The sequence below is a fragment of the Ranitomeya imitator genome, chromosome 6 (genome assembly GCF_032444005.1).
Source record: "Ranitomeya imitator isolate aRanImi1 chromosome 6, aRanImi1.pri, whole genome shotgun sequence".
Classification (NCBI taxonomy): Eukaryota; Metazoa; Chordata; class Amphibia; order Anura; family Dendrobatidae; genus Ranitomeya; species Ranitomeya imitator.
The window spans coordinates 413,064,266-413,124,780 of record NC_091287.1 but is presented as its reverse complement, the minus strand read 5'-3'; the positions used below and the strand labels follow the sequence as shown (position 1 = coordinate 413,124,780).

The 60,515-nt window shown below is 42.2% G+C and overlaps 2 protein-coding genes across 2 annotated transcripts in view; both read right to left on the bottom strand.

Moving 5' to 3' along the window:
• Window positions 1–12,890: 12,890 nt before the first annotated feature.
• TTR (transthyretin) lies at window positions 12,891–40,235 on the bottom strand. The gene is made up of 5 exons (XM_069732321.1): window positions 39,999–40,235; window positions 34,064–34,162; window positions 20,221–20,366; window positions 16,842–16,977; window positions 12,891–13,042 (listed from the first exon to the last, which is right to left on the bottom strand). Exons 1-5 carry the CDS (start codon window positions 40,233–40,235, stop codon window positions 12,926–12,928), a joined length of 735 nt encoding a protein of 244 aa, XP_069588422.1. The 3' UTR covers window positions 12,891–12,925.
• Window positions 40,236–49,189: 8,954 nt separating this feature from the next.
• Window positions 49,190–60,515, bottom strand: part of LOC138643406 (uncharacterized) — a 186,971-nt gene continuing 175,645 nt past the window's right edge. Inside the window, exons 24-31 of the mRNA XM_069732320.1 lie at window positions 60,325–60,510; window positions 59,470–59,816; window positions 58,986–59,128; window positions 57,220–57,447; window positions 55,491–55,721; window positions 54,494–54,618; window positions 53,592–53,906; window positions 49,190–51,751 (exon numbers count right to left, since the gene is read on the bottom strand). Of these exons, the coding sequence (XP_069588421.1) occupies window positions 50,753–51,751; window positions 53,592–53,906; window positions 54,494–54,618; window positions 55,491–55,721; window positions 57,220–57,447; window positions 58,986–59,128; window positions 59,470–59,816; window positions 60,325–60,510 (2,574 nt within the window). The 3' untranslated portion in view covers window positions 49,190–50,752. The remainder of the gene's footprint in view (window positions 51,752–53,591; window positions 53,907–54,493; window positions 54,619–55,490; window positions 55,722–57,219; window positions 57,448–58,985; window positions 59,129–59,469; window positions 59,817–60,324; window positions 60,511–60,515) is intronic.

Genomic DNA, 60,515 nt, shown 5'->3' with positions numbered 1-60,515 from the left:
CTCAGGGGCCCCATAGGGCCAGGCGGCAGAGCAGGGAAATCGATTCTCCCTAATCTGCTGCAGAATGTAACTGTATCGGCGTGCTGATACAGTTATTGTAGCATAGCTCCGGGTGGGCCCCCTCAGAGCACTGGGCCCGGGGCGCCTGCACCCTCTGCCCCCCCGGTAGCTACACTACTGATATAGACTGTATATATGTTTTCACGAATAATTGAGCCCATGGATCCATTCTATGTCCATTTTGCAAGCCGGCGAGAAAATTTCGCCGTACAGATGCCATACGGAGGTTTACATGCGCAAAATACGCAGCCACATCTTGCCTACGGATGACATACGGATCACTGTTCAGGGAACATTTCTGCGTATTTGGTCTGTAAAAAAGGGACCGTATTTTTATACGTTGTGTGTGACTCCAGCCTTACCAGGGCTTGGGTTTTTTCGTGAGTAGGTGTAAGTGATGGGCGGGACGCCTGATCACCATATCTCCACCTCAAGGGTGTGGTTGGAGGGAGTTAAATGTCCAGCTACTATTTTTTTTCTCTGTGTGTGTTTGGAGAAGTCTGCAGGCTCAAGCATTGATGGGAGCTGAAGTGTGTTGTGTTCCAGAAGGCTGGAGCCATGCTATGGAGGACTTTAGTATGGACTTTTTATTTTCATTTGTGCCAGAAAGGCTGTTTTGTGTTACTATTTTTGTTTTGTGGTTTATGAAGCAATAAACCACCCAAAGACTTTAACATCAAGTGTTCCTGTGTCTACCTCGGAGAGCAACTGAATGAGCCGACCTACCATATATATGTTACATAATCTTCTCTCATATTTTTGCTCAACTCTAGTCACATCTTATCTTTAAACTTTCTCTAATAATTAATCAATAAGTAAATACACGGGCTAAGAAATGATCCCCTACTGAAAGATCACATTCCACCAAAGCCAAAAATTCCCCGAAAGGTCAGAGAGGCCTGGCGCCTGCGCACTGCAGTACTTTGCTCTGCCCTCAACAGGGCAGACAAAGTACGCCTGCGCCGGAGCCGCAGCGTGAAGACAAGAAGAGGACGTCATCCTACGAAGATGGGAGGCCCCCAGACTGGACCGCAACTCCCATCGGGCCCGAACAGAACCGGGACCGCCCCAGGGTGAGTATAATCTAACCTCTTTTTCTTACCTTTCAGGTTACATCGGGGGCTTATCTACAGCATTCCAGAATGCTGTAGATAAGCCCCTGATGCTGGTGGGCTTAGCTCATCTTCCATTTTGGGGGTGACAGGTTCCCTTTAACATTTGTCATAGAACTAAGGAATTTTCCTCTATTAAAACAAATGAGACCTAGAATATAAAATCCTTGCAGCATTAGCTTTGTCATCTATTTGATTCAATGCACCGCCATCTTGAATATTGACAGTACTGTTCAACCACTAGTGATGAAGCTTATAGAGTGACTGCATACTTTTAGATTAAGGAAACTGAAACACATGGGCTACATTGCACAATGAACAAGTCTGTAGGAACATGTTCACACACCACCAAGAAACTTGAAGGCACAAAAAAGCACAGTAAGACCAAAAACAATCTGTTGCAAAAAAAAAAAATCACAGTAATAAGCAAGTGCTAGTAAAAAGATGGAAAAAACAGGGTATTTGGTTGATACTTTTTTTGCAAAAAAAAATGTATACTAAGCTGCTCCACCAAACGTCAAGGTATACCCATATAGAGCAGTCCTAACTGATGTATGTAATCCCTATCTGATGTATTTAAAACCTGACCATCTGTATATTACCTGTATAAGCAGGGTTCAGAGAGGAAATGTCCATGTGGACACGTTTAATGGAACAGCTTTTGTGCAAATGACCCACAAGGAGTGGTGGATACCTCCTGTGCTACTTGCACAATGAACAAGTCTGTAGGAACATGTTCACACACCACCAAGAAACTTGAAGACACAAAAGAGCACAGTAAGACCAAAAACACTCTGTTGTAAAAAATTAAGATTTTAGATTAAGATAGGACAACCCCTTTAAACCTGCAATCATCTGATTGTTGGCACTAGACACAGCAATGCTCCTATGTGAGCTTTAATGACAGTCCTGATCTCCCTGAGGAGAAATTACAAGATATGCACAACAGACATTAGTGTGATTACTGACACTAGAGAAGAGGCATTGTAGGGGGTAGAGCAGCACACTAGAGCTGACAGTGCTAGGAAAGGAGAGCTGATCGAAATGTTTGTAATGCAACAAAGTGAAACTCAGCTGCACTGCTATTCCCCCACACTGACTCATGCAGGAGGTTAGACCAGGAGACCAGAGCTGTATCATTACATTTCACACACTCAGAAATCTGCTGTAAGCTATGTTGGGGATGTGTACTTCTTTTCTTTGAGTGTTGCACTCTGCTTATGATAGGTCAATGTAATACAGGCAGCAGAAGAGCGCGCCCGTAGTAAAAACTGTCTAAGGCCCCCTTCACATATACGTGTTTCCAGTATGTGTGGCATCTGTTCTCACACATACTGGAGACACATATCACCAATGTACCATTAAAACCGATGGTAATCTTCAGATGTCCGGGTTTTCACATGGGCCATATGTTCATGTGAGCCACACTGTCAGAGGATAACACTCCTCTGCCTCCAACCGTCAGGACAATTATGCAATTGACCAACGAGTGATGGATGAGGCCACACCTGTCTTCAGTACTAGACCAGTTATTGGGGAACTCATATTGCTGGTATACTGTCCCCTATCCTGGTCCCCTTCTTGGTATAATGTTCCCCATCTTTGTCCCCTTCCTGGTGCAATATCCCCTTCCTGGACTAATATACCTCATCCTGGTTCTCTTCCTAGTATAATGTGCTCCATCTTGGAGCTATGTGCCCTATTTTGGGTCCCTTCCTGACATAATGTTCCCCATCCTGGATCCCTTCCTGGGATAATGTGCCCAATTTTGGGTCCCTTTCTGGTATAATATGCCCCATCCTGGGTATCTTCATGGTATAATATGCCTGATCCTGGGTTCCTTCCTGGGATAATGTTCCCTATCCTGGGTCTCTTCCTGGGATAATATGCCCCATCCAGGGTTCCTTCTTGTTATAATGTGCCCCATCCTAGTCCCCTTCATGGCATAATGTTAACCATGCTGTTCCCTTTCCTCATATGTTGTTCTTCATCCTGTTCCCCTTCCTGGTATAAGTTGCCCCATCCTTGGTCCCTTCTTGGTAAAATATGCCCCATCCTTGGTCCCTAGCTGGCATAATGTGCCCCATCCCGGGTCCCTTCTCTGGATAACGTGCCTTTTTCTGTTCTCCAATACATTAAAGAAAACACAATACTACTCACCTTTCCCCTTTGCTCCAATGCCAAACTTTGTCCTCTCCTATATCCAGCGCAGTAGCTGGCTTTGGCATCCCGACACCATGGCGCATGATGTCACTGCCATGTGCACCAGGTCACGGGCACACCTCTGGGTCCCTGCTGCACAATACATTTCAGCTGAATGTACGCCTGATGCACATCCTCCTATAAATAATAATAATAATCTTTATTTATATAGCGCCAACATATTCCGCAGCGCTTTACAGTTTAACAGCTTCAAATACAACAGTCATAAGTAACAATATTAACAATACAATAATTAAAGCAACACAAGACGACCCTGCTCGTGAGAGCTTACAATCTACAATGAGGTGGGGCAGATACAAAGTACAGGTGTGTATTTACAATGATGTATTTACAATGATGGTCCAGCCATCTTCAGGGGGTGGGGGATAGAGGGAGGTAGTGAATAGGCTACACACAAACAAAATAACTGATTAGGGAACATGATAGGCCGCTCTGAACAAATGTGTTTTGAAGGAGTGCCTAAAGCTATGCAAATTGTGGATGGTCCTAATTTATTGGGGTAGAGCATTCCAGAGGATTGGCGCAGTCTTGTAGTCGGGAGTGGGAGGTACGGATAAGTGCAGACGTTAGTCGAAAGTCATTTGCAGAGTGCAGTGGTCGGTTAGGCCGATAGACAGAAATGAGGGAGGATATGTAAGGGGGTGCTGCACTGTGAAGAGCTTTGTGGGTGAGAACAAGTACTTTGAATTGTATCCTGTAATGAATGGGCAGCCAGTGTAATGACTGGCGAAGAGCGGACGCGTTTGAGTAACGATTAGCTAGATAGACGACCCTGGCTGCTGCCTTAAGGATGGACTGGAGAGGGGAAAGTCGAGAGAGGGGGAGGCCAATTAATAGAGCGTTGCAGTAGTCCAGGCGGGAGTGGATCAGGGTGACAGTGAGGGTTTTTGTTGTTTCTATGGTGAGAAAAGGGCGGATTCTAGAGACATTCTTTAGGTGTAAGTGGCACGAGCGCAAGAGATTGTATATGGGATGTGAAGGAGAGATCGGAGTCAAACATAGCACCCAGACAGCGCGCCTGCTGCCGGGGTGCTATTATGGTGCCAACCACGGAGAGGGAAACGTCAGGTTTAGGGAGGTTAGTAGATGGTGGGAGCAGAAGAAGTTCAGTTTTGGAGAGGTTGAGTTTCAGATAGAGAGCGGACATGATGTCGGAGACTGCGGTCAGACAGTCAGTGGCGTTCTGTAGTACAGCGGGGGTAAGGTCAGGGGATGACGTATATAGTTGTGTGTCATCGGCATAAAGATGGTACTGAAAGCCTAATCTGCTGATGGTCAGTCCAATTGGGGCTGTGTAGAGGAAGAAGAGAAGGGTGCCAAGGACTGAGCCCTGAGGTACCCCGACAGTGAGAGGAAGAGGAGATGAAGTGGAGCCAGAGAACAGAACACTGAAGGAGCGGTCAGAAAGAAAGGAGGAGAACCAGGAGAGAGCAGTATCCTTAATGCCAAGTGACTGGAGCCTAGAGAGTAAGAGAGGGTGGTCAACAGTGTTGAAAGCTGCAGAAAGATCGAGAAGAATGAGCAGACAGTGGTCACCATTACGTTTTGCTGTCAGGAGGTCGTTGGTCACTTTGATGAGTGCAGTTTCTGTTGAGTGTAGGGGGCGGAAGCTGGACTGTGAAGGGTCTAGGAGGGAGTGAATGGAGAGGTAACGGATAAGGCGGGAATAGACTAGGCGCTTCAAGAGTTTAGAGATGAAGGGGAGATTGGAGACCGGTCTGTAGTTGTTTGTGCAGGATGTGTCGAGGGTGGGTTTCTTTAGTGACTGAGTAATGATAGAGTGTTTGAAGGAGGACGGGAAAATTCCAGAGGAGAGTGAGAGATTAAAGATTGTAGTTAGGTGAGTAGTGACGACTGGAGAGAGAGACTGGAGGAGATGAGAGGGAATGGGGTCGGTAGAGCATGTGGTCGGACGAGAAGAAGAGAGGAGCCTGGAGACTTCTTCTTCTGTGATGGGATCAAATGCGGAGAGTGAGCCAGGGGAGATGCAGGGAGGGTTGGGAGTCACTGAACTTGGTGATTGGGAGCGGATTTCCTGACAGATATTGTCTATTTTCCCTATAAAGTGGGAGGCCAAGTCATCAGCACAAATGTCTGTGATAGGGGCTTAAGCTTTTGGCCTGAGGAGGGAGTGAAAGGTGTCAAAAAGTTTCTTAGGGTTGTTGGATAGGGAGGAGATCAGAGTGGTGAAGTAGGTCTGTTTGGCAATGTGAAGGGCAGAGTTATAGGTTTTTGAAGTGTATGAAGTCTTCTGGTGTGTGAGTTTTCCTCCATAAGCGTTCAGCACTCCTAGAGCATCGCTGGAGAAATCGGGTTTGTGATGTGAGCCAGGGCTGTTTTACTCTGTGTTTGGAGGTTCTGAGGGTGAGGGGAGCTACTTGGTCTAGGGTGCTTCTAAGAGTGTCATTGTAGTGATGTACTGCCAGATCAGGACAGGAAAAAGAGGAGATTGTGGCAAGAGATGTAAATGTTGCCTTAACATTTGTCATACAACTAAGGAATTTTCCTCTATTAAAACTAGTGAGACCTGGCTACAATATAAAATTCTTTCAGCATTAGCTTTGTCATCTATTTGATTCAATATTTTGACAGTACTGTTCAACCTCTAATGATGAAGCTTATATGGTAACTGCAGACGTCTAGTTTAAGATAGGACAACCCTTTTAAACCTGCGATCGTCTGATTGATGGCACTAGACACAGCAATACTCCTCTGTGAGATGTAATGACAGCCCTCATCTCATTGTAGAGCAATTACAAAATCAGCACAGCAGACATAAGTGTGATTACTGACATTTCAAGAGAAGAGACAGTGTGGGGGAAGGGCAGCACATCAAAGCAAACAGCGCTACCAAGGGAGAGCTGAATGAAGGGTTTGTAATGCAGCCTGGGGAAGCCGGTGAGCTGGCTAGGGCGTTAAGTACAAATTTTCTTATTTACAAATTTGTAATGCAACAGTTAAACTGAGCTGCACTGCTCCTTATCCCCACACTGACTCATGCAGGAGGTTAGAGCAGGAAATCAGAGCTGTGTAATTACATCTCACACACTGAGAAATCTGCTGTAAGCTATGTTGGGGGGCGTACCTTTTTTCTTTGTGTGTTGCTCTCTGGTTATGATAGGTCAATGTCATATAGGGAGAAGAAGAACACGCCCACAGTAAAAACTGTGTAAGGCCCCCTTCACATGTACATGTGGTTTTTGGTCTCACACGTAATGGAGACAGGTAGCGAAACTTACCATTATAACCTATGGTGATCTTCGCATGTCCTTGTGTCCATGTGAACCACACTGTCAGAGGACGACACTCCGCTACCGCCATCCTGCCAGGATGCAATTGATTGGGTCTGTGTAAATACCTACAGCACACGAATAACATCCATGTGACATCTGCGTGCCATCCATGTGACACATACCAGAATAGAACATGTTGAGTAAGTTACTGATTTTTAAGTGTTAAGGATGTGCAAAGATGATAGATATTAGATAGATATCCAGCAGATATATCATTTCACAACACCATGACACATGATAAAATTGCACCATTAATTGCCTTGCATGCGGAGCTTATTGTGCAGCTTTCTATTAACCTAATAAATAAATGAAAAAAATGACGTTGGGTACACCCCATTTTTTGTAACCAGCAAAGGTAAATCAGACAGCTGAGAGCTGATATTATCAGGCTTGGAAGATCCCTGGTTTTTGGGCCCTTCCCAGCCTAAAAAAACAGAAGCGATGCATAAAATGAGATACTCCAACCCTAGCACTTCGCTTAGGCTCTGCTCGATGCCCTGGTGCTTTAGCAATCGGGCTAATGGTGCTTGTGGTCGATGTTAACTGTGAAGTATCCAAAAACACAGCTGACATCAAGCCCTGGTGCTAGTAATGGAGAGGTCTCTAATCTATCAGACACCCACATTATTAACCCAGTAATCAAAAGAAAAAAAAACACAAAAAAATACTTTATTGAAATTAATACTCGCTGACACTTTCTCTGGTTCACCACTTTATTAAAATATAGAAATATTTTGGGCATGTGGCCGAGCAGTGTATATTGTGAGTTGAGTTCCAGCGGCACTAATCATGATCATGTAATTAAGAGAAAGAGGAACAGACCAACTCTTGACTCATCCAATTCGCTAAAGTGCCTGAATGCAGGGAGTTGGTATCCGGGAGGGATAAAGACGTGCCACCGTCCGAAATTCAATATAGTGCCTGCAGTACCGGCGGGCGGAGGCAGAGATGTGACAGGAGATGTGTTTGCACCACTAAAGCAGTATGCCCCCAGGCCTCCATCCTGTAGTACTCCGCTCAAGAGGCCAGTGTCTGCCACACAAGCAATGAAGAGAACTCCTGCTGAAGGGTACAGATTTATGGCAAGAAACTTTTGCATAATTTTAATGATATGACATCTAGTGGTCATTTTATATATTTCTATTACCATAATTGCTTCTAATACTGGAAACATTTTCTTTGTTTTACTATCAAGTTAGTTATGTGCAATTAATTAAAAAATAATTACAAAAAGGCTCATATTATTAGATTTATCTTACAATGATATTACAAATACAGGAACACGTGTAAAAGGTGTATACAGCAACCAGTCACACTACTCATTTCCCAGCCTGTACTGAAAAATGAAACCTGGAGTCTGATTGGCTATAATGTTTTGTTTTTAAACTTTGAACAGAATGAAGACTGTGTTTAATTTTTCAGATTTATATTAAAATGTGTTTTTTTTAGGCGTCATGTGCATGACTGCGGGGAGTGGGGGAGGGGGGGGGGGAGGTCTCCTGTTTTGTGAAAATAAAGTTTAGTCATTGTATAATGAAAATGGATGAACGGTTTAACTTTCTAGAATCCGTGGGTTTCGGTTGTGTTTCCAATGTACTCTGTGTTTCGCAAATTTTAAGATCTTTTCTTGCTGTCAGCGGATACAAACATTCTCAAAGAAAACATTTATTGAAAAGCTAGAACGCTGCATAGACATACAGTAAGTTCTCAAACCTAAAGAATAATACATCTGTTTATAGCGTGGACATATGTCTGTGCCCCTTTTTTTATGCCCTACATTTCTTCCTCTATCAGTAAAGCTACATGTGGGTTAAAATCAGTGTGGCTTTTGATTGGTAGGTGCTTTTTGCGGTTCTTTTCATTAACATCTATGGAAGGCTTAAGTTGCAAGGGCCTAAAGGGCCAATGGTGCCCCTTGAGCACTGAAGCATGGTGCATATTACCATGATAGCATAGGCCGAACACTCTTAAAGCGTATTGGTCATTTTAGGTAACATTTCAGATTAATCTGTCATGAGTGTACAAGAGGAATAGCATTATTTCTGACCGTTATGGGACTTGCCAGCTTTTTGTGACTAATTTTCCACTCTTCAGACTCTTTCTCCAGTTTTCAATGGTCTGTGAGCTGGTGGGTGGAGATGAGATGTTAATCTGTACACTACACACAGCACATAGAGAGATGGTTTACTGCTCATCTATCTGTATTTAGGACATGTTCCAAAAGCAATAGCAGCATAAAGTATGGTTATACAGCAGTACTGAGCTGTGTGTCTGTGAATCCAGGTCTGCTAAATCACTCACTTTATGTAGAATGGCCTGTCTGTTTCTGCCTCTTTGTTTTTTCACTATGCCCCTCATTATTACACTTTCCTTCTCCATAGATTTTAATAACAGATGTAACTTGACATCTCACAGTGCTGGCAGTTCATTTTGCTTTGATCAAGATTGATTTCAGCTATTTTTTTCCATAGTGGGTAGTTGTGACGCTAGTCACTTCTCAATGTGACGCTAGTAACTTCTCACAGCCAAGCAGTGAGTCAAGGAGTCCAAGGTCAGAAGCCAGAAGGGTATGTCATAAACAGAAGGAAGAGACAAAAGCGTAGTCAGGTAACGTTCCGAGGTCAGAGTAGCGGGAGGATAACAAATCAGAGCTGAAGGGGTTAAACAGATGGATGGTCAGAACGAAGTCCAAGGTCAGGCAACAGATCAAGCATACAGAACTCAAGGCACAGGAAAGCACAAACCTCACAAGCTGAATGTACATCTGTCAGAGTTCTGGGAGACACAGCTCAGTTAAGAAGCATGGCAATTAACTGAAATAATGAACACATGGAGACAGCCAACACCTCCCAGTCTCAGATTGAATAGTTGAGCTGTCAATCAACACATTTAAAGCTTCAGCACACCCCTATACCAGATTGGACAGCCGAACTGTCAGTAACTGCACCCCAGACAAACTGAGGGGTGGAACCGTGACAGTAGTGAGTTTAAAAGCGAGGATTGTATTAGGTAAGGTAGATAAAATGGCTCATAAATGGATTACGAATCCGATTCCTTAGACATCTTGCACTATTTAGTTATGCAAAACTGTTTTTGTTGTTTTGTTTGCAAACAACAGTAACTAATGGTAAATTAACAAATCCGTTTGTCAAGGTCCGAACCATGATGCACGCGGTGGCAGCGAGTTGCCTGACCCGAACTAAGCAGCCATATAGACATATATGAGGCTGCTGATTTCGGGTCCAGAGATCCTTGGTCAGACTATGACAAACAGATATGTGAATATACAGTAGCTTAAGCCTGCTCCGGCTTTAATGCAATTCAACTTCAAAGGTTTCAACCAAGGTTATTGGGACTTGTTCTCTCCAGAATATACCCCACCACGTTTGGCTCCTGGAATTTGACATAGTGGCCATACTGTGAAGGATTATTTATACAATTATCTTTTATCTCCCATTTACCCACTAGTCCATACCATTATTTATGGAGACAAGGAGATTCCAGGGTCAAGATCTTCAATAAAATCACACATTACTAGGTAAATATGAAAAGAATCGCAACTCTAGTACCGAGCATAATTAGCAAACACATTTCAGACTGCTGTCGCTAGCCATTACATATAGAAAAAAGTGAATTGATTAGTATCTTATGTCACATCCTTGCTATATTTGGCAGTTTCTTTGCATCAGATCTCCAAATGGCTGAGTTGGCCTTTTTTTAACTCATACCATTATTTATATTGCAAACTCCTAATTTTTAAAAATTTTAATTTGTCCACCGCCTTTGACTCCAGTAGCACCCTAGTCAGCTGCCTATTCCTCCTTCTCCATGTCCCAGCACTGAGCCTATGTGCAGTGTATTCCTTAGGCCGAGGTCATAGTACTGTAGAATACGGATGAGTGCTTTGCGAGAAAACATCCCATAGCATTCGGACCAGTTTTAATCTATGGGGCAGCTCCCATCACCTATTTTTTTCTCCGGCCTATTCAGTGTGCGTGTAAAATCGCAGCATGCCGCGATTGTCACCAAGACTCGCCAATGCAAGTCTATGGGTGCGAGAAAATGCGAGAAGATGCATAGGTGCGAGAAAATCGCACCATCGCATTGCAAACGCTTTACACACGGATGACCATACGGAGAACACTTGTGCGACTCTCGGCAGGGAGTTAAGTGTGACCCCAGCCTTAGGGTTCATTCAACCATCCATGCAAATCAGTCTGAGCACAGATGCAAAGATTGGCAGCAGGTCTCCTAACCAGGTAACCTTGATTACAACTGGGTGATTCAACCTAATAGTGGAAGAGAACCTCAGCAGATGACCGCGCTTTTGCTGAAAATAATCTCTATACAAAGACCAACATTGATATTACCGCCATATGGTCAGTGGTAGATACCAGTCCTACTGAACATATAAGAGATCACAGCACAGTTACAGATGGTGACTTTTACAGAGGATGTTCTTTTTCTGATGGAATTGCTCCATTTTTTCCATCTGCCCCAGACCGACATGACAACTTCTTCCAGCCACAACTCGGCTGCAGAGAATACAACAAAGACATATTTCACGTCTCATCCTGCCGATACCCCAATGCTGAGCCGCTGCTGGTTTGTGTCCCTATTACTGCACCTGCTGTGTGGTTTTCTGTGCCCTCTAGATGGGAAAACAAACCTCTAGAATATAGTAATGCCGTGTGCAAGTGACCAAAGTTTGCCCCATAGAGAGTAATATCGCCCTGTCTGCCCCTTTGACAGTCACAATAACCTGAGTTCCCCTATAAAAATACATACCCACTTTACATTTAATAATGTCCAGAGTATCCCCCTATACAGCTCCTCTATACACAGTATGATGCTCTCTTGTACACAGTATAATGCCCCTCACTGTATAGTGCCACCCACACAGTATACTGACCTCTTAGTAACCCCCAAACTGTTTGATGGCCCCTCACTGTAATCTCCACACTGTATGATGGCCCCCAAGAAAGCCTCCATATGGTATAATGCAGGGGTCCCCAACTCCAGTCCTCAAGGCCCACCAACAGGTCATGTTTTCAGGATTTCCTTTGCATTGCACAGGTGATGCAATTATTACCTGGGCAAGACTAAGGAAATCCTGAAAACATGACATGTTGGTGGGCCTTGAGGACTGGAGTTGGGGACCCCTGGTATAATGCACCAGATAGTCCTACTCAAGGCCTCTATAGTATAATGCACTCCCATAGGCAGACTCTAAATAGTATAGTGCACTCTCCATATGCAGAAACTATATAGTATAATGTACCCCCATAGGTAGACTCTATATTGTATAAAGCATCCCCAATAGGCAGACTGTATATTCTATAATGCACCGCCCCATATTCAGACTCTATATTGTATAATGCACCCCCATAGGCCGACTCTATATGGTATAATGCACCCCCATAGGCAGACTCTATATGGTATAATGCACCCCTCACAGGCAGACTCTATAGTATGATGCACCCCCATAGGCAGACTCTATATGGTATAATGCACCCCTCACAGGCAGACTCTATAGTATGATGCACCCCCATAGGCAGACTCTATATGGTATAATGCACCCCTCACAGGCAGACTCTATAGTATGATGCACCCCCATAGGCAGACTCTATATGGCATAATGCACCCCTCATAGGCAGACTCTATAGTATAATGCACAGCATAAAAAAATTCAATACTCACCTGTTTTCCTCCTTTACCCACTGCTCCGAGTGACCATACATCTCCAGACAGAGGGCGCCAGGTAATGATGTCATCATGAATACTGACAGTGTCTGCATCAATGACGTCAGACACTGAGAGGAGGATGATGGGAGAGGGAGTGTAATGCTCCCACTCTCACCAATACCGTACACTGTATAATGCACTCCCATAGGCAGACTCTAAAGAGTATAGTGCACTCTCCATATGCAGAAACTATATAGTATAATGCACCCCCATAGGTAGACACTATATTGTATAAAGCATCCCCAATAGGCAGACTGTATATTCTATAATGCACCACCCCATATTCAGACTCTTTATTGTATATAAAAATAAAAGATTATTATTATATATACATCAAACACATTAAATGTTACATCTAAACAGAAACTTTATTCAAAAGTTGACAAACGAACATTAGATTGTTTTGAAAAGAAATAAAAGAAAAATAATGTTACATAGAAAATGTAATTTAATATTTGTATATGGGTGAAGACAAGAAGAGACAACTACAGGTTATGTATGGTTTTGCAGTTGTTCACTGACCACTGCAGTTGTGGAGAAGGAATAGGGAGTGAGGAGCACGGCAATGGTGTAGTGGCGGTGACCGGCGTCATTAGCAGTAAATACCACCTAGGAAGGAAGCAATAAATATTCAATGTCAATGGAAAATACATACGGGTTAATATAATGTCTGCTTACCATGACACTGAGCACAATGCAATAAATATGTTCTGTGTACTCTTATACGAGAGTTTCAGCACAATTAATTAAAAGAGATCCTAGTGGCATTATGTGTACTGTAGCCAAATATGAATACTGCTGAAGCCACAGCACCCATACGGCGCCCCGCCAGATGGTGCTGAGCGCGGAGGAGTAGCGCCAGTTCAGGAGATGTAATTTTTGTTTTATTTTTTTCAATTTTCTTCAGCTTCAAGGGGCTATGTAGTGACACTTTAATGCCCCAGTGTGTTATACTGCTCATGGTGCAGTTTCTGATCATGAGTAGAAGAAAAAGTAATTCCAGCTTCCATGTAAAAATGTGAAACTCATCCTTCATTACAAAAAATGCTACCAATAGCCCAGCAATAGGGGTAGTACAAAGACTTCAGTTGCGGCCGAAACGTGTTGCCTCTTTTCTCTGGTATTTTTTGTCAATATGTATTAGCTTTTTCTGCCCTAGTGATGTGCTGTTTTTAGCAATTTTTGTAATAAAGGATAAGTTTTACATTTTTACACGTAAGCTGGAACTTCTGTTTCTTCTATTTATTGTCTTGCCACGTGTGGATCAGGACAGAGTTCTATGCATCTGAACAAGTATATTGGCGAGCTGATCTACATACTTTATTACTGGTTTCTGATTCATTGGGGGCAACTTGACATTCGGGGTTTTAATGGTTAATGGCACAAATGATTTATCTTCATGGTGTAGCATAATGTAAGCGAGCAGATTAAAACCATGGTGGAAACCAGGAATGTCAGTTATATAGTGCCACTGATTCCACAGCGCTTAAAGGGAACCTGTCACCTGAATTTGGCAGGACCGCTTTTCGGTCATATGGGTGGAGTTTTCAGGTGTTTGATTCACCCTTTCCTTACCCGCTGGCTGCATGCTGGCCGCAATATTGGATTGAAGTTCATTCTCCGTCCTCCGTAGTACACGCCTGCGCAAAGCAAGATTGCCTTGCGCAGGCGTGAACTACAGAGGACATGTAATGAACTTCAATCCAATATTGTGGCCAGCATGCAGCCAGCGAGTAAGGAAAGGGTGAATCAAACACCCACAAACTCCGCCCATATGACCGAAAACCGGTCCCGCCAAATTCAGGTGACAGGTTCCCTTTAACTGACATTATCATCCCTGTCCTGGGATGACAGCTCATAATCTAAATTCGCTATTTGTATGTCATTGAAGTGTGGGAGAAAACCAGAGAACCTGGTAGAAACCCACACAAACACAGGGAGAAACTGCAAACTCTTTGCAGATGTTTTCCTTGGTGGGATTTGAATCCAGGACCCCAGAGCTGCAAGGCTGCTGTGCTATCCACTGAGCCCCTGTGCTGCTCCACCATGCTGCTGTTGGATCCAATCACTAGGAGCTTCATTTAGATCTAAACTGTTAATGATCAACTTGTGAGATTGTGGTAGATGGTTCCCCTTCAGATACATTATGTAGACTGAGGCTAGTTACACAGCTCCAAACAATGATGCCACAAAATGCTTATTGGTTACAGCAGTTCATATTTTTGTGCCTTGCTACACACGTGGTCAAAATTTAATGACAGAAAACCCCACAATGGTCACAGAAATAACTTGAATCTGACAAAAGTAATAATAAAAAAAATCTATGAAAATGAACAAATGAAAGTCAGACATTGCTTTTCAACCATGTATCCACAGAATTTAAAAAAAAATAAATCTCATTAAATAAGCCACTATAGAAGTGATGGTACCCCTGAAAATGTGACAAAAGGGAAATGTTAAATCAAGGTGTGTCCACTAACTAGCATCACAGGGGTCTACAATCTTGGAATCAGTGAGTGGGCCTGTATATAGGGCTACAGACACTCACTGTGCTGTTTGGTGACGTGGTGTGTATCACACTCAACATAGACCAGGGGAAGCAAAGGAAAGAGTTGTCTCAGGAGAACAGAAAGAAAAATATAGACAAACATGTTAAAAGGTAAAAGTTATAAGACCATCTCCAAGCAGCTTGATGTTCCTATAGTTGCACATATTATTCAGAAATTTAAGATCCATGGGACTGTAGCCAACCTCCCTGGACGTGGCCACAGGAGGAAAATTGACAAATCAAAGAGACGGATAATACGAATGGCAACAAAAGAGCCCAGAAAAACTGAGAGGAAAACATTGGACTATTTGGAAGTGGCCTTCAATGAGCCCTGACCTAAATTCTATTGAGCATCTTTGGAAAGAGCTGAAACATGCCGTCTGAAAATGGCAACCTTCAAACACGAGACATCTGGAGCAGTTTGCTCTTGAGGAGTGGGCCATAATTTAATACCTGTCGAGAGGTGCAGAAGTCTCATTGACAGTTACAGGAATCGTTTGATTGCAGTGATTGCCTCAAAAGGTTGTGCAACAAAATGTTAAGTTAAGGGTACCATCATTTCTGTCCAGGCCTATTTCATGAGTTTTATTTTTTTTTTAATTCTGTGGAAGCATGGTTGAAAAGCAATGTCTGACTTTCATTTGTTCATTTTCATAGATTTTTTTTATTATTACTTTTGTCAGATTCAAGCTATTTCTGTGACCACTGTGGGTTTTTCTGTCATTAAACGAGGGGTACCAACAATTTTGACCACTTGTGTAGGTGATACCAAAGTCGTAACTCTTGCGTATGGGTCCCCCAGACATATCTAAATGGCTAACTAAACAGTTTCTTTCCTTCATTGTGACCTTCAGCCCACCAATGCTTTCTGAAGAACAAGCCACTCAGCCTTCCAACTCACCTATAAATAAAATCAGGCCACTCTCACTTCTTACAACCACAAAATATGAACTATCCTAACTCGGCACCTTGACACCAAACATCTACACTCTTTCCCTATAATTAACATTGTGGTGCAGTGTTCCAGCATCACAGTACACATCAATATCCTGGGTGTAAACTGGTGCTGACAAAATTTCCTGATAGGAGAAAGCTTAGAAACCAGCAGCTTCAGTGACCGGAAATGGCAACTCTGGTGAGTTTCACGGGTCGCAAGTCAAGACAACCCAGGACCACAAATTGTACTGTCAGTTTATAACACACCATAACAAAGCTTATCTATATTCATTACATTTACATATTATGTACAAATCAAGATCAATAGACCATCTGTTTCTTACCCAATCAGTCTAATTCAGTGATAGATACAGTCGTTTTCCCATAAGGGGAGCCTAATGATGACCCTTCTTATAAATTAGGAGAAGAAAGTGGAATGGGTAAAGTCTTAAAACGCGTTGTGTTTTTAATGCCCTAAAATCACATGCTCCTCAGGATGGACATGGTGGATGGATCACCGCTGTGACTCCCATTGATCCTGAGAATGGGTTAAGAAAACCATAGTTGGAATGGAACACTGGTCACACATTTTTTGCATATGGGACTGCTGGAGACAGCTGAGTCGTACAGACATTTCAGACACATTTCCAGAATCATTGGGGTTACAAGAGGTGGGACCCCAACTTTAGCACATATTCACAAGATATGCACCTCCTCTAGATTTCTATAATCTTATTCTTGGTCTTGGAGGTGTTTTAGGAATTACATATTGTATATAGTAGATTTTTAGGCCCAGATTCATCAAGAAGCTTTTGTCAGTTTCCTGAACTAAAACTCCTTGAAATGTTGCTATTTTTTTTTAGCAACTTGTTTACATTGTTTGTTTACATTAATATTGTTATTATGTATATATTAAATACTTACATCTACATATTCATGAAACGGTGAAAGCCCAACCTTGCTCCAAAAGCGCTTGGTTGCAAGTTCCAATTTATAAACGCCTTCAACAAAATTTTCTTCACTGACGAGGTTATGGATTTCTCCTTCTTCAGATGTTACTCTTAGAACATAGACACAATTATATTGTTATCATGTTTCCAATATTGTTATCATGTTTACCTAGCACCACATAACTAGATGTTAGGTAATTCTAGCATTATAAAAATCTAAAAAACTAAAAAAAAAAGTGTTTCTATGCATGTACATTGGTTAGTCACTTTAGCCCCACACTACAAGACACAGCAATTTACATTTCTAATTTTCAATTCAAGGAACTTGGCAAACTGGAGAAGTGTATTCTAAATATATGAAGGGATTCACTTATTTATCAATCTATAATCAGGGCAAAGCTATGATGGGTCCAGAATAGCAGGCCAAATGTGACTGCTATCTCTTCATCCGTCATAGCTTTGTCACAGTGTTATAAAAGGCAAATAGTAGGTGAGGGAATAACTGACTTTTAAAATATTATTGACAAGTAAAATAGCAACCAGGTAGGGGGGAGGGCCAAGAGGGAGTGAGGCAACCAGGTTTGACAGGCCAAGGGGGAGTGACAAGGTGCCATCATGATGGGTCTCTGGTGCACTGTGCGTGCCCTTGCATGATGACATCACCACATCACTCCACCCACACTGGGACACTGTGCTGGTGGTCTTTACAGGGTCCGTGTTTATTTATTTTTAGTCAGTACTTCAAAGAGACTGAGGTGGGTGCTGTTGGGGCTTCATACCGTGTAGGGTGCTGTGGGGGCATTGTACTATGCTGTGGAGTTGTGGGAGCTTCGTACTGTACTCTTGCCTTATACTGTATAGGAGTGCTGGTGGGTGCATCAACTGTGTGAAAGAGGGTCGTGGGGCATCATACTGTGTGTATGGGTCTGTGGTATCCTGAGCGGGTGGAATCCCGCAGTTTCAGAGATTGTATACCATTTTGTTTTGTTCTTCCTGTTTTGCCCGAAGGGCCTTGTTTATGTTCACTTCACGTCGGGTTTATACCACATGTATAATAAACCAGCGGAAGATTTAAAGAGACAGTATACCTGTGTCTACCTCCGTGTACAGGCAAGTGAGACGATCTACTACACAATGTATAACAAGAAAGCTTTATCGTACTGAGGTCTGGGCATAATTATAATAGATGACAAGGTAGCGGGCCAAGTACGACTGCTACCTCTGCACCCATTATAGCTCTATCACAGTGTTATAAATTACACATATTATGTGAGGACATCTAAGTCTTACAATATTGTTGATAACCTTAATAAAATCATCAGTAATGTAGCTACTAAGTATGGGGTCTGAGAAGTAGTGATATTGTGATGTCATCATGCTAGGACTCTGATGTCCTGTGCGTGCCCTGGCGCAATGACTGTGCTGTTGGACTCTCCGGGGTCTACGATGCATAATACTGTGTGTAGGGTGCTGTGAAGGGATCATACTGTGTGAGGGGACTATTGGGGCTTCCTACTGTGTGTAGATTGCTGAGGGTGCATTGTACTGTATAGGGGAGCTTCATACTGAGTATAGAGGGGGCATTATACTGTGTGAGGGTGCTGGTAGGTACTTAAACTGTGCAGAGGGTTTTGGCGTCATTGTACTATGTTTGTGGGGAGCTGTGTGTATATGTGATTTTTATTTTATTATTAAAGGGAATCTGTCATCTCATATTTCATATAAAAACTGCGGCCACCGCCATCAGGGGCTTATGTACATCATTCTGTAATGCTGTAGATAAGCCCCTGATGTAACCTGAAAAATAACAAAAACAAGTTAGATTATACTCACCCCGGGGCGCTCCCGATGCGGTCCGGTCCGATGGGCGTCGCAGGTCCGGGTCTGGCGCCTTCCATCTTCTTACAATGACGTCCCCTCTTTACTTCCTGCGCAGGCGTACTTTGTCTGCCCTCAACAGAGGGTAGAACAAAGTACTGCAGTGCGCAGGTGCCGGGAGAGGTCAGAGAGGCCCGGCGCCTGTGCACTGCAGTACTTTATGTTGCCCTCAACAGGGCAGATAAATTACGCCTGCGCAGGGGCCACGGCAGGAGGCAAAGAAGAGGACACCATCATATGAAGATGGGAGGCACCGGACCCGGACCTGCGACGCCCATAGGACCGGACTGCACCAGGACTGCCCTTGCGTGAGTATAATATAACTTGTTTTTCTTATCTTTCAGGTTACATCGGGGCTTATCTACAGCATTACAGAATGCTGTACATAAGCCGCTGATGGCGGTGGCCGCAGTTTATATACGAAATATGAGGTGACAGATTCCCTAATTTTTCGGTGTATTAAATCCTTTTACTGTGGGGAAACTCAGGGGGCATTATTAGTGTATGTTAGGGGGCTTAGAGGACATTATTACTGTGTGTCGGGAGACACAGATGCTATTACTGTGTGTGGGAGCAACTCGGGGCCTTTTTACTGTATATGGGGGAACTCAGGGGACATTATTACTAAATGTGCAGGAACGTCAGACCTTATTATAGTATGTTGAAGACTCAAGAAGGCCTTATTACTTTTGTTGAAGCACTCAGGGCACTATTACTATTATTACTTTTATCTTGAATGGCAGTCTCAGATGGCATTCATATTTTGTAGAGGGCAATGTTACCATCTGTAAAGCACTAGGTGACATTTTACTATGTAAGTGGCACGGCGGTGGGCATTATTATGCTGGACAGCAAGAGGTACAAAAATACCATGCCAAACAGCAGCTCCAGTACTAGGAACAAATACAGCAGTAGACAGCTCAGCATTGGCATGTCAGCTGGATGGGGGGTTTGTGCAGGTTGGGAATAGCTATAAATGTGAGAAGTCAAGTGTGTCTTTATTGTAAACTCTGCAGACGAGTCTGGAAGAAGTCTTCATGGCCGTCTGGGCCAGATGGAAAAGACGGTAAAAGTGAACTACTCTATCAGAAAGAATGACAATTGCAAGCCACTATCTACAACTGTACTGTAAGCTTTTAATACGTTCTTCAGAACTGCTATATACCACAACATGGTCACTATATGGTGGTAATATTGGTTTCGATTTCTGTATAGTAATTTAATTTCGGTAAAAGCATGGTCTTCTGCTGCAGGTCCCTATATCCTCTATGATTAGAGTGTGCCACCATAGTCACATAGTCATAATCATGGTATGTGTTTTGTTCTCCTCTGTGCTGATCACCTAGCTACTCCTCTGAGAATAATGGTTGTCATTACATAAAAACAGTTGTGATGGTTGAACAGAATTTGTAATAAATAAAGGAAAAGGATAGAAATAATTTAGCTTTTGAGTAAAAGTTGCTGTACTTATCTACCTTGTAGAAAGCAGATCCCAGCTTTTATCCTCCTTCTGCCTGTGAACCTTGACGCTTAGTTTAGCAGCTGGAATTCCTCTTACAGCATCCAGAACTTTTATCATTAGTGCACACTTAGAATAAGTGTCATCTTGCGCACCACGCACCTTAAAATTAGGAGAAGAAATGTAAACTTATGGTTACAAAAAGTCTATTAGAACTTAAAAGGAATCTGTCACTAAGATTTTTCTACCCTATCTGAGAGGAACATGAAGTAGGGGTAGGGTGCATGATTCCAGCACTGGGCTGCTTGCTGCAGTTTTGTTAAAATAATAGTTTTATTTCCTGCAAATCTAAGGCTGCGTGCACACGTAGCAGATTTTTCGCGGTTTTTCGCTATAAAAACGCTACAAAACCGTGAAAAAAACGCTCACATTAAGCATCCTATTTAATAGAATGCAATCCGCATTTTTTTCCTGAGCGGATTCGCATTCCAGAAAAAAACGCAGCATGTTCATTAAATTTGCGGAATCGCGGGGATTCTGCACACCTAGGAATGCATTGATCTGCTTACTTCCCGCATGGGGCTATGCCCACCATGCGGGAAGTAAGCAGATCATGTGCGGTTGGTACCCAGGGTGGAGGAGAGGAGACTCTCCTCCACGGACTGGGCACCATACAATTGTTAGAAAAAAAAAAAGAATTAAAATTAAAAAATCGTGATATACTCACCTTCGATGGACCCGGAGTCTTCCTGCCTCTCAGCGCTGCACGCGGCCACTTCTGTTCCTGTAGATGGTGTGTGTGAAGGATCTGCGATGACATCATGGACACATGACCCCGATGACGTCGCGATCATGTGACCGCAACGTCATCGAAGGTCCTGCACACACACCATCTATAGGAACGGAAGCCGCTGAGGAGATCGGCTGTTTGCGGTAGTTGAGTATAACCATTTTTTTATTTTTAATTATTTTTAACATTCTATCTTTTACTATTGATGCGGCATAGGCAGCTTCAATAGTAAAAGGGTTGGTCACACTTGTCAAACACTATGTTTGACAAGTGTGACCAACCTGTCAATCAGTTTTCCAAGCGATGCTACAGATTGCTTGGAAAACGCTAGCATTCTGCAAGCTAATTATGCTTGCAAAACGCTAGTTTTCTGCGGGAATATGCATGCCAATTCCACATGCAATATACCCGCGGCAGGAGGCGCAGAATTGCCGCGGAAATTTCCGCAGCAATTCTGCAACGTGTGCACTTAGCCTAAAAGATTTCTGAATACTGACTGCTCTCTGTCTACACCGTGCATACAGAGAGAGCTGCAAGTCTGTGGTGGAATACAGAGCTCATGAGTATGGAGGACCACTGTCCTATGGAAGTACATTGAGTTGTTGGTTGGGTTGGTGCTAAAGGAAAAAAAAATCTCTTTAAATCTTCTTCCTTAGAGAGTGTGACCGAAGTATAAGTGCGAACGGAAGTAAGTGTGTGACTTGTGATTCGGTGAAGCAGTATTTGGGAATCCTGCAGCAAATACCTGTGTGAGTTGCTGTGAGTTGCTGTTTAGCTACCTGTTTAATTTTATTGGGCTTTCTTAACCTATTTTTCTCTATACAGGTTTTCAGTCTCTTATTTTACTGTGTGTTTAAGGGATAACTACATAGCACTTAAATCCTGAGGTGTAGCTATACTCACAAGGGGTTAATTAAGGGTGCTGGGGTTCATAATTAAGGGTTAATAAGTGGCAGCTGGTTGGGGTTTTTAGTCCTTTGGAAGTGCACTGAGCTGTTGGTTGGGTTGGTGCTAGAGGAAAAAATAAAAAAATCTCTTTAAATCTTCTTCCTTAGCGAGTGTGACCGGAGCGTACGTGCGAATGGAAGTAAGAGTGCGACTTGTGATTCAGTGACTTTGCATTCAGGGAGTTTACAAGGGAGGAATTACCGAATTGCTATTTGCATTTTATTAATACTCTGCATTTCTTTTTACTTAACTTTCCTTTGTGGTGCAATCCCCATTAGGAAATGTGCTCCACTATTGTTAATGCCATCCAGTGCACATCTTGCCACATGTATGCGATCCTTGAATAGCCGGTTGAGGGTGCATACTTCTGTGCGAGATGTGAGCATGTTGTGCATTTGGAAGCCCAGGTATTGGATCTAAATGTGCAGCTGGCAACACAGATCTATTGACAATATGGAAATGAGTCTTCTGCTCACTGAGCAGACGCTCAATGGGACAGATGAGGGGGGGGATGGTAGGATGGAGCTGCAGGACAGTGAAGTAACAAGCTGGGCGACAATTAGAAGGCCGGGAAGAGGGAAGAGTGCAGGGAGGCTAGTCCTGATCTGGCACACCCCAATAAGTTTGCTAAGTTGGCAGATGAGGGTGGTGCCAGTACAGGGGTAGCACTGCTGCAGCAAGGCATGTCCTCTGAAAGCCGGAGGTGTGACTGCTCCAGTAAGGGGGGAAATAGGAGAGTAGGACAGGCCAGACACGTGCTGGTAGTGGGGACTTAATTATTAAGAGAATAGATAGGGCAATGTGTCACAAAGACAGGGATCTGTTATGATTTGGTAATTCAGTACCACAATGGACATAGAAGTCAGAGCACATACAGTGACCTGACAATAACCCAAAAACATAGAACGAGCTCTGAGACGTGGGAACTCTGCTGACCGCAATCCCTAATCCTCTCCAACCACACTAGAGGCAGCCGTGGATTGCGCCTAACGCTCCCTATGCAACTCGGCACAGCCTGAGAAACTAGCTAGCCTGAAGATAGAAAATAAGCCTACCTTGCCTCAGAGAAATACCCCAAAGGAAAAGGCAGCCCCCCACATATAATGACTGTGAGTTAAGATGAAAAGACAAACGTAGAGATGAAATAGATTTAGCAAAGTGAGGCCCGACTTTCTGAACAGAGCGAGGATAGGAAAGGTAACTTTGCGGTCAACACAAAACCCTACAAACAACCACGCAAAGGGGGCAAAAAGGCCCTCCGTACCGACTAACGGCACGGAGGTACACCCTCTGCGTCCCAGAGCCTCCAGCAAGCAAGAAAAACCAAATAAACAAGCTGGACAGAAAAAACAGCAAACAAAAAATAACACAAGAGCAACTTAGCTATGCAGAGCAGCAGGCCACAGGAACGATCCAGGAGGAAGCTAGTCCAATACTAGAACATTGACTGGAAGCCAGGATCAAAGCACTAGGTGGAGTTAAATAGAGCAACACCTAACGACTTCACCACATCACCTGAGGAAGGAAACTCAGAAGCCGCAGTACCACTTTCCTCCACCCACGGAAGCTCATAGAGAGAATCAGCCGAAGTACCACTTGTGACCACAGGAGGGAGCTCTGCCACAGAATTCACAACAGTACCCCCCCTTGAGGAGGGGTCACCGAACCCTCACCAGAGCCCCCAGGACGACCAGGATGAGCCATATGAAAGGCACGAACAAGATCGGGAGCATGGACATCAGAGGCAAAGACCCAGGAATTATCTTCCTGAGCATAACCCTTCCACTTAACCAGATACTGGAGTTTCCGTCTTGAAACACGAGAATCCAAAATCTTCTCCACAATATACTCCAACTCCCCCTCCACCAAAACCGGGGCAGGAGGATCAACAGATGGAACCATAGGTGCCACGTATCTCCGCAACAACGACCTATGGAATACGTTATGGATGGAAAAAGAATCTGGAAGGGTCAAACGAAAAGACACAGGATTAAGAACCTCAGAAATCCTATACGGACCAATGAAACGAGGCTTAAACTTAGGAGAGGAAACCTTCATAGGAATATGACGAGAAGACAACCAAACCAAATCCCCAACACGAAGTCGGGGACCCACACAGCGTCTGCGATTAGCAAAACGTTGAGCCTTCTCCTGGGACAAGGTCAAATTGTCCACTACATGAGTCCAAATCTGCTGCAACCTGTCCACCACAGTATCCACACCAGGACAGTCCGAAGACTCAACCTGCCCTGAAGAGAAACGAGGATGGAACCCAGAGTTGCAGAAAAACGGCGAAACCAAGGTAGCCGAGCTGGCCCAATTATTAAGGGCGAACTCAGCCAAAGGCAAAAAGGACACCCAGTCATCCTGATCAGCAGAAACAAAGCATCTCAGATATGTTTCCAAGGTCTGATTGGTTCGTTCGGTCTGGCCATTAGTCTGAGGATGGAAAGCCGAGGAAAAAGACAAATCAATGCCCATCCTAGCACAAAAGGCTCGCCAAAACCTCGAAACAAACTGGGAACCTCTGTCAGAAACGATATTCTCTGGAATGCCATGTAAACGAACCACATGCTGGAAGAACAATGGCACCAAATCAGAGGAGGAAGGTAATTTAGACAAGGGTACCAAATGGACCATCTTAGAGAAGCGATCACAAACTACCCAAATGACTGACATTTTTTGAGAGACGGGAAGATCTGAAATAAAATCCATAGAGATATGTGTCCAAGGCCTCTTCGGGACCGGCAAGGGCAAAAGCAACCCACTGGCACGAGAACAGCAGGGCTTAGCCCGAGCACAAATCCCACAGGACTGCAAAAAAGAACGCACATCCCGCGACAGAGATGGCCACCAAAAGGATCTAGCCACTAACGCTCTGGTACCAAAGATCTCAGGATGACCAGCCAACACCGAACAATGAACCTCAGAGATAACTTTATTCGTCCACCTATCAGGGACAAACAGTTTCTCCGCTGGGCAACGATCAGGTTTATTAGCCTGAAATTTTTGCAGCACCCGCCGCAAATCAGGGGAGATGGCAGACACAATTACTCCCTCTTTGAGAATACCCGCCGGCTCAGACAAACCCGGAGAGTCGGGCACAAAACTCCTAGACAGGGCATCCGCCTTCACATTTTTAGAGCCCGGAAGGTACGAAATCACAAAGTCAAAACGGGCGAAAAACAGTGACCAACGAGCCTGTCTAGGATTCAACCACTTGGCAGACTCGAGATAAGTCAAGTTCTTATGATCAGTCAAGACCACCACGCGATGCTTAGCTCCCTCAAGCCAATGACACCACTCCTCGAATGCCCACTTCATGGCCAGCAACTCTTGATTGCCAACATCATAATTTCGCTCAGCAGGCGAAAACTTCCTGGAAAAGAAGGCGCATGGTTTCATCACCGAGCAATCAGAACTTCTCTGCGACTAAACAGCCCCCGCTCCAATCTCAGAAGCATCAACCTCGACCTGGAACGGAAGCGAAACATCTGGCTGACACAACACAGGGGCAGAAGAAAAACGACGCTTCAACTCTTGAAAAGCTTCCACAGCAGCAGAAGACCAATTGACCACATCAGCACCGTTCTTGGTCAAATCGGTCAATGGTTTAGCAATACTAGAAAAATTGCAGATGAAGCAACGATATAAATTAGCAAAGCCCAGGAACTTTTGCAGACTTTTCAGAGATGTCGGCTGAGTCCAATCATGGATGGCCTGGACCTTAACAGGGTCCATCTCGATAGTAGAAGGGGAAAAAATGAACCCCAAAAATGAAACCTTCTGAACACCAAAGAGACACTTTGATCCCTTCACAAACAAAGAATTAGCACGCAGGACCTGAAACACCGTTCTGACCTGCTTCACATGAGACTCCCAATCATCCGAGAAGACCAAAATATCATCCAAGTATACAATCAGGAATTTATCCAGATACTCTCGGAAGATGTCATGCATAAAGGACTGAAACACTGATGGAGCATTGGCAAGTCCGAATGGCATTACTAGGTACTCAAAATGGCCCTCAGGCGTAATAAATGCAGTTTTCCATTCATCGCCTCGCTTAATACGCACAAGATTATATGCACCACGAAGATCTATCTTGGTGAACCAACTAGCCCCCTTAATCCGAGCAAACAAATCAGATAACAGCGGCAAGGGGTACTGAAATTTAACCGTGATCTTATTTAGAAGGCGGTAATCTATACAAGGTCTCAGCGAACCATCCTTCTTGGCCACAAAAAAGAACCCCGCTCCCAATGGCGACGATGACGGGCGAATATGACCCTTCTCCAAGGACTCCTTCACGTAACTCCGCATAGCGGCGTGCTCAGGCACAGATAAATTAAACAGTCGACCTTTTGGGAATTTACTACCAGGAATCAAATCGATAGCACAATCACAACCCCTATGCGGAGGTAGGGTATCGGACTTGGGCTCATCAAATACATCCCGGTAATCAGACAAGAATTCTGGGACCTCAGAAGGGGTGGATGACGAAATAGACAGAAATGGGACATCACCATGTACCCCCTGACAACCCCAGCTGGACACAGACATGGATTTCCAATCTAATACTGGATTATGGACTTGCAGCCACGGCAACCCCAACACGACCACATCATGCAGATTATGCAACACCAGAAAGCGAATAACCTCCTGATGTGCAGGAGCCATGCACATGGTGAGCTGGGTCCAATACTGAGGCTTATTCTTGGCCAAAGGCGTAGCATCAATTCCTCTCAATGGAATAGGACACTGCAAGGGCTCCAAGAAAAACCCACAACGCCTAGCATACTCCAAGTCCATCAAATTCAGGGCAGCGCCTGAATCCACAAATGCCATGACAGAATAAGATGACAAAGAGCAGATCAAGGTAACGGACAAAAGAAATTTTGACTGTACCGTACCAATGGTGGCAGACCTAGCGAACCGCTTAGTGCGCTTAGGACAATCAGAGATAGCATGAGTGGAATCACCACAGTAGAAACACAGCCCATTCTGACGTCTGTGTTCTTTCCGTTCAACTCTGGTCAAAGTCCTATCACACTGCATAGGCTCAGGTTTATGCTCAGATAATACCGCCAAATGGTGCACAGATTTACGCTCACGCAAGCGTCGGCCGATCTGAATGGCCAAAGACATAGACTCATTCAGACCAGCAGGCATAGGAAATCCCACCATGACATCCTTAAGGGCTTCAGAGAGACCCTTTCTGAAAATAGCTGCGAGCGCACCTTCATTCCATTGAGTGAGCACGGACCACTTTCTAAATTTCTGACAATATACCTCTATCTCATCCTGACCCTCACACAGAGTCAGTAATTTTTTTTCTGCCTGATCCACTGAATTAGGTTCATCGTACAGCACTCCGAGCGCCAGGAAAAACGCATCAATATTACATAATGCAGGATCTCCTGGCGCAAGAGAAAATGCCCAGTCCTGAGGGTCGCCACGTAAAAAAGAAATAATGATCCTGACTTGTTGAACTGGGTCACCAGAAGAGCGAGGTTTCAAAGCCAGAAATAGTTTACAATTATTTTTGAAACTCAGAAATTTAGTTCTATCTCCAAAAAACAAATCAGGGATAGGAATTCTTGGTTCTAACATAGAATTCTGAACCACAAAGTCTTGAATATTTTGTACTCTTGCCGTGAGCTGATCCACACATGAAGACAGACCTTTAATGTCCATTGCTACACCTGTGTCCTGAACCACCCAAATGTCTAGGGGAAAAAAAAGGCAAAACACAGTGCAGAGAAAAAAAAATGGTCTCAGAACTTCTTTTTTCCCTCTATTGAGAATCATTAGTACTTTCGGCCTCCAGTACTGTTATGATTTGGTAATTCAGTACCACAATGGACATAGAAGTCAGAGCACATACAGTGACCTGACAATAACCCAAAAACATAGAACGAGCTCTGAGACGTGGGAACTCTGCTGACCGCAATCCCTAATCCTCTCCAACCACACTAGAGGCAGCCGTGGATTGCGCCTAACGCTCCCTATGCAACTCGGCACAGCCTGAGAAACTAGCTAGCCTGAAGATAGAAAATAAGCCTACCTTGCCTCAGAGAAATACCCCAAAGGAAAAGGCAGCCCCCCACATATAATGACTGTGAGTTAAGATGAAAAGACAAACGTAGAGATGAAATAGATTTAGCAAAGTGAGGCCCGACTTTCTGAACAGAGCGAGGATAGGAAAGGTAACTTTGCGGTCAACACAAAACCCTACAAACAACCACGCAAAGGGGGCAAAAAGACCCTCAGTACCGACTAACGGCACGGAGGTACACCCTCTGCGTCCCAGAGCCTCCAGCAAGCAAGAAAAACCAAATAAACAAGCTGGACAGAAAAAACAGCAAACAAAAAATAACACAAGAGCAACTTAGCTATGCAGAGCAGCAGGCCACAGGAACGATCCAGGAGGAAGCTAGTCCAATACTAGAACATTGACTGGAGGCCAGGATCAAAGCACTAGGTGGAGTTAAATAGAGCAGCACCTAACGACTTCACCACATCACCTGAGGAAGGAAACTCAGAAGCCGCAGTACCACTTTCCTCCACCAACGGAAGCTCATAGAGAGAATCAGCCGAAGTACCACTTGTGACCACAGGAGGGAGCTCTGCCACAGAATTCACAACAGGGATCGTCAAACAGTGTGCTGCCTACCTGGTGCTCGAGTCCGACATCGCTGATCGGGTTGACAGATTACTGGGAGGGGCTGGTGAGGCCGCAGCGGTCATGGTGCACATTGGCACAAATGAAGAAGTTAGAGGTAGGTGGAAGGTCCTTAAAAACTATTTTAGGGAATTAGGCTGCAAGCTGAAAGCAAGGACCTCCAACGTAGTATTTTCCAAAATATTGCCTGTACCATGTGCCACGCCAGAGAGGTAACGGGAGATTAGGGAGGTTAATAAGTGGCTCAAGAATAGGTGTAGGAAGGAGGGGTTTGGGTTCCTGCAGAACTGGGCCGACTTCTCAGTTGGCTACAGGTTCTACGCTAGGGACGGGCTGCACCTCAATGGGGAGGGTGCAGTTGTGCTGGGGGAGAAAATGGCTAGAAGGTTGGAGTAGTGTTTAAACTAGGGATGGGGGGAGGGTATACATTTTATAGGAGGGGAAGATAGAGCAGATAGTGACCTGGGCACAAATAAAGGAATTGGGGGTGCCATGGGGGTGGGGTTAGAACAGTTTATAATTTAAGAAAGAATAGAGGTACAGAGAGATACGTAAAATGCATGTATACTAATGCCAGAAGCCTCACCAACAAAATGGAGGAATTAGAATTAATTGTGTTGGAACATAATTATGACATGGTGGGGAAATCTGAAACATGGCTGGATGAGAGTCATGACTGGGCTGTTGATTTACAGGGCTATAGTATGTTCAGAAACGACCGTACAGATAAGCGAGGGGGGAGGGCTGTTTACATGTAAAATCATCCTTAAATACCATCCTGCGTGATAATATATGTGATTCTAATGAAAATGTAGAGTACCTGTGGGTGGAGATAAGGGGAGGGGGAAAAAATTATAAATTACTGGTAGGGGTTTGTGATAAGTCTCCTAAAATAATGGAAGCAACGGAGAATATCCTCATAAAGCAAATAGATGAAGCTGCGACTCAAGAAGAAGTCATTATTATGGGGGACTTCAACTATCCTGAAATACATTGGGGAGCGGAAACCTGCCGTTCCAGCAAAGGTACGCGGTTTTTGACAACTATGAGAGACAATTACCTTTCACAACTGGTTCAGGACCCAACAAGAAGGCAAGGGGGGGGAGGCACTGCTAGACCTAATATTAACCAACAGGCCAGACCGCATATCAAATATATGGGTTGGGGGTCACTTGAGTAATGGTGATCACAAAATATTAAGTTTTCATGTATCCTTTAATAAGATGTGTAATAGAGGGGTTAGAAGGACACTAAACTTCAGGAGCGTAAATTTCCAACGGTTGAGAGATGATCTTAGTGCAATAAACTGGAATGATATCCTGAGACATAAAAGTACACAAAGAAAATGGGAGACTTTTATTAGCTTTCTGAATGGAACCTGTGCACAGTATACAAAACCCTTTAAATTTTTCACTCTTTGTTTCATTGCAGCCATTTGGTAAATTCAAAAAAGTTCATTTTTTTCTCATTAGTGTACAATCTGCACCACATCTAAACTGAAAAAACAAAACAGAAATGTAGAATTTTTTGCAAATGAATTAAAAAGGAAAAACTGAAATATCACATGGTCATAAGTATTTAGACCCTTTGCTCAGACACTCGTATTTAAGTCACATGCTGTCCATTTTCTTGTGATCCTCTCTGGTCTGATGAGATGAAGATAAACCTTTTTGGTGATAATTCTAAGCGGTATGTGTGGAGAAAACCAGGCACTGCTCATCACCTGCCCAATACAATCCCAACAGTGAAACATGGTGGTGGCAGCATCATGCTATGGGGGTGTTTTTCAGCTGCAGGGACAGGACAACTAGTTGCCAATGAAGGAAACATGAATGTGGCCAAGTACAGAGATATCCTGGATAAAATCCTCTTCCAGAGTGCTCTGAACCTCAGACTTGGCCGAAGGTTCATTTTCCAACAAGACAATGACCCTAAGCACACAGCTAAAATAACAAAGGAGAGGCTTCAGAACAACTCGGTGACCATTCTTGAGTGGCCCAGCCAGAGCCCTGACCTAAACCCAATTGAGCATCGCTGAAGACCTGAAAATGGCTGTCCACCAACATTCACCATCCAACCTGACGGAACTGGAGAGGATCTACAAGGAAGAATGGCAGAGGATCCTCAAATCCAGGTGTAAAAAACTTGTTGCATCATTCCCAAGAAGACTCATGGCTGTACTAGCTCAAAAGGGTGCTTCTACTCAATACTGAGCAAAAGGGTCTGAATACTTATGACCATGTGAAATTTCAGTGTTTCTTTTTCAATAACTTTGCAAAAATTTCTACATTTCTGTTTTTTTCAGTCAAGATGGGGTGCAGAGTGTACATTAATGAGAAAAAAAAGAACTTTTTGAATTTACCAAATGGCTGCAATGAAACAAAGAGTGAAAAATTTAAAGGGGTCTGAATATTTTTGTACCCACTGTATGTCAAGTAAATGACAGAACAATTACACCGTTGACTATAAAAGTGTCACATTGTATTTGTATACAATCTCATAAACAATGTACTTTTTGTATACAAAAAAATTAGTTAAACAGCTTCAGAAGGGAATAGTAAGGCTATGTTCACACATTGCTTTTTTGCTGCTTTTTTTTGCAAATTAAAGTTTGGTTTTTACAGTACCAGCAAAAGCTATGAGATTTAAGAAATATGATGAACCCAGTTTTTTCTTAACTGAACTGGAAAACAGCTGCTTTTTCTAAAACTGCAGCATGTCACTTCTTTCAGCGATTTTGCAGCATTTTTTTTTACCCATGGAAAGCAATGAGTAAGTGCAAAAAAAAAATTGCCATCAGTTTTTTAGTGAAAAACGCAGGTACAGCAGGATGTGATTCCCATTTATTTTTGTTATTTTCTCAAGTTTATCAAAAATGTTGTGGAGTTCTGAATTTAATAATGTGCTACGGTAAACTAAGCCTGAGCTAATCAATATCCATACAATGTGCAAAAGTAAACATTGCCTGTCCAATTTCTGAACTAGAACAATACCTGACCAACTCAATGGACCTGACCAATGTGTGAAAGTAAACAAAATGCTCTGCTAATGTCTTAAGTAAACTATTCCAGACCAATTCAACTCCCTGTGCTGTTGTTACATTTGTAATTGTGTATTTTTTATGAACTCATATGAACTTTTTTCTCAGAATAGTCCGTTTTTTTAGACATAAAAATCTTTTTCCACTAATTTGCTGAAATTGCCATCTTTTTCAAAAATGTTTTATAGCGTCATATAAGTCTTGCATTTAGTGGCCTACCACTTTGCATTGCTCATGCTTGCATGGTGGAAGCAAAGCTGAACTTTGGAAAAAAACTTTGAAAAAAACTCAACTTTTATTGCCAAGAGATCAGGATTTGGCTGTAGAAAAGAAAAGTAGCAGAAAACAATGTATGAACATAGCCTTAAACTCATAAAATTTTTTTGTGTTAAATGTGCCGCATTCATCCCAAAGAATGATAGAGTGAGAATAATAAATGGCGCAGTAAACAATCAAAAACGTAGAATATAATTAATAGATGCCCGCTCTATAGCAATGCTCTACAGACTAGTGCACTCGCATGTTTTAAACAAATGAATCAAAATCAAGTCCTAAAATTCACATATTAATATGTACCAAACACACGAGATTCAGCATTAGGCTTCATTCACATGGGCGTAATTGTGCCTATTATTAACTGTCCACATTCTGAATATAATATCCAGACCGCCGTGACTTTTTTTCTCCTTTTTTGGGCGCCATAAGATCTATGTGGTGCTCATGTGTTGCATTCAGAATACGAAGTGTTAAATGAAGATAACATATACCAGTCTACTGTAGAAGTATATGGCACTCCCTACTTCCAACCCATTGTCAAACAAGCAATCAAAACAGCTGTCAACGTTTCTGCCTTAAAACTGGACCTTTATCAGAACTGTGTAAAATTTACACTAATATGTGAGGACCATATACATATATATTTACGTATCATACAAAATTGTCACCTGAACTAACAAGTTCTTCATTTTGAAAAACAGAATTTTTCTGTATATTATTCATATCAAGAACAGAATTTCTAACATTAAATTGTTTCCTTCACTGCAATTTGAGGGCCAAGTTTCTTGCTTGCATATAACAGTCTAGTTCTGACTATTCATAAGGTAAAGTGAGTGTCTTGAGAACCTTCTTGATTTTTTTTTTTTTTTTTTTATATCTGAAGACATTTTAGTACCTTGTTTTTGCAAATATGATATTTTCTGTGGCAAAAATTGCTAAATCTTTCTCAATGTTTTCTGATATTATAGAACTTAAAATTCTAAAATTACTGTGGATTCAAGTGTATGGTCCTCAACATATAAGTCCAAACATATATACTTAAGCTACAGAAACAAGGACAGGGGGAAACTATTTGCAGATGGGTAAGGAATTGGTTAAATGACAATCGTTAAAAATGGGACTCTCTCTAACTGGTATAAAGTCAGCAGTGGTGACCGCAGGGATCTGTGCTAGGACCAACTCTTTTTAACCTCTTTGTTACTGACCTTGTGGATGGGATTGGGAGTAAAATGTCAGTCTTTGTTGATGACAAACTATGTAGGATAAGAAAATCTGACCTTGATAGTACAGATGTCTGAATGGGCAAACACTTGGCAAATTTAATGTAGATAAATGTAGAGTAATGCACCTAGGACGGAGTAATCCTATTGCTGCATATACATTAAATGGACGCATACCTGGGACTACGGAACTGGAGAAGGACTCATTAGAGTCATTACAAGTAAGCTGAGCAGCAGTACTCAATGTCAAGCAGCAACCTCAAAAGCAAACAAAATTTTAGGGTGTATAAAAAGAGATAAAATCTCGCAATCCCAATGTATTGTCACCCCTTTATAAATCATTTGTGATGCCACATCTACAATATGGGATCCAGTTTTGGTCTCCAAATTTTATAAAGTATATATAGAAGTTAAAGTCAGTTCAAAGGCGGCAACTAGATTATTTCAGGGGATTTAAGGCCTCTCATATGATGACAGGTTGAAAAAGTTGGACTTGTTTAGCTTAGAAACAAAACGCCTCAGATGAGATCTCATTTACATGTATAAATATATGTGTGGCCAGTACAAAACACTGGCACACGACTTATCCCTTCTAAAGACCATACTGAGGACCAGGAGGCACTCATTACGGGTGAAAGAAAGACAATTCCGTCAGATAAATAGGAAAGGGTTCTTTGCAGTTAGAGTATGTGGAATGCACAACCACAAGAGGTAGTAATGGCAGACACTATATGAGCTTTTAAAAAAGAGCTGGATGATTTCCTCAATACACATAACATTGCGGGTTGTAGTTTAAGTTAGTGACAAAATGCACAATTGGCGAAGAAAGGCTGAACTTGTTGGACCGAGGTCTTTTTTCAACCTACATAACTATGTAACATACAAATGTGATTCACTTACCCATTTGACTGTATCACAAAAAACAAGAGCAGCAGTCAATACAGCAAGGACTTTAAAACAAGTCATCTTCTCAGATATCAACGTAAACCAGGATGGTGACTGTGCGGTGAAATCCAGAATAGCCTATATACAAGCTAACCTGCTGATTCAGATATTGACTTAGTAAACAAGAGGAAAATAAGTAACCCGCACAAGGCTCATGTTTGAAGAGATGTAAAGCTATATGGGGAAACTTTTTTGCACTGTGATACCAATCCAGTTCTTCGTTTTAGACTTCATTTCTGATTGTAAGATTCCAGAACCAATAGGCAATGAACTATAATTCTAGTCCTATCAAGGAAATAAAATGGGACTAACTTTTGGTAGTCAAAGGGTTTGTCTATTTTTGAGAATCTAATTTCATAAAACCTATTTGACCAAAAGATGAGAATAACCAATAGGGGATCCCCTCTGTTAACTTAAAATTTACATAGTGGAGAATGGTTACAAAGAGCATCCTCCATATAATACAAGTTGTCCAGACCTGTATTACGCAGTCCTATGTAATGCTTACCATCTCCCGTGGGGGCAGTGCAGGGAAATTGTATAGCTCAGGTTTTCATGGATAGTACGGCTAATCACTGGTGGTCTTAGCAAGAATAGACTTTGTGATCTACTTATTTTCAAAAGACACTCCTAACAAGTATAAATATGTCAAAGCCGAGAACCCCCTAAAATAAATGCTCCAGCGTCATAATAGGGCAGTTTCTCTTCAGTCACTTGTAATACAAGGGTCTTGTTGCTCTAGGACTTTATTCCCATTCCCTTTTTGCTAATATATAGAGAGACCCTGTTGTCAATGAAGAAGAACATTTTTCTGTTTTGCTTTACCCAAAACAGGATGAGAAAACTTGCCTTCTGTGCATTAAGACTCGAGTACTTTTTCCTATATGCACCCTAATAACGGTCCGTTCACTTTTCCCTTTTAATAGGTGGTGACAACTTGCACGAGGTTGACATCTCAAGCTCTGCACTGCTTAAAGCTTGTGAAAGGGGACTGATCCAAAAATGTCACTACACCTTAGCTGCATGTTAATAACTTTAGCATCTCTGCTGGCTCTTGAGCTCAAAAAAGACATCAGCTGAAATGATCATCTTCATAGGAATGCACCATGCTAATTATATTCCTGTCTTATAGGATGTCTTATTATTGTTTCTAAGATATACACTATTAGACATATAAAACAGCATTTAATAGTTGACGTGTGCACCCAGGTATGGACTGGAGCTGAAATTCAGCCCTGACATTTGAAATCACACAGGCCCACGCTGTTCCCTTCCCCAAGCACTAGATGGGATATATTACTAATATTACCCTGGATTGAGGAAAGCAAGATTTACTACAAGACCAATATTTCTAATGATACCCATGGCCTGCTGGGGTAAGTGACGGAGTCAGCGACTTTGTGCTCCGTCAAAATTCTTAACAGTATGAGTGTCTTGAGAGCACAGATTCTGCTAACAACATAGCAGGCAGGGCAGCCCACGACCAGACAGGCCCTTCTGGCATTTGCCAGAATTGCCAGATGGCTAGTCGGGCCCTGTGTGCACCAGTTGTTCATGATAATCTACCGCTCTGTGCAAGAAGGAAAAAGGAGGAGCACTGCAAGAGGCCTATGAAATGACCCTGAACACATGTTAGTAAAAGTGCAATATGTATGTGTACATTAGCATTGTGTCCACCAAACAGACAAAGACTAGGATAGAAACAAAATAAGCAAATACCCTGCAATAAATAAATAGTAATAGTATGTGTAAATAATGAAGGGTACTTATAATAGTTCACACTATTTTGATCAAAAGAGAAAAAAGCTTAAATGAAATCCCACCACAACAAAGTGTACCCAATCAGGATGGACCCTAACTTTTGAAGTTCACCTCGCTATATGTCAGCAAACATCAAATAGTTGGGGGACAGAGCTGGATCAAGACTTGAATGTTTTGCACTTGTCCGTGGAAAGCTATATAGACAAGATGCCTAGCCCAAAAAGGGGGAAACTGGCCAAAACAGACTCTGTGGCATGAGACCTCAGTGTCCTGAGATTAGCAGGAAGAAAATTAACAGGAAATTAGCAGGCCTGCATTTGTACCACTTTTACACCACAGATGCATACTTTTTTTTACAGTGTGTACCTGTGCCAAATGTGGTTATGCAGCCTGCAAAATCATCCACCATGACTGGTTTGGTGGTAGGTCAGTTGTCATGACACAGCTGTCAGGTGACCCGGGTCCAGGAGCTCCGGACAGTGACAGTAGATCATGGTAGAAGAGATGGTACTGAAGATGCAACATATTTTTTGTGGAGAGATCGATGGAAAACATTATGGATCCTAAAGATAGGCAGTAAAGCAAGTCGAAATGCTATGGGATTGATGATGGCTATGATCTTTATAAGGACAATAAACCTGGGAACCGGTTTCCAAGACAGGACTTTCAGCTTAATTTCCTGGAGGATAGCCACACCAAGTCAGCAACACACAGGTCCTTACCCACCAAACATCTCCGATCAGCCACACTATTATATTTGGATCCAATCTTCCTCAAATTATTCGTAACCCCCTGCCATATGGTAGTAATAGAAGATGAAAACCATTCTTCTTCTGGTAATCGGCGATTGCTATTAAAAGAACTAAATTGAGGCTGGAACCCATATGCTCCGAAAAAAAGGGGTCTTACCAGTCGATTCCTGACAACGATTATATACAACGAATTCGGCTAACGGTAAATCGGTAAACCAACCCTCCTGATTTTCAGATACAAAACACCTGATGTACGTCTCTAGATTCTGGTTAACCCTTTCAGTCTTCCCATTAGACTGCGGGTGAAAAGTGGAAAGATGTAATTTATAAAGTTTTGGAAAGACGGCGGGCGCATTCGTCATCCCAAAAGGCATCACCAGATTCTTATAGTGTCCCTCAGGCGTATTGAGCGCTGTTTTCTACTCATCCTCCTCTTTAATGCGGATGAGATTATACGCCCCCTTGAGGTCCATCTTAGAGAACCATTTTGCCCCTACAATTTGATTAAAGAGATTTGGAATGAAAGGGATCAGATAAGGTCACGGACAGTGATCGTATTGTGTTCACGGAAATCCAGGCAAGGGCGTAACCCTCATCTTTTTTCTTTACAAAAAAAGAACTCAAAGGTAATGGGGGCTGAGCATGGTCTGATATGACCTTTAGCCAGGCTTTCTGGTATGTAGTCCTTCCTGGCCTGTCTCTCTGGACCAGAGAGACCAATAGTCTGCTCTTGGGCACGAGATTAATGGTGCAATCATAAGGATGATAGGGAGGGAGTTCTTTGCACCACTGCTCGAAGAACATATCCCCAAAATCGGACAGGTAACTAGGCACAGACTGGGTATCCACCCTAGCAAACCGGGTACCAAAGCAGTGTCCTTGACAATATCCACTCCATTTTCCTACTTCCTGAGTCTGCCAATCTACTACAGTATTGTGCAGAGCGAGACAAGGAAGTCCCAGTACCACAGATGAGGGCAGGCCCTCTAGCACATAACATGAAATGAGAACAAAAACAAGGAGCGCAAAATGTGTAAATCTGGTGATTTAGTGAATTATCAAACAAGGGCCAAGTAGCCACTCACCTAATGGGGTTGTGCACCCCTGCGCAATTCCAGTTTGCACTTGAAGGGATGATCCCTAAGGACCATTGGAGACTGTCGTGCACCGCCACTACTGGCCAGCACTTGCAGGTTCTGGTCACGTGATCAGGGAGCAGGATACGCATCACCTCAGTCCTCAAGCTGGCAAGTGTGAATCCAGTATTGCCCGCACACCGCAGGTCCTGAAGTTTCTCAATGGAATTGACTGTGCCCCTAGCTGCTACTGCCGCCAACTTTCCGGAGGAGGGATATGAAAAGATGGAGGAAAAAGGTTATAGCGGTCTGTGGAAAACGGAGATCTCCAATTTTTTTATTTTAAATAACAAACCTTTATTAACCCTTTGATCTCCACAACGCGTTTCGATAGCATAACACTATCTTCATCAGGTGGTACAAAGGGAATAAATGGAGGGAATAAAGATGTAATTTCCTTGTTTATTTCCTTTGCACCACCTGATGAAGATTTTGTTATGCTATCAAAACGTGTTGTGGAGATTGAAGGGTTAATAAAGGCTTATTTTTTAAAAAAAGGTGGAGATTTGATAACCAGATTGCTGTCCCTACATTTATCCCTTATCTCAGCTCTCCACAGGATGTTACAACCTTTTTTCCTCCATCTCTTAAGGTACCTTCACACATAACGATATCGTTAATGATATCGTTGCTTTTTGTGACGTAGCAACGATATCGTTAAGGAAATCGTTCTGTGTGACAGCGACCAACGATCAGGCCCCTGCTGGGAGATCGTTGGTCGCTGAGGAAAGTCCAGAACTTTATTTCGTCGCTGGACTCCCTGCAGACATCGCTGGATCGGCGTGTGTGACACCGATCCAGCGATGTCTTCACTGGTAACCAGGGTAAACATCGGGTTACTAAGCGCAGGGCCGCGCTTAGTAACCCGATGTTTACCCTGGTTACCAGCGTAAAAGTAAAAAAAACAAACACTACATACTTACCTACCGCTGTCTGTCCCCGGCGCTCAGCTTCTCTGCACTCCTCCTGCACTGGCTGTGAGCGTCGGTCAGCCGGAAAGCACAGCGGTGACGTCACCGCTCTGCTTTCCGGCCGCTGTGCTCACAGTCAGTGCAGGAGGAGTGCAGAGAAGCTGAGCGCCGGGGACAGACAGCGGTAGGTAAGTATGTAGTGTTTGATTTTTTACTTTTACGCTGGTAACCAGGGTAAACATCGGGTTACTAAGCGCGGCCCTTCGCTTAGTAACCCGATGTTTACCCTGGTTACCCGGGGACCTCGGGATCGTTGGTCGCTGGAGAGCTGTCTGTGTGATAGCTCTCCAGCGACCAAACAGCGATGCTGCAGCGATCGACATCGTTGTCGGTATCGCTGCAGCGTCGCTGAGTGTGAAGGTACCTTAACACATAACAGTCTTACACCTCAGTGTGCATGGCCCCCACCTGAAGCACTGAAGCTGCAAGTCTTGGACGACAGTCTCAAGGGGATGGAGTCAATGGAATTTGTATGTGTCTGGACAGAGTTTGTGCGATGAGGCCTTGGACCTGGATGAACCTAGCATCGATCAAGTTAAACCCCGCCGCATTGTCCAGAAATGCAGACACATCTACCTTAAACCCACCCAGGGGGACTTCAATTGGTAGGAAAAATTGTGTCCTACTTTTAGAGGTGATGAGGACACCCGAGTTGCTAACCTCTCTGCAACTCAAGCCACCTAATTTTCCTGGCAGTTGTTTAATATGTGATCAGGAGGGACACGTGCCCACGCAATGGCCCTTTTTACCACAATTGAAACACACTCGCCCCTTACGCCGGAGAAAAGGTAGCTTACCAGAGTGAGATGCCGCACCCAGCTGCATGGGTTCCTCAGTAGGCTCAATGCTGACCTCCCTTGACCCCGGACCTCCTGCATACAGTGGTGACTCCTTCCATAGGTCTCTGGTGAAGACGGCAATGAACCCGGATTGCCAGAGACATGGCTGCCTCAAGGGAGTCAGGAGTCTCGTACAGAGCTAAAGCATCATTCACCCTTACTGTGAGCCCCTCACAGAACTGACTAAGGAGTGTGGGGTAATTTCACCTGAGCTCCGGAACTCAGAGGAATATTCCTCAGCCGGCTGCTCTCCTTGTTGAAGTTGGTGCAGTGTGGACTCAGCGATCGGTGTCATCATATATAAGGCCCAGTGCCAGAAAATACCCTCACTATCTGAAGTGGCTGAGAGTCAGATGGAAGAAAAAATGCCCATGCTTGGGGGTCCTCCTGGAGGAGCGAGATTACTATCCCCACACGTTGCTACTTTGTACCTGAGAAAACTGGACGTAACCTGAAGTACAGTTTACAGGCCTCCCGGAACACAGCAAACTTGTCATGCCCCCAGAGAACCTGTCAGGCAAAGTGATCTTGGGCTCCACTATGGTTTTCTGGGGAGATGAGAGTCTCACACCAGATGTATTAGGGTTCTGCAAAACCACCATGTGTAAATCTGCTACCTCCAGACTGAGCTGCCGCAGTTGCACTGTCAAAGCAGCAATTGGATCCATAATGGATCAGAAAAAAATGTTACGGTCAGAGCTAATGTCACGACACAGCTGTCAGGTAGCCCAGGACCAGGGGTTCTTTCCTGTCCCTAACACTTTGGGTGCCCTAGCTTGGCCTACTCCCCAGGATACTTCTGAAGGTGAAGATGCCAGGGCCTCCACTCTTGCCTTATCTCCTGAGTTAACCCTCCGTTTGTTCTCTTCCCCCACCCAAGGAAGAGAGGTGCTCCTGTGCACCATAGTACACCAACCCAACAAACAAGGCAACACAAACAAGGGCTTAACAGAAAACTCCAGGCATACAAAATATTCACTCACGTATAACAGAGGAATGCATCGGGGTGTGGAGGTAGGGGAATGAAACAAAATAGAAATGGATAGGAAAATTACCACACATGCAAACCAAACAACAGTCACTGATAACCCCTCCAACTCTCCTCATATGAACTCTTCTGCCTCCGTTAGTCATGCAGCAAATGCTAGCTCTGACAAGGATTTGTAACAAAACCCACATTATAAAGGGGAAAGGAGTGGCTACCATGCTCAGCTGTGAGCACAGGGATTTCCAACTTGGCCGATTAATCCCTGTTCTGCCAGAAGGAATAAACATATTTAAAATAAAGGAGAATTGCTTCTTCTCAGCACCGGAGTAGGAGCAATCAGACCCTGTGTTATTCTGGCTCCACGCTTTTGCGATAACCTCGTGACATCAGTTATGGTTTGGTGAGTCAAATCCTTGAAAGATCACACAAACCTCTATGTGATAGTCAATGAAATCCAGATTGCTGCTAGGTACTGGGGTAAACCCTCAGAGCCATTGTTAGAGCATACACTAGTGTAGTGTGCCTTTTGCTCCTGATGCAAGACAATGCCCATTCACATATGGCCAGTATGCAGGCAGTTCTTGTGTGCTGAAGGAATGAATCCATTGACTGGCCCTCCCATTCCCCAGACCTGAATCCATTTAAGAAAGTCTGGGATATTATAAAACAGTGCATCCAAGACCATATAGTAGCCCCATAGACTGACCTGGAACTCACTGGTGCCTTCATCCAAGTCTAGGAGGATACTATACGTAGTCTTATTTTGAGCATGCCCAGACATTGTTGGAGGGAATACAGGCACATGGGAGCCTTACGCAGTACTGAGTCACATTATGAGTTGCTTTGAACAGTTTCTAGCAAATAGGATATACCTGTGATCCTAGCTCTTTACTTTACTGGTGTGACTTGGAAACTAACCTTCAGTTGGTTGATGATTTTGGTTTCCATTGAGCAAAATGATTCTTAGCATCCTTGTCCAGTGGCTATGTCTGTAGTCCACGGCTGCCGGACAAGAGCTTGTTGAGCCTCCTACTTCTTGCAGCATCCCTGGTGCCCTCTTTTGATTAGCAGGTCCCTATTATGTTGCAGTATAACGTGTCGCAGGGAGGTAGCTGTGGGGAAGGCACTCATCTTCAGCACCCCATCATGTTACATGAAAGTGTGGGTCCTGGCTGGGTGGGTGAACTCATGCTGTGAGGGCCTTATGCCTATGCAGGCTGCATGTAGCCAGAGTTGTGATCTTGCCAAGACCGGATGTTTGACAGTTCAATGAGGGAGAACTCCATTCCAAAATAAACTCTTTAGTGAACGGCAACATGATCAGGATTATATTGTACAAGGTATAGTGGGGACAAAGTCTTATGGAAGTTCGAAAAGTATGAAGCATTATTCTATACAGAATCCTTCCACTGTAGTATAATCCAGGGCTTTCAAGGCACACTGTTTCTCCCTACTTCACCACAACCCAGCTTTAATGCTTTGGTCCTGATTCACAAGTCTACTCTACTTGCTCAGCGCTTTCATGTCCTATTTCTTCTACTACTGGCACCCTGGATCTACTGCTTGGTACCCTTCATTAGCCACGGTTTTTCAGTCCTGCTAGGCCCATTACCTTCTGCGTTTCAAGCTCTTGGTCTCGTGGCTAGGTGTCATCTCTTATGACACCTCTCTGGAAGGCCACTCTGTCTCATCGGTCGCTTTACCTTAGGATCATGCTGTCCCTTCGTTCTTCGGTCTCCTCTCACTCTGGGTCACCCTTTAGTTGGAGCACTTCAAATCCAATCTCCTCTTCCTGGCAGGAAGCAGTCACTACCACTAACACTAACCACTCCCCCTATGGTCTAGTCCCAAACATTAAGTCTGCCTTATCCTATAGTCAACTATCTACATCCCTATACCCATCTTATAACACTATACCATGCACTATGCAATGCATTACTATACATTTTACTAACAATACTTATCACACTTACTATTCACAGGACACGATATTCACAAAAGACGCAAGACATTATTTACATTATAATACAACACATCATGTGATTGGTTTTCAGGGGTAGGAATGCGACAGCACAGTCCTCCACCCTTATAGCAGCACAGTACACGTATGGTGCTACAGGAGTCTATAAAAACCAATAAGGTACCAGGTAAGGCTTAGATAATAAATAGTTCACAGTGCTCCTGTTTATGAACCACAGACTACCAACGTGGCTGCTGAACCAAGGTATTTTTTTGCTCAACTTCATCATTGATATGTCATTTTGCTTTCAATGATTTACTCAATTTATACCAGTAAGGAATTTCAACTTGAATATTTCATTCATTGCAATCTGATGTGGGATTTGATGGTTCAATTTTTTTTTACAGTTTGAAATTTAAGGCAGAATTACCAATAAGATGAGTACAGAAAAGGGAAATGGAGGCTTGAGGCCTGTTTCTTAATTTTAACCATCTTTTAATTCACAGGATGCTTGCGCTATTTTTGGAAAATAATTGCAGCTTATATGCAGTAGCTCGTTAGGTGCAGCTCTGGCATATTCTACTAAGGCAAAAATGTACTATTTTGTAGAGCACATGTACCACATATTAATAATGCTGGGAGACATTTATTATTACATCTGCCCTGCTTTCTGGCATAAAAAGTTGAAAACTATGGTACACACCATCTATGTGGCAGAATTTCTAACTTTTTAAACTTTCAACCCTGCTCATGCCACTTTTCTAAAATATGGGTGGAGCTTTATGGAAGGGGTGGGACCAAGCATGACAGGACATATTTCCACGTTTTCCTTTTTGGATGCTGCCCTTCCCGTGGTTGTTCCTTCCCGGTGAAAGACCTGGCTATTTATTGCTTGCGTTGAGAAACACGTGATGGTGTCTTCACGGCTTTTCTACATGCATTTGCATATTTCCCATAAGGGATGGGGTCAGTGTTCTGGATCACTGCGTTGAGAAACACATGATGGTGTCTCCGCGGTGTTGGATGTTTGAATCTCCCGGAGGTCATTCACCCTTAGGTTTATAGTCCTTTTACAAGGCACTGCTCCTAATAGCCAGTTTCCTACTCCACACTGATGAGGGGCAAATACCCCGAAACAGCTGTCTGTGGCTGGACACCATGTTTTGGCATAGGTGGTTTTCCTTTTTGGATGCTGCCCTTGCCGTGATTGTTCCTTCCTGGTGAAAGACCTGTCTATTTATTGCTTGCGTTGAGAAACACGTGATGGTGTCTCCGCGGCTTTTCTACATGCAAGGACATATTTCCTGTGAGCTACGCCAGTAAGTGGTATATCTTTTTTTTTTTTTTTTTTCACTTGATTTGTTTTGGCGCCTGGGCAATAAGGGACGTACCAGACTTAGTAAGTGGTGTGCTGTTGTGAATTCTGTTCTTGGGCTCCCTCCGGTGGTTGTAAATGGCACTTTTTTGAATTCTGCCCTTGGGCTCCCTCTGGTGGTTTTGAGTGGAACTGCCGCTCCTTGGGTTTAGCTTTAGCAGCTGCTTTCACTAATCGTCTCTCCTGGCTCTGCTATTTTACCTGGCTCTAGTCTTCAGCCTATGCCACTTGTCAATGTTCTCTGGCTGGATTCACATCTCTGCTTGGATTCTCCTGGTTTCCTGACCAGTTCTGCAAAGATACGTTCTGGCTTTGCTCTTTTTCAGTCCACATGTTGTGGACTTATTGTTCTGTGCATTCTATTTTTGTCCAGCTTGTCATTATGGATTTTTTCTGTTAGCTGGAAGCTCTGGGAAGCAGATTTACCCTCCACACCTTTAGTCAGGTGTGGAGATTTTGTAAACTCTGTGTGGATTGTTTTGTAGTTTTTATACTGACCGCACAGTATCCTTTCCTGTCCTATCAAGCTAGACTGGCCTCCTATGCTAAAATCTGATTTCATCTCTGCGTATGTTATTTTCCCCTCCTCTCACCGTCAATATTTGTGGGGGGCTATCTTTCCTTTGGGGATTTTCTCTGAGGCAAGATAGGTTTCCTGTTTCCATCTTTAGGGGAAGTTAGATCTTAGGCTGTGCCGAGGGGTCTAGGGAGCGTCAGGTACCCCCCACGGCTATTTCTAGTTGCGCTGCTAGGTTCAGGGTCTGCGGTCAGTACAGATACCACCTCCTTCAGAGCTTGTCTCATGTTGTTCCTAAACCACCAGATCATAACAGTGTGCACAGTATCACCTCGTAAACCTGGTTCATTTTCCACCATCAAGCTTTTTTGGCCTAAAGTGCGCCTGTCTTAATAAATGCCCCCTATATCTCAGATATTTGACATTTTTATAAAGTGGCAAAAGTATCAATAGGGCGACAGCGTTCTGAGCTTGTGGAGAGAGCTTAAAGGGGTATTCCCATCTCCAAGATTTTATCCCAATATGTCTTAGGTGTCATAATAATAATATTAACAAATACCTCCAACTAGAAATGTAGTATAGTTTTTCTGATTCGTTAGGTCTCTTTCCTCATATGCAGACATTGCAGGACCTTAGGTATCCGTGGTTATGACTACTGATATAGGGACAGTTAGCTGGTTGCAAGTGGTCATAACTATAGATACCTAAGGTCCTGCAATGCCTGCACATGATGAAAGAGACATAGTGAAAAACTAATACATTTCTAATTGGAGATATTTGTTAATATTATTTTTATTACATCTACTATATATTGGAATAGGATCTTGCAGATGGGAATACTTCTTTACCTCTTTCTGATCCTCATCTTTTCAACAGATTAGATGCATACGTCCCTTGCGCAGAAAAACTATAGTTCTCAGTGCATTATATGGACAAACTACCAACTTATATGGACAAAACATAAGGCTTTGTTTCTCCTGTGTAGTTGATCACTTGGCTCAGGGTTACTCTACTGATCATAGCACAAAGAGACTGTCCTAGTTATGCAAACTCTTTAACTGCGTCCTCCCCGAGCTGCATCCACCGCCTGGGTAATTACATAACTAATGTAAAAAGTCACTTATTGCACGACATTGCCATTGAAGTTTATGATCTTCATGATAACTTAGTTGTTATTCAAACAAAGAATTATCAGATGTACACAGTCCTTTTGGTTACTAAAGTCTGATGTGACGAGGGGGTGGCCAAATAGACACATAGGCCAGTTCATGAACTCACAGACATGGGTCCATAGTTCTATACAGACTTGTGCAATATTGGGAAGTAGTGATAGAATAGTAATTTTTTTTTAGTTTATGCAGGTCAAAATCTTTCCCACAAAATCTAGTAAACACCAGATTTAAAATAATAATGTTTCCTATTAAAATAAACATCAAGTTAAGATGGAAATCATCTTAATCAAACAAAAACTGTTCTGACTCATTAAGGCCTTGTTCACATGTCCTGATATTTCTGGTAAAATCAGTACCGGTGTTATCCCTGCCCGTGTTTACATGAGCGTCAATCGTTTGTTGCCCGTGTGTCATTTTTGTGCACGTATTGTTTGTCCTTATTACATTTGACTATGGGGTTAGTAATGGGGGTGTCTTATACTATTGCCCCAATTGCCACCGCACCAGGGCAAGTGGGAAGAGTGTTAACTAAGCGCCAAAATTGGCGCATCTAATGGATGCACCATTCCTGGGGTGGCTGAGGGCTCATGTTCTTAGTCTGGGAGGGGGCCAATATCCATTGCACCTTTCTAGGCTATTAATATCAGCCCACAGCTGTCTGCGTAGCCTTTGCTGGTTTTTAATAATAGGGAGGACCTCACGTCTTTTTTATGCTGGGGGGGAATCACCCCTTGTTAATAACCAGAAAAGGCTACGCAGACCGCTGTGGGCTGATATTAATTGCTGTCTGGAAAGCTTCATGTTCATTACCCCCTTCCAAGATATAAGCATCAGCCAACAACGGTCGGCTTTTCCTCAGCTGGCTAAGAAAATTAAGGGGGACCCAATGGCATTTTTATTTTTATGTATAGTCTATTTTGATGGATTTCGCTGTGAATTTACTGTACTTGGGTGATGAAGTGTCTGTCGGATAACCTATGAAATGGTCCATGTGTCGTGCAATTTTTGTCTCGCACCCACTGACTTGCATTGGTGATTGCAATCCTAAATTTGCATCCACTAGTAGCAAGCTGTGATTTTTTTTTTTAATATTAGTCTAATCACGAGAGAGAGAGATGCTGCCCTTCCCTTGGTTGTTCCTTCCCGGAGAAAGATCTGGCTATTTATTGCTTGCGTTGAGAAACACGTGATGGTGTCTCCGCGGCTTTTCTACATGCATCAGTAATATATACACAACTTTTTTTTTTAATAAAGTTTATTTGTTAACCAAAAATAGAGAATAATGTAAAACCAGTGCAAAACATTGTAATTTATACAAGCATAAAAATGCAGCCATTTTAAAATCCTCTGTAATAAAAGCATAGCTTAAAGCTGTTAAAAAGATTACTTATAAACACTAAGGCTCAAAGTTTAGCAATGTACTATCTAGCAAAACACAAGTGTATAAGTTTTCAAAGAAAAAAAAAAGTTTTAAAAGTGAAAGTCAATTGAATTTACTACACTACATAACCAAAAAAATACTCATTGGACAAATGTAAAAATCTTACAAAAAATTTGTTTTTAGCATTATACACAAATGTAAGATCGAGGAAAACATAACTTGGAACAAATAAAAGTGCGGTTCAAGTTTAGAAAGAGGAAATGATGACTAAAAAAGATTTATATTTAGATTTTTTTTCTATTATGTAGTTTGCAATTTAAACTTCTAAACTGCAAAACCAACTTTAATATGAATCTTTAAAGAAGTAAACCTGACAACTAGACCAGAAGGCACTGAAGAGAGTTATATTTGCACATCAATTGTGTCTGGCAATGATATAACATGTAGGATATGTGACACCATATTGGTTTTCAGTTAAGATATCAGAGTTGATAAGCAAACATCCACTCTCTGTGTCCTTAGATCAGTGTTCCCCAAGTCCAGTCCTCAAGAGCCACCGACAGGTCTTGTTTTCAGGATTTCCTTTGTATTGCACATGTAATGGAATTATTGCCTGTGCAGGTTCTGCAATTATCACCTGTGCAATACTAAGGAAATACTGAAAACTTGACCTGTTGGTGGCTCTCTAGGACCGGAGTTGGGGAACACTGCCTTAGATGTTACCAAGCACTTGGCTAAGCCAAATAGATACCAGATATACTCGAGTGTAAGCCGAGATTTTCAGTCCATTTTTTTAGGCTGGCGGTGCCCCTCTCGGCTTATACTAGGGTTATTGTCCCAGGGGGTCGGTGGGGGAGGGAGAGCGGCAGTAGTCGGCAGCTGTCACATCATACGCACCCCCCTCCTGGCGCGGTCTCTGCACTACCCTGCTTCTCAGATGGTCTCCGATACAGGCAGCTCTTCCTGTGTTCAGCGGTCACTTGGTACCGTTCATTAAAGTAATGAATATGCTCGCGACTCCACTCCCATAGGCGTGGAGCGAATAATCATTACTTTAATGAGCGGTACCTTGTGACCGCTCAGCACTGCAAGGAACTGCTGTCCTGGGACAACGGAGAAGCAGGGAAGTGCAGAGACCGCGCCAGGAGGGTGAGTATGACAGGGGAAGGGTGAGCCATGCAATAGTTACCTGTCCCCGCTCCACCGCAGGCTGTGTCTTCCGTGTCCTCGGGTTGTGACATTCAGGACAGAGGGCGCCATGACGTGTTTAGTGCGTGCCCTCTGCCTAAACAGTCACTGCAGAGAGACAGAAGACACAGCGGCACGCGGTGGTGGAATGGGGACACGTGAATATCGCAAGTGCCGGTGGCCTGAGCCAGCAGCAGAGAGAGGAGAGTATGTAATTTTTTATCGCAGCAGCATATGGGGCATATTATTCTATGGAGCATCTTATGGGGCCATCAACCTTTATGGAGCATTATATGGGGCATATAATTTTATGAAGCATCATATGGGGCCATTATTAACCTTTTGTGCAGCATTATATGGGGCATATTTTAATATGGAGCATCTTATGTGGCCATTGTTAACCTTTGTCCAGCATTATATGGGGCGTATTTTGTATGGAGCATCTTATGGGGCCTATCATGAACTGTATGGAGCATTGTATGGGGCTCCTGATTCAATATGGATATTAAAAAATATTTAATATAAATATGTCTCAATTTTACTTTTATTGGTATCTTATTTTTTTTAAATTTACTAGTAGCTGCTGCATTTCCCACCCTAGGCTTATACTCGAGTCAATAAGTTTTCCCAGTTTAATGTTGCAAAATTAGGGGCCTCAACTTATATTCGGGTCGGCTTATACTCTAGTATATACGGTATGTCAAATGGCAGTATTATCAGGATCAACTAAACTCTGGAGGTATGGGCAGATTTAAATTGAATCTGTCATGATGATTAACCCCGAAAACAGTTTATATAGTCACCTAGATCATAGAAAGAAGTCAATATATCCCATTATTTATAAAATCCACCACTCCAACCCCCCCCCCCCCACCCCCCACCCCCACAATATTCAGTGAGCTGTCAGTCAAGCAGCAAGCAGGTGGTACTTGGCAGGAGATAGAAGCAGGGAGGAAGAGGTTCAGGAAGTGCTCCGATCATGCCCTGAGCCGCTTTTGCATTTAGATTAATACATGGATTTTTCAGTCATGTAGAAGCGGATTTTATAAATAAAAAAAAAAAAAAGGTATAGATTGAATAATAAGCCAAAGAGCTAAATGACCAAAGAGGTTTGTTCGGGTGGTTAATCATCATGACCGATTCCTTTTAAGTATCTGCTTAATGATCTACTAGAATGGAGTGCAATAATATATACAGATGAGGCCACTCTGACAAGCCTATGGTCAAAGGAAAAGCCCATTCTCTGAGGGAGGCTAACACTTGTACAGCATTACAACCCACTCAGCATAGTTTGTGGCGTGATCTACTGAACAAACCAAACTAATCTGACAGACTAAAAGTTTGTGGTCAGTTCTAAAGCAAGTTTTTGAAATGGGAGTTTTTTTGACAATGCAGTACTGGTATTCTAACAAACATTTACAAAACGCACACATAGCTATTAACATAATGTGTTATCCCTCCCTCCCATCTTTCTTTTTACAAAATTTATAAAATTTAGTTAGAAATTTATAACTAAAAACATTTCCAAAAGATCAGAGATGTTAGCACTAAAGTCTAAACTCAAACAACCAAAAAATAGTTTCCAGTGAATGACAGTTCAGGTAACATATGTACATTATATACATAAAGCCATTTCTGAAAAAGGTAAAACTATAATTACCCTTGACATAAATAGGCTATATTATAAAAAAAATAAAAAAACACTACCCCCCTTTAAAATATAACGCTTACGTAATTCCGAAGAAAACTCAAGTCAACAGAAAACTAGCTTAAAAAACATTTACTTACTAAGCACCTAATAAAAATCTGATCTAAATCCATCTTTATTTTATCTTTTAGTGCTAGTAAAATTATGGCAATTGTAATTTTGGCAGCTCTTGGTCTAAACAAAAATGATAGAAACATGGGACACTCTATAGTTTTGTCAAACCATCATAAGTAGAAACCAAAACATTTTATTTGCAAGGTGAAACACCGGGGATGATGACTACCCCCCCCCCAAAAAAAAAAAAATTGTTCAGTTTAATGTAATATCTACATAAATCAGTTGATGTAATATAATTGAAAAAAAAAATCATATTTACAAATCAGCTGCTTTATACATCACGCCATATAACAAGGCATGTAATAAAAAATAAAAAAAAGCGTTATAAACCATTTCACAGCGATTTTTGATGCAAATCTAAAATATGTTTGTTGTAGTGGAGGAAAATATTTAGAATAAAAGTCAAGGATAAATTATTGAACGCATTTCTGGTAGGTCAGCAATGTGTGCAAACAGTCAAAGGTGGATATTTAACACAAAAAGAATAAAAGTTTTTCATAAATTTTCACAAACCGGAAGGACATCACAACATTATCACCATTTTTGGTACCAACTTTCTTCTAAATTTTATGTTTGTGAAAAACTTAAGCAAGTCTAGATTTTATTTTAACTCTTCACTTCAGCTCCTTCTTCAGATATGTTTTGAAATCGCCTTTAAAATGCAAGGATGGATTTTAATTTCCTTAAGTCTTTGACTATTTTAAGGTTTAAAATTATTGATAAACATTTAGTCCTTTACAATAAAATTAATGTCACAGGAGGAAATAAACAACTTCTAATTAAGAACGTGAATACTGTACAGTGCTGTATTTTGTCATCCTGCTTGATGACTGCTCTACATTATTACCGGCTGGGTGTATCTCCTCCACCATATAACCTCCTTGTTTAAAGTGTGTTTGTTCCTGCAACCCACCATTTAGAATGGAGACACTTTCATTTGCTAGGTTTTTCACCCCTGACACTTCTACTGGAATCATCGCGCTCCCATTAATAGAGGTTATAGGAGCAAAATGCCTCTCAGTCACTACTACATTTTTCCCCATGGACACATCTGGGATGGTTAAGGAGGCATTTAAATTAGAGCTAGGGGCAAGACGCCGCTCTGTTACTAGCATGTACTGGGAATCGTGTGGCTCAGTCATGTAGCCAGAAAAGCCTTTGTCAGACTTGATCATCCTCTCTGTTACCATCACATTTTCTCCCTCTGAAGTGTCTACTAAGTTATGAATACTGGTGGTAGGACGAATGATCCTCTCAGTCACCAATACATTTTGTTGACGTATCGGCTCTAGAATTATTGCGGGGGCAGTAGTGTATGATTTTTCCGTCACAAGTATATTACCTCGCATAACTGGCTCTTGTACATATCTAGAAGACATACGAGACTCCTCAATCAACACATTCTCCCTAGCTACGCTTTCAGGTTCTAACCTAGAAACAAGGCCTTCTGATACATAAGAACTGTCCATAGCTTGGTGGTGTTCTACAGTCTCTTCGTTCTGGGTCGCACGGATATCTGTGATGATTTCAGAATCGATGGCACCTTGGTTATACGCCTCGTAGGATTCATACTGTGAAATCTGCACACCTTGACAAATGTCAGCCAGGACTTTGAACTTCATTCCCAAGTCATCCAGGTAGTTATCTTCAAATTCACTTTCAATTAAACTGCAGCAGCCGACTGACCCAGAAATTGAGCCAGTTCCTTCCTGTGAGTAGATCAGAATACTATCCTTTGCTGTCTGGGCAAAGTCTTCATCAGCACACCCCAATACTTTCTATAAAAGGATAAAGAGCAAAGGATGGTTAACTATAGTAACAATGTATGGCGGATTTAAGATCATGGAAAAGAAATATGCCCTGTATAACAGCATTAAAGATGATGTATCATTCAGTCAAAAGTGTACAATTTTTGCTCATATTTTACTCCCATAACACCCCCTGAGTATTCTGTTTGTGATTTTTTTAATCCACCCTATGGTTCCATAGATAAGGGATTTTCTACTTAGCACTGATTTTTATGGCCTTTACCAAGGGGACATGAGATACAGGTTTTGCATGCAGATTTTTCACGGCCTAGAGAGCAGGTTTTGACTGCAGAAAAAAAAAGCCCTACAAAAAGGGTTAAAAAGGTTGTGTGTTAACATAGCCTAAAGGTGTATAAATCCATACTGGTAGTGGTTTATCAACCACGTCACAATTTTACCTGTGGAGAGCGGAGTCTGTGTCTAGGGAAAAGACTAGTGATGAGCGAGTGTACTCGTTGTTCGGGTTTTCCCGAGGACGCTTAGGTGGTCTCCGAGTATTTGTTAGTGTTCGGAGATTTAGTTTCCATTGCGGCAGCTGCATGATTTACAGCTATTAGCCAGCTTGATTACATGTGGGAATTCCCTTGCAACCAGGCAACCCCCACATGTACTCAGCCTGGCTAATAGCTGTAAATCATTCAGCTGAGGCAATGAAAACTTAATCTCCGAACACTAACAAATACTCGGAGGTCACCCGAGCGTGCTCGTGAAAACCCGAGCAACGAGTATACTTGCTCATCACTATAAAAGACCAAATAGTTATGGATCTTGTGTCCTAAAGGTTGAACTCCCAACTCCATAATGTTATGGTTAAATCCTAGCATATGCAATAAAATGCATAAGAGGTTTATAGGAAAGAGAAATAATTCTGAGGGGACAAAGATATCTAGCACAGTCAGCAGTTAAGGAGTAAACATATCATGCTCGATGGTCACTCATGATGGTTACATGACCAAGGAAAAAAAAACATTTTAGTCCTCTTTGAGCTGCAATTGCAAGAGTCTAGGTGGCATTGGCTTAATGTGAAGTATTCTGGGGTCACTGCAATGAACGCTCCCCAGACCACCTCTCCTCTCTGTTCATCAGTTACAGCTACCAAATGGGGCCCCTCACTCCTTCAATAGTTATTGAAGGATTTATATCAATTTAAAGGGTTTGGCCACTTTCTCCTATTAGGAAAGCTCCACTAACACAGGTCTAGTACTTTAGTCCCTAAAATGGCTGCGGATGGAGAAACATGGGACCAGACCAGTCTATAAGCCAATTGTAAAACACCCTCACATCGAAAAGCTGCTTTTCTATTGGAGGAGGCTCATGCACAGGTTTTGCTCACTGCTCCTCCATTAGCAGCTATTGTATGAACAGAAGTACAAGTCAGTTTGTGAGGAAAGCTGCACTGACAAGTGAAAGTCACTGACTTCTTTAAAACCAACGACTCTCAAAGAAACTAAGATATGACAGACTTGTACTTGCACATGTACTTGCAGTACATGTAAATTGGGGCGGTCAAAACCTATTTACATGTTAGCTTTTTTTTTTTTTTTTTTTTTTTTAGACATTTGGTCTAAGGCTTAATTAAAAGTTTTAAATTACAAACATGACAGTATAATACTACATATAGTAGTGAGTAAAAGTATATTATCAAAATAGCTTGGGTGTCCAGGAGAAGTGAAACGGAGCTGACCTCTTGTGGCATAATGAGGCTAAACAAAAAAATAAACACACATTTTCTCCCCATTTGTGGCTGTCACCATCAACATTTTTTTGCATAATTTAATTCTAGAAATTAATATAGAGTTGGGTCACTTACGTCATAGAAATATCCTTTAATGAATTCTTCATTCAGAGCTGCCTGACTCCCGGCACCATAACCATAACCAGCTGCAGCTCCAGCCGCAGAGCCGTAACCACTGATCATTTTCATGCCACCACCTGCAGCCATCATCTCTCCATTCATAAGAACCTGGTTCTCTTCGTAATGTCCATCCATTGCCATACTGGATTGGTAAATATCCTTGGTATAACCTTCCATTGACTGCATGCCATAGGCTTCTCTCATGCCAGCCCCAACACCAGCACCAACTGCTGTAGCACCAACTACTCCAATCATAGTTGGAATAGCAGCCTAAGGTAATAATACAAATGTCAGCATAACTTACCAAGTCTTATATTTTTTATATTTAGGTTCTATTACTGCCCATTATGGTAAGAATAAAGAAATGGAAAAGGCAACTTATGCATCGGTAAAGATGGCTAGCCACATTCTACCCCGCAAGCAGAGCCTGACATTGCTGCATAACAGAATAATTTGCTATTGGCCATTCAAGTCTAGATTTAAGAATCAGAGGTATCAAGTGTTGTTTTCTCTAAGCTATTATTATTAGTGCACATGGACATTAGCATAGGTGGAAAATAGAGGATCCCTCAGCATAGATCAAGATGCATCCCCATAATGGTGCAGAGTTTAGCCGCTCGCAACAGAAAGGTTGATATCAGTGTCCATGTCTGTGACTGTTATGTAAGACTTGGGTACAGTCTTCACCCCTTTTTGGGAATAATGTCATTTCTCTGTAGAGTGAAGTTGTGCACAGGTTGTCGCAACATAGTAGCACAATTGGTAGGAACCAACCAGGACTGTGTACCACAGCAGCTTCATGGCTTCCGTACATGGTATATATGCCCTTGTAAATGGTGAAATGAAATAATACTCACAGTATCTACAGGTTCAGGACCTTCTTTGTTATGTATAAGCATGGACTGCTCAGGCCCATCAACAGCCAGAAATCCCTTCCCTCCTGAGGAGCCACAGGAGCATAAAAGCAACAAGAGTGGTACCACTGGTAAAATATAAACAAATATTAAGAAATTAATTTTCCAATGAAATTTAAACAGAATTCATGAGAAAAAGGCAGCGCATGTAAAGACTGCTTGCAGGAGAGCAAGATTGCAGGTCAGGCTAGTGGCATGGTTGCACCACTGGTCCAAACTGTGTGCTTTCCCATGCTGCTAATGGTGACAGCTTTGCCTCTATGGCATGGGAGAAGCACCGGAGCACCAGCAATCTGGTCAAACTGACAGCGGCACCTACAAACCTACATATAGCAAACAGCTTGTAAGCGCACGTGCCTTCCCTAGGAAAAAGAATATGGTAGGTAAGAGGAATAAGCAGGAACCTGTAGAATTAATACCCCCATTCTTGAGAAGAGAGGATTTTAATAATACGTAAATTGCAAATTTCATTCATTTCCCAGTGGTGGGATCCACACATAGAATGCATGACAAGTACAGGATATGCTATAAATTCTAATCTCCAGAATGAAGGAATATAAATCTTCCCCTGGCTGCACAATTGCGGCCAGGATTTGGTGAATGTAGGAGCCAGTCATGCAAGTGCCCTGCTGCCATTCATTGTGAATTAGAATAATAAGTGATTAAATGCTATGATGACTGATTGCTCCATTCAACCTTTCCCAAACATAGTAGTACAGACAGGAAAGATACAGAAATGGGATAAAAAATGATCAGCAATCCAGTGGGTGAATGATGGAAACACTATCTAAAAGGGGTATTCAGATTACCAAAAATTATTAGTCTTGCTAAACAAAATGATAGCACAGCGCAACCAACTATAATTCTCTAGGTAACATTTAGCTTCAAATTCTTTACATGCTTAATGAAGCACCAAAAGAGACCCACAACGTATACTTACATAGTAAGAGCAGACAACCGAGTATCATGAGCGCAATCGCTCCACCTCCTAGGCCTACAGAGCTGTCCGTCATCCTTTCACTGCATGCAAAACCGGAGTCACTACAAGTGCACACTGTCAGCGTCAGAACTTGTTTTTCTGGGCAACTTAATCCTTGGTTGTCAGTTATTATAACTTTAACTTGATGTGGACCCTCATATAGATTTTTTGGAATCAGTTGTGCACTAACAGCTACAGGAAAAAAAAACAAAAACTACATTTCAGAGAAGGGATCACAACATGTACATACAGAGCAGATATACTTTACATACATCGCACATAAATATTGTCACTTAAAGGGGTCGTTACAAAAAGAGGTTAAAGACAAGTCAGACAAGTCAAAAAGTAAATGCAGTTTAGCAATTTGGATCACTACCATTCCCAAGAAGGAGCCTAACCCTGAACACAACTGGTGATGGATATCGGTAGAAAGTTGGCCACACACTAGTGATCTATCAATATGGATAAGCTAATCAGACAGTATTCTGGTGGTATCAAGCCTCTGACAATTTGGCAAAAAGCCTATGAGAGGTTCACAAGTCCTGATAATAAATCTGCAAGCCAGAAATCCATAGACAGGATTTTCAAAGATTAAAAGCAGATGGGCGAGTGCCGTGGATTATTCTATATTGCTGGAACTGATCATGGTATCTCCTTTGGAACACTGAGCATCACTGCTGTGTCCACCATTGTCCTATTGAAGTTTTGTACAATTGTGCCATGAGGAACAGTGGACTAGGGCCGACTATTTGAGTTGTTTGAAGTGAAATTATGGATATACCGGTTTTCATGCCCAATCGTGGATCTATGGACCAATGCTTCACATCACGTCACCACTATTTCCATGATGTCGAATGGATCAGATTTTCTACAGCTGCTGATTTTTACATATGCCGCTGCCTGACAGTACAATTTACAAAAAAAAGAAAAAAAAAAAAAAGAAAAAAAGGAAGAGGTATTAAAGGGGTTGTCCACTACTAGGACAACCCCTTCTTAAACAAAATGTTTGTCCCCGATAGAATAATAAAGCTTATACTCACCTTCCATGCTGGTGCCGATCCCATGGAGTTGGCACTTACTCTCCCAGGGGCTGTGATGCAGTGTCGTGACACATGATGCCGGCGCCCAATCAGCGTTGGCGTCACTGTTTCCGCAAACTGAACATGAGGAGGAAGCCAGAGCTTCAGCTCATTCTGCTTCAGCTCTTCTTGTTCAGTATGTCCGAAGGTGGAGACAGTGATGTCAACACTGATTGGGCGCTGGGCATCACGTGTCATCCCACCACCTCACAGCCATAGGACAGCGATTGCTGACACCGCAGGAACGGAGCCAGCATGGGAGGAGAGTATAGGCTTTATTATTTTATCGGGGCTGAACATTTCGTATAAGGAGGGGTTGTCCTAGTAGTGGACAAACCCTTTAAGAAAAAGTAACCTGCATGCTTATTAATAAGTGGTTTAGCTGTTTTTGTCTAATGATAGATGAGCCTTCTAGATATGGTATACAATTAAAGAATCTTTTTAGATATAAATGGTAAGCAAATAAGACCAAGGAATGATTGAGGTATTGGCAACAATAGTGTTTGCTGACCAGTAATAAATTTGCAATTTCTAAACATTACAGAACTAGAATACCTTTAAATATTGTCATAGGGAAACAAGACTAAAAGGTCCAGAAACCTCTTACTTACCATCAGTTTTTCCAATTGACCACAGCTTAGCATTACCAGGAGGTTCATCTACAACCATGAATTTCAGTGGAGCTCCATTGGGAAAGCCGTCTGGATCAGTTGCTGTCAAGTTGATGAATGGTGCATTGTTACAAACGGTTTGCTCTGGATTTAGTAGAATAGGGCAGTTGTCGTTCTCGTCTTCCACCTCTATAGCTATAGTTCCAGTAGCAGTTTTTCCTGGAATATCTGGAAGAAAAAAAATATATTAGAAAATAATGGTGTAAACATACATTCTTTGTATGAAAAAAAAGGATCAGAGTGGGAGTGTGTAAACATTGGAAACTATTGGAAGGGGGCAGTTGACTTGAAGGTGGGGGGCTGGACTCGGATTCTCCTACAGCTATAGCCATCTCCCAAGTGCTCTTTCAAGCTAGAAAACAATTAGCACTACTCTGAATAGAAAAATCCCCCCCACCAAAGATAGAAGACTTGAAATCCAAACTAAATAATGTAAAACGTATGGAAAGGGGAACATATTAAGAGAAAAGCCCTAAAAAAAAAAAAAAACAAAAAAAAAACACTATAAAGCTATAGAAACAATGGTTAACTACTCCGGGGATTGCATCGGAAAGCTTTCTCAGAAACACTATGACAGACCGGCTGTAAACCTGTAAAATCTAAACTCCTTTCAAGTGCCAAACTCACATACCCAAAGTGTTAGATTTTAGTTCTGGGAAACAAAAGGGTCCTAGATATTTATATGTGAATGCTATATTTCTCTATATTTTAATGCAATACACAGTCAAGTGGTATTCATTTATATTTGTATTCATGTATGTAAACAGTAGTAAGTGAATGAGTATATCTACGATGAATGTTAATATGAACTTTTTTTTTTAAATTTGGTTCACAATTACTTGTTTTTTTTATTTCTGTGTTTGTTTTATTTAGTTTTGATTGTTTCTAAAAACAAAATGAAAACGTGAATATATCTTGATATTTTTCACAATAAAAAAATTATCTGATTGAATAAGAAGGATCAGTTATCATTAAGTAGATGATACGTTAATATGACATTCATAAATATTTCCAAACATGACCAAGTTAGAGCTATAATATGGCTGTGGTCATATATCATTTTTTGCTTTTGTCTTGGAGCATATGTTGGGAGATTGGAGAAAAACTTACCAGCTGTTCTATGATTTTTACTGTCAAACCCATGTAGCAATGCAAAGCAGACTACACTTTTCAATACAGTAAAAACACGCTGATGTATGACTTACATGGCCAAAAGACATACTGTACACGGAGTGTGCAGAGAGCTTTACCGATGTAATCATCGAATTTGATGGAAAAACAAGATGTAAAACAGCAACACACATTAGAGAACATTACTAATTAGCAGAATTCAGCCACAAATTCTGCCAAAAGTTGTTCTATATTGGAGATGTGTTTGTTTTTTTTTTTTATACGCTATTTGCACCTTCTTACACAGTTTTAAGAAGTGAGCAAAAGGATCTAAGATGACACAAACATTTTTTCCACTTTATTATTTGAACAAAATATTGGTCTTGTAATCCCAAAGTGGTTCCAAAAAAAAAAAAAAAAAATAGTGTGAAATATCTTGGGAGCTGCACCAAATGTATCATTATGTGTGCACCAATCTGACAACTTATAACATTTATATCTGTACACTCTTATTGACATTACGACTAAATATATTCTTTGAGGTTTGGAAGAAATAAAAAAAAAAAAAAAAAAAATGTTTGGATATGGACACTTACCTTCACTAATGGCCAAGATTTTTGCCACATAAGTGCCATTGACTACATACACAGACTCCCTATCAGGTACTTTTATAAGCTTAATATCAGCTGTAGTTGGATCAATCATAAACCAATTGTCTGGATCATATTCTTTTGCATACCTGTTGCAAAATAATATAGAAATGGACATAAACAGCAAGTCTAAAAATCATTGTGCAAATTATACATCAGGATAGATGATCAATATTACAGTACGCGACAAGCCCTTAAACTACTGAACAAGATAGAGATTCCCATATAATGTTACATAATGTGTATGAAAATTCATATGTCATGTCTATGCGTTTAACTGTTTGTGCTTATGGACTTATCTTGGATCTGTTTTGCATGGAGATGTGCCTTATAAGGCTCATTGAGGTAACATGGGAGCTCTACTACACTTTTGGATGCCTCGAATGTCAGAGTTGGGTAGCAGAATTCATGGCTTGTCTGGGCTACTTACTTGACATTATTAGCAACCTTTCCGGTATCTGCATCATAAGCTTGATAGGATCCAACAACTTTGTTTACTATAGTTTTCCCTTCAGGAATTGAAAGAATTTTCTTCTTGGGCTTGAAAACCGGACCCTCACGAACATTTTTTACTCTCACTTTTATGGGAACGCCTTTTCCACCAGCTCCGCCACCAGCTCCACCTCCTCCTCCTCCACCACCACCGCCGCCACCTCCTCCTCCTCCTCCTCCTCCTCCTCCCGCAACGACTAGATGCTTTATTGAGCTGTGATATTCGGCCTTGTTTGCAACGACGACATTCAGTTCCACAGAATGCATAACTTCGTAATCGGCTTCCTAATGTATATATAAAAAACAAAACAAAAGCCATGATGATCATTTAACAGGAATCCTGAATTACAAGACGGATCTTTGCAGTCAATTAAATATAACATTTATTTTTATCTTCCATGGGCTGAAAGACATACAGGCCTAGTAGTAATACCAGCAGGATGACAAAATAATATATCCACTAGGTAAGTTTTTCCAATTTGAAGGCTAGATGATTACTTAGACTGGATACAACCAGCCTTTCTTTACATAAGTTACAACCACCCCCCTTTCAGATCTTGTATATTTCATTCATCAAAAGGAAAGAATAAAACAAGATGAATATGACTATATTTCCATCTAACTAGTAAAGATTTGCCAAGACACAAAAAAAAAAATCACCACGGCCATTTGCTTCCATTAAACGTCTAAAAGAACGACAGTACTAGTAGCCATGGTTTGCTATGTAGTATGTATATGATAAATTTACAATATCAAGAACTGCATTGCTCCATGCTTAGTTACTTTAGATTACCTTCACCAGCATCAACACGCCTTCATTGGTTTGAGGATCTGTTACAATTTCAAAATAGTGGTCCTCATTTCCTGACACTATAGTAAAGTCAGCAAGCCAATTATCGGTGAATTCCTCATCTCCGTCAAACGCCTGCATACGTAATATTTCTACATTGGCAACATTTTCTTCAACCTCTCCTTCATACTAAA

Bases quoted from the DNA above. Each gene is read 5' to 3' on its own strand.
- TTR (XM_069732321.1), bottom strand. From the start codon at position 40,235: ATGGATCCAATTGCTGCTTTGACAGTGCAACTGCGGCAGCTCAGTCTG. The intron at 34,163-39,998 runs GTACAAAGTAGC...TTCACCGCACAG, and splicing joins GTTACGTCCAGTTTTCTCAG to TCACCATCCTGGTTTACGTT. The intron at 13,043-16,841 runs GTAAGTATTTAA...CTTCCTTCCTAG, and splicing joins CGTTTCATGAATATGTAGAT to GTGGTATTTACTGCTAATGA.